The sequence below is a fragment of the Saimiri boliviensis genome, chromosome 2, assembly GCF_048565385.1.
Source record: "Saimiri boliviensis isolate mSaiBol1 chromosome 2, mSaiBol1.pri, whole genome shotgun sequence".
NCBI lineage: Eukaryota > Metazoa > Chordata > Mammalia > Primates > Cebidae > Saimiri > Saimiri boliviensis.
This window is the reverse complement of record NC_133450.1, coordinates 176,431,528-176,499,034: the sequence shown is the minus strand read 5'-3', so window position 1 is coordinate 176,499,034 and position 67,507 is coordinate 176,431,528. Positions and strand designations below refer to the sequence as shown.

The 67,507-nt window shown below is 37.5% G+C and overlaps 1 long non-coding RNA gene across 2 annotated transcripts; it reads left to right on the top strand.

The window, feature by feature from the left end:
• The first annotated feature begins 11,727 nt into the window (after positions 1–11,727).
• LOC141582855 (uncharacterized) lies at positions 11,728–60,831 on the top strand. 2 transcript variants are annotated; one of them, XR_012515763.1, is made up of 4 exons: positions 11,728–11,880; positions 14,265–14,318; positions 15,642–15,709; positions 60,748–60,831. It is a non-coding gene; the product is annotated as an uncharacterized LOC141582855 (long non-coding RNA). The 2 variants fall into 2 exon arrangements; XR_012515762.1 differs by lacking the exon at positions 11,728–11,880 and adding an exon at positions 13,021–13,344.
• The last annotated feature ends 6,676 nt before the right edge of the window (positions 60,832–67,507 follow it).

The following is a 67,507-nucleotide window of genomic DNA, read 5'->3' as shown; positions in this document are numbered from 1 at the left end:
AGGGGTCGGTGCTCAGAAAAGGAAAATTAATGCCAAGCATCAGAAAGGCTAGGACAAAATGTGGATGATAAATTATGACACAGAATCCATAATTTCAAGATGACAGTCAGCTGAGTGGCTTTGGTGCCCTGTCTTGTTCGGCTCTTTGTGGGTGTATCTTAATCTTTGTATCTCCAGCATCTAGCACAATGCCTGCCTTTTAGGAAGCATTTTATATTTATATTTGTGGCAATGTATGTTAAAGCTAGCACAGTTTCTTGGAAAAAGAAGAAGGGCAATTAACAACATTAAAAAAATCTGTTTGATATCATTTTTAAATGCTGACTTTGAGCACCACTTTATTCTTGGAATAAAGCATTCTAGTGAAGTATTACAAAAGGCAGGCAGTGGATCTCATAGATTCAAGATTACTTTAAGGATATCTGAAACTATCAACTCTTTAAAATAAAGGAAGGCTAGGTCTCTATTCATTTAATCTCATTAAAAGCAAGACAAACTGGTACCGATTTATTTAAAGAGAAGAGGAAGGTTGACCATGGAATAGTCAGCTAACTTAGTGTGTAGCACTAATTTTGTAAAATGTGCTCATTCTATAAAGAAAGATGTCACAACCCATTTGTTGAGTTTTTTAAGAAAATAAGAACCAATAACTAATTAACTGTGTGATAAAACCTAGGTGATGGATCTCCTGAAACAACTCCAGAAATATAGAAAACTTACTGGAGGGATCTAAGAGCAGATGTTGATCATATACGTGCAGTAGCAATTTTTGTATTATTTTGGATCTCTGAGGACTAAATCTTAGCAAAATGAGAGTGCTCTCTGACTCAGTAGTGTAAAACCCAACATAATTAGGATATATAAACCTGATTTATTTCTAAATTGATCACTAATATCCCTCAATCTTGAGGAACAACTCCTATGTTGTTGTTATTATTCAACTTTATAAATAAGATTGATTTTTCATTTGCATTTGTTTTGTGTTCTTTGCTTGTTAAAGACTTTTCTTTGTCCTGGGTGTTTAATCATTCAAAAATAGTTGTTTATAACATTTGTGCCTTTGTTCTCTCATCTGTAAAATGGGAATTTTAATAGTATCTGCGTCACGGAATTGTTGATTGTGGTAAGAATTAAATAATAGGTGTAAGATGCTTATAATTGGGCCCGACACATAGCATTTACACATATATTGGCAATTAAAACTACAGCTAGATTGAAGGAATAAGTTCTGGTTTCTCTAGCACATAGAGTAACTATAGGTAACAGTAATTTATTGTATATTTGCAAATAGCTATAAGAGAGAATTTTGAATGTTCCCAACACAAAAAATTATAGATGTTTGAGGTGATAGATATGCCAGTCACACTGATTTTATCATTACACATTGTATACATGCTTAGAAATATCTCTCTGTGGCACATAAATATGTACAATTATGTCAATTAAAATTCTTAAAAATTATTACTTGAGCAACTTTAAAAGAAAGTATAGTCTCATTTCTATTTCTTTTCTGTTTAAGTATGTGTGACTCTGCTTTAGAATTCTATAGACTTCTCTAAAAGATAGTGCAGACAAATTTATTATAGTAAATACTTTTGTAAGGTCATATATTGAAATATGATAATTCTAAGACACTGCCCTAAATTTGAAATTCTAATTATACAATTTAGCATAAAATCCTAGCAGCCAGGGAGCCTGGGTTAAGTATTAACAAGGCTAAGTATTTTCATGTAGCACATAATGCAGAATAAAGTAGTGAATAAGCAAGTAGAGTATGAATCTTGGTGTTTTCAGTTATTAACCTCTTTGAGCCTTGAGATTCTTATTTATCTCTTAATGGGGTAATAGCACCTATGCACAAAATTGATGTGAAGATTAAATAATATATGTAAAAGACTTAGTAAAGTGCTTGGCCTGTATAGAATGAACCCAATAAGTGGTAAGCATTATTTTATTATTATTATTGCTATGATCATCATCTTAGGTCCCAGAAATTGGAGGGTGGGCCTTTTCTTACTTCTCGTGAGGAAATCACATCCTCAGGGGAAGTTCACAGGCAACACTCTGGAATCTTGGAGGGTATGCTTTGGTCTATTGCAAGGAAGACAGGAGACATCAGTTGAAATTCTTTTTTTTTTTTTTTTTTTTTTTTTTGAGACGGAGTTTCGCTCTTGCTACCCAGGCTGGAGTGCAATGGCGCGATCTCGGCTCACTGCAACCTCCGCTTCCCGGGTTCAGGCAATTCTCCCGCCTCAGCCTCCTGAGTAGCTGGGATTACAGGCACGCGCCACCATGCCCAGCTAATTTTTTTTGTATTTTTAGTAGAGACGGGGTTTCACCATGTTGACCAGGATGGTCTCGATCTCTCGACCTCGTGATCCACCTGCCTCGGCCTCCCAAAGTGCTGGGATTACAGGCTTGAGCCACTGCGCCCGGCCAAAATTCTTAAGATGAATTGCAGCTGCAGTCTCCCTTGGAAGGCTCTACAGGACTGAACTGAAAGCCCTTTTCTGACAAAGGATGACTTTGCTGCTACAGAAGCAAAGGATTGTTCTCTTCCTCCTGTGTTCTCTCTCTGCCCCCAGAAATCACAACCATCATCATTATGAAAGCACCATTTGTTGAATTCTTTATATGTGTAAGGACTTTATTTGCATTATATTTGCCATATATAATCCAGTTTGCAAGCTGGATATTATTCCAATTTACCAATCGTGTCAAAACCTCTTAGGTAGTGGCTAGAAGATTCAAAGATTCAACCCAGGTCTTTCTGACTGCTGCACTTGAGACTTCATCATTGTTCTCTGCACATTTTACCATCTTGGTGCTATCTCAGACTCTAACCTTAACAAAAGTCTCTAAAAACAGTGATAAAGAAACATTTTTGAGGATAATTTTTCTTCTTAACTTGAGTTGTATTTCTTTTCCTCCCTTACAGAGTACAGAATTATCAGAATCCACACATATACACACTTGTGAAACTGTAGTGCGAGTCACTACTCTGAGTGATGTTACATATAGTTTGGCTGTAAGAAAATTAAACTCTATTTCAGGAAATGGTTTCCAAGACCAGTAATTTTTTTTTTTTCATATAGAAGCAGATGCCAACAAAAGAGTAAAGCAAATTAGAAAAAAAGTCTGCTATCCACAGATAGTAAATATGTATAATATTTAGATCAATATTCTAAAGAGGTTGAGACATGTTCAAGGTCAGTCACTCAGTAAGTTAGTAATGGAATAAAATTAGACTCTAGCCTTTGGATATTCATTCCAGCACTTTTCCCTATAACTTCTGCAGTCTTCCAGGGGTTCGGGTGGAAGAACAGAGAATAGCATTTTAACAAAAATGAACTGGGGAGAAGTTTTCAACACACTCTAGGCATAGTGTTAACTGAGAAAGGTCTATAATTTTTGACAATTTTTTTAACATGAGTTATTACCTTTTTATTTTTTATTTTACTTTAAGTTCTGATGTACCTGTGCAGAATGTGCATGTTTGTTACATAGGTATACATGTGAGCACTTTTTTTTTAAGCAAGTAAACAACTTTATTTGCAACTTCACAGCAACACAGATACCCAGAGATAGGATGCTATTTTCTGGTTTGACATCCTTGAGAGGAGGAGTAACAAGACAAATGCTTCATTGCTCAACGGCTGTAGGCACAGCAGTTTCTGAAAGAAAAATATGATCCTCTACAAAGACTTGAAGTTCACTGGGGAGAGGACAACTGGCTAGAAACAGTGCTGGGCACTTGGCTTCCCTAACTGGGATTCAACCTTAACACCTGTGTCCCTGGATTTGAAACAACTGAATGCATATTACAGAGCTAAGATTTTATCTGCCTTTAATCCTCTTCAACAGCAACAAGATTTTCACATTATTTTCAGAAAAGAGTTCATAACTTTTATTTAAGGAAGAGGGTTGGTGATGGCAAGCATTGAAGCCTGTAGTATTTACCCATTAGCTTGGTCTTCTTGACTATCTTAATGCCTCCTACCCACCAATCTTGGTGAAGGACTATCTAACTCCAGACTGTTTCTATTTTTCCTTGCAAGGAAATGCTGTGTGCATAATTGATGGCATTTTTAGGTTACCCCTCTCCCTTGGATCCAGGTGTCAGGTGCAGGAACAGCATATTTAGCTTTCAGCCTTGTCTTGGTCCTAAGTTTATCCTCCACTGAACCTGTTTGAAGAACCACCCATTCCAGTTAAATATCTCAGGGACAACTGAGGTTCAGGCAAAACTTCTTTATGGCAACCTCCCATCTTCCCTCTCATAGTCTCTCTAATTCCTTTTTAATATACCTACTAGCTCCCTGGGTGTCCCAAAAATCCTATTTGGGTGTTTGAATTACTGAGGAGTTTATTTTGATGTAACAATGAATTTCTATATAATTTTACTAATTTCTACCAAAAAATTTTACTGATATGAGTCACTTGTATTTATATAGCTCATTATATTGTAAAACTCATACACATAAGTACCATTTTATTTTTCTTGTTAACTCTGCCAAGTGGGCCAGATAGGTGGGTTGTCCACATTGTACAAATAATAAGACAAGGTCAGAAAGATTAAAAGACTTGTCCCAAGTCACACTGGTCAATGAGCAGTGAAGTCAGATGGAGCTCAGGTGTTGTGAATCCTAACAGGGCACTCATCCCTGAGATGTAATTCCTCACAGTGTTTCTACTTCAAGAGAAAATGCCTCAAGACAGAAAGGTGTTTAATGCACAAATATATATTTTAGACTTATGGCAGATATTAGGCAAAGGTTCACTTTGGGGCACTTCTTGATTGATACCATACAAACCTAAAACAATGAAGAAAGACCATTGGAAGCATTTCTCTCTCTAAGGTCTTGTCCCATAGCAAACATTTGACAATTTTTTTTTTCCTTCAGAAGAAAAGAGGTACATTTTTATCATTGTCAAGGGTAAATGAAAGTCAGTGTCAAGCCCAAAATACTCAGTTTCTTCCATTTACTGTGTGCTAGAGGATTTTTATGAGAGCTTTGAAGCTTCAAAATAGATGCTAAACAAATGAATACACAGGATGAAACTGATGGAAAATGGGTAAGCAACAAATGTGAAACAATAAAGTTAACTTCTGGTCATCATGTTGGCTGTGGGGTCTTTGGAAGATTAAATTGCATGATAATTTCTTAGGTTCTTGGAAGATGAGAGTCAGCACTGTAAATATTTTCAGGTTGACAAGTTATCTTTATTGTTCTAGAATAAGCAACTTCTGTATTTTGAGAAAGAACAGATGACCTAGCCATAGTTGCTAGTTATATAAACCTAATAACTTGAGGTAATATTGTTGATAATTGGTTTTATTATTTTTTTAATTTGTTTCAAGAGAATTTATCATTGCTCATGGAAGCATTTTTATGATGGTTGCTTTAACATCTTTGTCAGATATTCAATATCTGATTAATCTTGGTGTTGGTGGCTGTGGATATCTTTTCTATTTAAATTGTGATTTTCTATTGTATCATGGACATTTTGGATGTTATATTGCGGCACTCTGGATTCTATTTAATCATTTTTCTTAGTATTATACATAGTCCCCCTGTTGAGGTGTAGCTTGAGGGCTGGGTGTGAGTATATGTCCAGCTTCCCAAGGGGCTCTGCCAATAGCAGAAGTGAAGTGCTTGTTCACACTGCCTCATTACAGGCAGGTGGGATAAAAATTTAGCTCTTTCCTTAGCCCCAGTGACATGTTCCTGGAGAAAGTGGGGCATCAACTTGTACTGCTTCTTTGCCTCTTAGTGGGCCTGTAAGACTGACCAATGACTGTGACTGTGCCCTGCCACCATTAGGGAGGAAGAAAGCAGAGGACTGACTCACATTGCTTTGTTGCTCCAGGATGGGACCAAAATCCAGCTCCCTGGCTGGGTACCATTGACACCGAAAGAGGGGATGGCAGGACAACGAGTTTCAACTAACCCAGCCTCAGACCTCCCATTACTGCTGGGTGGGCATGACTAGCCTCATACCTCCTATTTCCACTGGACTCCACTGCCACAGGGGCCAAGGGAAGGTGGACTCACAGTTCTTAATATTTTTTTGTTATCTGGTAGAGACAGGAGGCTCTGCCTCCCCCTGGACCTCTACTGGTGGTCAAGACACTACCCAAGTGGGGAATATGAGCCTCACTGATGGTTTCTATAAAGAGGGAACCTTATAGGTGGGTGGAAGACGAGTGCTGTACTCAGCCCCACTGAAATCACAGGATGGGGGAATGCAGTTTTTTCTTTAGGATTTGTCTGCAGTAAGGTGGAATCGCCATAAATGTTTCTGTTAGTAGGCCACCCTTTCCTAGTCCTTTGGATGAAGGGAATAGGCTTTTCCTGTGTATGTTGATGGTCTCTGGTTGGAGGCTTCTGCAGTGCCATGTCTGGGATATATGAGGGGCTAGAGGAAGTGATGGGAGGGGAACTTACTACAGTGTCTTTCCTTAAGTTCTGAGATTCCTAGGCAGTCTGTCTTCTCCTCCTTTTTCAGAAACTGAGTCAACTTGTTGATGCTGTTATGTCCACTATTTTTTAGTTGTAAGAGGGTTTCTGCTTCTGTAAGAGGGAGAGATGAGGTAACTCTGTTTTAGCTGGAAATGGAAATTCCTGTTTTTTAAAAAAGAATTCTTTTTTTGAGACAAGATTTTGCTCTGTCACCCAGGCTGAAGTACAGTGGTGTGACCATAGTCCACTGCAGCCTCGACCTCCTGGGATCATGCAGTCCTTCCACTTCAGCCTCCTGAATAGCTTGAACTACAGGTGCATACCACCATGCCCAGCTATTTTTTTTTTTTGTTGTTTTTGTTTCGTTTTGTTTTGTTTTGTGGAAATGGGGTCTCATATTTTGTCCATGCTGATCTTGAACCCCTGGCTTCAAGTGAGCCTTCTGTCTTGGCCTCCCAAAGTGCTGGTTATTAGAGCCACTAGCCACCACAGCCAGCCAAGAATTCATTTTTAAAAACCTCTTTGACACTCTTAGTGGCCTTGCATGGAGAATTCCTTGGGCTCAGGATTCTGACAATTTATCTTTATATCCAGCATATTTGGGCTCAGTGCCTGCTGCCTCAATGGTTCTCAATGAATGCTTGTTGAATAAAATGTCCATCTATGAACACCTTTATTGACCCTTGCCTCTGATTGGAATCATTCCATTGCACATCCACACTTGCAGTTTATTAATATATTTGAGAGTGAAAGGTATGGCCTATCTGATATTGGATCATCTCACTCTATAACTTTGTGTAGTTCAGAGTTTTAATTATCTATTGATGTGCAATCAATCACTTCACAACTTGGTGCCTTAAAACAACAATTATTTTTGTCATCTGGGTAGAACTTGGTAGAGACAGACAGCTTATCTCTGTTCCATAAACCATTGGCTAGAGTGTTTTGACTGGGGCTGGGGTATCCATTTCCAGGATGGTTCACTCACAAAACTGGCAAGTTGGTGCTGGCTGTTGGCTGATAGCTCAGCGGAAATTATCAGCCAGGGGCCTTGATTATTCTCCACATGAGCCTCTCCACATGGCTTCTTGGGCTTCCTTGCAACATGGTGGCTAGATTTCAAGATGTAGAAGCTGCCAGGCCTTCTTAATTCCTGGCTTGGAAGATGCATAATATTTCTTACTCTGTATTCTATTAGTCAAATTGGTCTCAGATCCTGCACAGATTCAAGGAGATGGAATGTGAGTTTCATTTTATTGTAGATGGAGCAGCTTAAACATATAGGAAGGGATGGAATTATTTGGGGCTGTCCTTGGAAACTAGATGCTACCTGTAACTTTAGCTTTCTGCCTTCAACTTTTTCATCTGCAAAATGTGAAATTGAGAGAGGGCAAGAATAGTTATATATCATAGATTTGCTATGAAAATTACCAAGGATGGCCGGGCGCGGTGGCTCAAGCCTGTAATCCCAGCACTTTGGGAGGCCGAGGCGGGTGGATCACAAGGTCAAGAGATCGAGAACAACCTGGTCAACATGGTGAAACCCCGTCTCTACTAAAAATACAAAAAATTAGCTGGGCATGGTGGCGCGTGCCTGTAATCCCAGCTACTCAGGAGGCTGAGGCAGGAGAATTGCCTGAACCCAGGAGGCGGAGGTTGCGGTGAGCCGATATCGCGCCATTGCACTCCAGCCTGGGTAACAAGAGCGAAATTCCGTCTCAAAAAAAAAAAAAAAGAAAATTACCAAGGATAATTCACATAATAAGCTTAGAATGATTCCTGGCATGAAGTAAACAGTCAGTACATTTTAGTTAATTTTTTAAAATACGGGAATTGAAAATTATTACAAAACACTGAGTTATATAAGAACGTACATTTTCCTGATAAATCTCATTTGTCTAAATGAGATTTTACTGGTTAATATTTTCTTTGACAGCTTCAATTAATGCATTCTCTTTTATTTGCTTCCTCTTAAACAACTAATGAAGTTATTTTTAAGACCTCAAATCAGTAGCCATCACATGAGAAAAATAACTCACAGTTATGTTGTATAATGACTTTTGATATCTCTGTTGGAATCATTTTTCTTTTCATACTACCTTGCAGGTGTTATTAGATTTTTTTTTTTTTTTTTTTTTTTGCTTGATGTCACTTTTCAGTCTCTCCACATTGTACTTTGAAAAAGCAGTCCTCTAAAGAGATATAATGAATGATAAATGAAGGATATGCCCTTGGAAGCTGCTCTTGGTTTTCTCTTCAGAAGCACTCATGTGCAGTTACTCCTGTAAAAAAAAATTACAGGTCAGTGGAGATCTTCAGCCAGATGAATCCAAGGAATAACCAAGGATGCCAGATAAATTCCCAGTCAAGTAATCGTCACATGTTAGCAACTCCACGAGAGTTTCTTGTTTCCACACTGGAGATGGGAATTCTTGCCAAACAATGTGGTATTAAAATTATGTAAATTCATTGTTTTGGCAGTTGAAATATTAGGTCAAACTTTCATTAAGCAGTGTGTGACGTCTCTGTAACTGCCTTGGTTTTGTATTAAAATAGCTATCACGTTCATGCCGTGTTTTTCTTATAGCACAGTGAATTTCCATTCTTTTCTTTTTATTCTGTGTCCATACCTGTAATTTCACCAAGTGATTAAGACCACAAGTTGTTCCTTCTACAGCTGACATTTCCTTCTACAATTATTTATCCCGTTAGTTATTTCAACAGTCACGTTTTATTAATGGTCATTTGCCATGCAGTAATAAACTCTGTGTCATTTAGTTTTTCTGTAATTTTCTGATCTTTGATTATAGTGTAACATATTACCTGACTAATTACTCATCATTGCCATTTTCAGGTTCTGCATGCACTAGTTAAGGATATTTTTTCCGTTTTTGGCTTTAATAAGCTCAGAAGATTTTCAGTGTAATTAGTTGTCTCTAACTTCTCTTAATTCCTTTTTACATTCCCTGATAGCAAAGAGTATATAATGAATCCTTGTAAATAGCTACCATCTACTCTTACTTCACTCTAGACAAAGTTTCTCAAATTTTAGTGTGCCTCAGGAACATCTACAGAGCTTAAAACATAGATTTCTGGAGCTCCCTCCCAGAGCTTTTGACTCAGTAGGTCTGGGATGTGGTGTGGCCAGATAATTTATATTTCTTCCAAATTCCCAGGGATGTTGATGCTTACTGCCCAGGACCAAGCCCTGGGAACCAGCAGCATAGCAGATTAACATGGTGGTCAAGAGCCTGGATTATGGATTCAGCTGAAAGGGGTTCAGATCACTGTCCTCCCACTTAACTTTCCCAACCATGTGACCTTGGGAAAGTTACTTAATTTCTGTCAGCTGCAGTTAGTTTCCACATTGGAAAATGGGAAGACCAACCTTCCAGATTTTCATGGAATAAATTAGATACTCCATGTAAAGCACTTAGTTCAGTGGCAAGAAGCAAATGCGCAATAAATGTAACTACAGATATTTTGTAAGATATGGGGAATTAATGTTCAAGCCCAGTTAACAAAATTAATAAAATGTGTCTCCACCAGCAAATCGGTCACTTTCTCTGAAACTTGATTAACTATATAACTATATTGCTGAAGTAAAAATGCTTTTTTTTTTTTGAAACAGAGTCTCGCTTTTGTTACCTGACTGGAGTGTAATGGCACGATCTTGGTTTACTGCAATCTCTGCCTCCCGGGTTCAGATGATTCTCCTGCCTCAGCTTTCTGAGTATCTGGGATTACAGGCATCTGCCACCATGTCCAGCTTACTTTTTTGTATTTTTTTTTTTTCTTTTTTTTTTTTTAGTAGAGATGGGGTTTCACCATGCTGGCCAGGCTGGTCTCGAACTCCCAACCACAAGAGATCTGCCCATCTCGGCCTCCCAAAGTGATGAGATTACAGGCATGACCCATAGCGCCCACCTGAGGTAAAGATGCTTTTAAAAAAAGATTGGCCATGTGGATGCAGTGGAAAAATTATGAAATTTGAAATCAGGAAAACACCTGGGTTTTAGTATTGACCTACTATTGCAAGCTTTGTGACTCATAGCAATTTTCTTCATCTCTCTGATCCAAGTTTCCTGTAAATATCCTCCAGAGAGGTGATATAAATGGTAAGAACTGTTATATGGATCAAATGAGCCAAACCATTTAAAGAATTTTGTTTTATTTCCCACTTTAATGTTCTATACATGTATAGTTATTGTTTTTATTGAGAATAAGAATCTAGAGTAATTTTTTGTACTTATTTGTTAAAAAGTACAAAAAGCTATACTTCTAAGGGAATGACAATTATGAAAAAGACTTTTCCATTATTATTATTTTGAGATGGTAGTGACTCTAATGTGGAATCGTTAGACACTTGCTTAGTTGTTAGGATGTGCGATTATCTATTAGTAATCTAGTCAGTTCCCTTTCTTATTGACTACAGTGCTGGTTCATCTTTAAACCAAAAGCACACTTTAGAAAGCTTTGTTCTCATGCTGTGAGTTTAATTTTTACAATAAATTTTAGGTGAAAATCACAGCCTTATTTTTGTTTGATACCACAGGATTCTTTTAGAAGACGAGAAGAAGTACCATTTGATCAAAGTTTAAAAATGCATGAAGCACTGTGTTAGGCACTCTGGGAAATGTCAAAATGAAGCACACGTGCTTTGTGCGTTAGATGCATTTTTCTCCAGCGGAAATCAGAACAACATACAAAAATCTCTACATATGTCACAAAGAAGGACGAGTCAGAGGGCGAAGTGAGTTTAAAAAAGGAAGAGATTATTTCTGGCTTGGGCATCAGCACCCTCCATTTTCAGGCCATGCGCTAAGCCACATTGAGCCAGTGTATCTGAGTATCATCAGGGGCCTGGAAAGGACTTGGCAAGCCAATTTATTGACCTTCCCAAAGGATTATACTTAATCCATCTCAGACAGATAGAATCTATTCTCCATTGGGGGAAGAACTCCTTCTCTTGAAGGAGAGTCTATAACCTTCCTTATTAGCTCATTTCAATATCTAACAGCCTTTGCTTACCACAGAGAAGCCTGCTTTAACTCACACACGAACATCAGGATTTGTCCTACTTAGACCTGGTGAACACCAGATTGTCTCTTTATACTAGGCAACCATTATGTTTACAGACCCCCATATTATTATTTTGGTTGGTTTAACCAATTAAATTAATAATTCTGTGTGTCAGAATATAATATTGGCTAGGGGTGTTGAAAGTCAGGCAGTCCTGGATTAGAGTCTGGGCTCCTTCACTTTTCTGTTATATCACCTTGGGAAAATTTACTTAAAACCTCTGAGCCTCAATTTTATTACTCATAGAGTGGGGATAACAACACATCTGCCTCTTCGAATCATGGTGAAGATTAGAACAATGCATGTTTTGGGCTGAACTACCTGAAACTACCAGGTATGACTTGGTCATAATATATGATCATTTTTTGCCAATAAACACAGCAGTTCTATGCAATTCAATCTAATAAATGCCTTAGCAAAGTGCTTAGAGTCTACCAAATAGTCACCATTATCAATAAAATAAGCAACTATTATTATTACACTGTTGTTATTATCATTATCATGGTCTGCAATATCCAGACTCAGTGCTGGAGAATATTCCTGCAAGCAAGCCATCATAAAATGGTTAGAACATTGTTTATGGAGCTCTGTGTATAAGGCTATAAATGTGGGAAGGTAGAAAATCTGAAATGGCAGCCTGCAGAAGTCAGGTAGGGGTCCAGAGAAGTGGCAACATTTGGACTGGGATTTGTCAGATAAGTTGGAGATTTCTGGATAGAGCAGTAATCAGTGTGACCAAATCCTTAGTTCTTATTTTTGTTTCTGCCTCTGACACAATTTATTTCCTTCCCAAACTCTTAAAACAACCTTTATTTACTATGTTCTGTGACCCTAGACTTTCTTTGTTCCTTCTTATTTTTTCATAGTTGTCTTTATTTTATCAGCTCTTATTCCTCTTACTGAAAAGAGGCAAGGGCATGTGCCCAGAGCACTGAGCGAAGACGGAATGTTGATTTGTGAACCTGCAGTGAATCTGTGTGACCAGAGGATAAAACGGGGCCATAGGTGTGGAAGGAATTGAGAGTGGAGAGAGGAGCAGGGAGGTAGCTCAAAAGAAACAAATTTTTATTGGGGAAGTGCCATCATTAGTATTGCAAGTTTGACACTTTTTTCCAAGGGTTTTGTACATATGATTGGCCTGGAGCAAGTGTAGAAGCAGAGAGGTGCGTAAGGAGGCTATGGCAACAGTTCAGCTGAGAGATAGTGTGGGCAGAGCCCAAGGCAGCAGCAGTGTGCCTGAAGAGGAGTGGATGAAAACGATCTATTTCCAAGATGTGTATTAATGGTTCTAGTGATGGGGAGTTAAGGCAGGAATGAAATGTCAGTTGACTTGTAGGTGTCTGACTAGCTAGAGTTTCAACTGGGCCTTTGGGTTGGGGCTATGCTATTTCCTAAGATACAGACAGTAAGAGAAGTTGGAGGAGAAAGTCCAGGGTATCAGAAAGGGGATGGGAGAGGGATGAGAAGATAATGCGGTAAGTTTGGGGCATGTGGTATTCAAAAGTATATGGGAGATTTCTGTTTCCTGACTTTCTTAGAGCCTGATGTTTCTGATCTGACTGCACTGTAAGGTGTTTTGTTCTCATGAGCATCACAAGGATTCATTATATCCTGCTTGGGCATTCTGACAGCACAAATTACTTTTTTTTTTTGAGATGGAGTTTCGCTCTTGCTGCCCCAGCTGGAGTGCAATGGTGCAATCCTGGCTCACTGCAACCTCTGCCTCCCGAGTTCACGTGATTCTCTTGCCTCAGCCTCCTGAGCAGCTGGAACTACAGGCATGTGCCATCACGCTGGGGTAATTTTGTATTTTTAGTAGAGACAACGTTTCACCATGTTGATCAGGCTGGTCTCGAATTCCTGAGGTGATGCAACCCCCTTGGCCTCCCAAAGTGCTGGGATTACAGGCTTGAGCCACTGCACCTGGCCTATATTTTGTTTTTATAAATTTCACTAGAGTTTTGCCTCACTAAGTACACTGGTCATGCACCTGTGCTGAGGTAATGGTTAGTGAATATAAAAAAAGGTAGCTAACATTAACAAGAGTTCCTACTATGTTTTAGGCACTGTTCCAAGTGCTTTCTGCCAAAGCTTCATTCAATTTTAGTAACAACTCTATGTGATGGGTAGTAGTATTAACCTCATTTTATAAACAAGGTAATTTAAACTCTTAGAGGTTAACTAACATGTCCAAGGTTATATAACTTGAGAGTGGCAAGACTAGGGATGCAAACCAAAGTGGTAGGCTGCAGGTGCTATACTGCTAAGCATTATGTCGGGTCAGGGAATTCGGCCGAGGCTAGAGAATGCTGTCTGTTGGAGTCCTTTATAATGGAACTTCACTGTTTTTAAATTAATTTTTATTTGGCACAAATTCTGTTACATAATGTTCTGGGCTTTGTTGATTCATAAAGACAGTTCATGGATTAAAATTTATTTTATCTAATCCTTGGTCTCCACAGGGAACATTTCTGGAGTTTGGCACTAGATAATCTCATTGTATTCGGTCTGTTTTGTTTGGCTTTCTACTTTGGTGCTCTTCCTTAGAAGAAGTCATGTTGTACTTACAAGTGGTATTTACTTGCTAGGGTAAATTGATTAAATATATTGCTGATTTTTAATTTTAGCTGAAATATTTCATTTTGTTTTGTGTGGGGAGCCTAAGTGACCTACATGATGTGCTGATGTCTGTCATTCTCTTATAATTCTTTTATTCAGTCCTCCTGGGCTTCAGTGAGACAAGTCGTGCCTCTCCTGTGAACTCATATGATGGTATGCATCAATTGTCTTCAACCCTTTTGGCACCAGGGACCGGCTTTGTGGAAGACCATTTTTCCAGGGGCTGGGCTTGAGGGATTGTTTCAGGATGAAACTGTTCTACCTCAGAGAATCAGGCATTAGATCCTCATAAGGAGTGTATAACCTAGATCCCTCGCATGCATAGTTTACAATAGGTTTGTGCTTCTATGAGAATCTGATGCCACTGCTGCTTTGACAGGAGGCAGATCTCAGGCATTAATGGTTGCTTGCCACTCACCTCATGCTGTGCAGCCTGGTTCCTGACAGGCCACAGACCTGATATGGGTATGCTGGGTCCTGGATGTAAAGGAATCCTCTACCTTGGTGGCAGCCAAGTCACTGATTAATGGAAAAACTAAGTTAAACATTTTTTTTTTCTGTAGTTATGCTTTTATGAATTATTTAAGTGGGCTTCGTCCCTCCCTTTACTTAATTGCACTCATGGAGAAGAACTATGAAGTGTTGGCATTAAGAATCCTTTAAAACACAAAGCGGTTGATTATTCTTTTTATTAAAGTAGGTGTTTACATTGGTGGAATAAGAAACACTGCACAGAAATAGCTCATTGGCAGATTTGTGCTCTCAAAGATAGATATCTTCAAGCCATCCTTGACACTCTAGAGCAGAAAGTCAACCGAGGAGTGGGAAAAATGTTTAACTTACTATGTTTTAGGCACTTTAGGCAGGCAGAAGAATCTCATGTGAAATTGTGAGTGGACTTCAGTGATGCCTATCAAAGCAAATTCTCATCATGATTCACTTTTCTTCCCAGTGATGGCACTACCATTCTCGGGAAAGCCTCGTTCCTTTCCTGGCTTGGATATTAACCGATAATTTGAATGAACATAGTATTTTTATTTGTCTTTGCATATGTTGATTCCACTGTCAGGAAAGTCCTTTCTACCACCCCCCTCCCAGTTCTTTTGAAGAATCCCTACATGTCCTTCCATACTTAATTAATAACAATGATATAAGCAAGCACTTACGGAGTACATTCTGTGTACCTGGCAATACAGAGGGTGGAAGGTGGGGAAGTAGGAATATTTCCTTTAGATGAAGGTGATAGGGATTACATTGTCTATAGAGAATTAAAGAAAACAATAATAGAACCAAAAAGGGCATCTACTTTTTCTGACTACCATATGTTGGCAATTCTAAACAATGTTCATGATAAAATACTCCTTCTCACTGGGGTAGTCTTCTCCCGCTGAGCCCTCTATCACCCTTAGTACTCTTGTATGTGTATAGCACCTTCCTATGCATTTACATGTATTAACTTCCATAATTTGTCCCCAGTTTACAACTGAGAAGACTGAAGCACAAAACAGCTATGCTAAGGTCAAGCAGATCTTACGGCCTAACAGGTAAGTGATGTGGCCAAAGTTTCAATCTGGGCAGTATTGTACCAGTTCACCCACCTAACTACTGAACATGTGCTTCTCATTTGTATGTGTATGTTTAATACACATATAATTACCTCCATGAAGGCACCCCTGATCCACCCAGTATAAAATGGCTTCCTGTGTGTGTTATATAGCGCTCTATTCATATTTCCATTCTGGCATTCCCTGGGCTGCAGGCTGGTAGAAAGAACTCCCCAACTAGCTGTCCTATAATAGATACAGAGTGAATGAATGAATGCAGTTTTTGGTAACAGAACAGTAGAATTGTGTATATTATGGCAGATTGGTGGAATGTTCTAGATTTTGGTTTAGAAGTCAAAGACAGCCTTTATTTTGGACTCTGTTACTGATTATCTCTGAACAGGCATTTTGTATGTCTGTATCTTTGTTTTCTAATCTGACTCTCTACAGCAGAAAAGCAACCAAGTATAAGGCTGAGAAGTAGGAAAAATGTTGAACTGTAGGCAGAAGAATAGGGGATGGAATTACATTAATGATTCTTAATAGTGGCAAACTTTATTCAAACTAAGTGAAGTGGGTTTCTTTCCCATCCCCCAACATTGCTAACAAGCAGTTTTGTACACAAAGTTTTTATTTAAGTATAACATACCGTATTATAAGAAGTATATGGTTTAATGAACTATTACAAGGTAAACACATCCATGTGACGCCACATGGATCAAGGAATAGAACAATATTAGCCTCCTGATGCCCTACCTCCTAGTTATATATGGAGCTCTTCTGTCTTCTACATCATAGACTAAGTTTTGAATAAATGGAAAAGTGTAGTATATGTTAATTTTTTATTAAGTCTTCTTTTATTTAACATTATGTTTGTGAGATTCAACCGTGCTACATGTAACTGTAGTTCATTCATTTTCATTGCTGAATAGTATTCCACTGCATAAATGAAATATGATTTATTTATCCATTCAACTACTTATGAATGTTCTGGATAAGTACAAAGAAAACCCTATCTAGTGAACCTTAATAAAGTTGCCAAAAAGATCAAAGACATATCTATTAAAATTTATTTATTTATCCTAAGAACACAAATTATTTTCCCTCTTTCTGGGAACTATTCCTCTTTCCTCACTTTAGCTGACAATTTCTAAAATATTAAGTTTCTTTCTCACAAGCATCACTGATTAGCCAGGGTATGACACTTAACAATCAGGCTGGCCATAGTCCTTGTGCTCATGCCTTAAGGAGTAAACATAATCAAGTTGTTCCTGCAAGATTTTTGACCTTGGATCAGAAAGAGAGTGCTTATAAGAGACTTTGGAACTGACTGAGGCCATGTTTTTTATTATGAGGAAGAAGTCCTTCTGCAATAGGAGGAAGTAGAGCTTACACATGGCTAGATACAGTGTGGAATGATGGAGAGAATCTAAGTAGTATTCCTGGCTTCATTCACCCCAAGAGCCCTGCTGTACCTTCTTCTTCCTAATATTAGTCATTTGATCCATTTACTTCCTCCTTGGCTTTAGTTTAAGTTGATGTATTAGTCCACTTTCATGCTGCTGATAAAGACATACCCAAGACTGGTCAATTTACAAAAGAAAGAAATTTAATGGACTTAGGATTCCATTGGCTGGGGAAGCCTCACAATCATGGCGGAAGGCAAGGAGGAGCAAGTCACCTCTTACATGGATGGCAGCAGGCAAAGAGAAAGCTTGAGCAGAGAAGCTCCTATTTTTAAAACCATCAAATCTCAGGAGACTCATTTACTATCATGAGAACAGCACAGGAAAGATCCCTCTGCATAATTCAATCACCTCCCACTGGGTTCCTCCCACAACATACGGGAATTATGGGAGTTACAATTCAAGATGAGATTTGGGTGGGGACATAGCCAAGCCATATCATTTGGTATTCTATTATAACCTCAAGAAATCTTGCCAGTTTAGACATATTAAAAACACCAAAATATATGAAATCAATACATGTGGAGCTGCTCAGTCTCATTGCTGAATTTCACAGAAGCCCCCTTTAAGAAATATTGAGTTGAATGATATCTGAGATCTAGATGTAATTGAGGGATGCTAAACGTGGTAAGTTTTTTCAGTAAAAAACTAGAAAAATCATTAGAATCTTGAATTGAATTTTGTGATTGGCTCTGTACTCTGGACTCCTGGTCAGCTCTTCTTTCAGTGTTATTCCCACTTTCATATTACGTAATTCTCTCCTTGACCCTCTGAACCCCTGAGTCCTGGTCACAGAGTGTTGCTAGTAAAAGCTGTATTCAGCTTCAAATACATGTGCCTAGCACACGGAAGGAACTCAGAAAATATTTATTTTGTGATTGCTTTCCAACTCAGCACTAAATTACTTAGCTGCACGGTCTTTCCTCATTTGTGGATGAATACTTAACACATGTCTACCAACAGCTACTTCAGAGTCTCTTAATTCTTCTCAACTCTGTATTCTTACTCAGTGATAAATGATTCTCTATTCTATTTTTAATGAGCACTTTCAGAGTTTCTGATCTTTATTCCAGCACGTTTCCACCTTCATGTTTACTCCTCTTGCTCTTCCCTTCAGCTTAAAGGAATCTGTGTCTTTATTTTTTCGCTAAAGCTAACTCCTATCTGAGAATGATGTTGCTGTGTTTATTCCTTCTCTCTAATAACTTCAAACTCTTTCCCTGTGTAGACTTCCAACCTGTGTGTTTCTCCTTCACCTTGAAAGAAAATCTTAGCATGATCTTGGTGCCCTCTTGAGCTACCATCTTATTTCTTTTCCTTTAAGGACACATTTATTGAATAAGAAGCTCAAGAATATATTGATCATCTGTCTTGAAAGCTTGAAACACCCTCTATCTATTTCCAAGGTTAGTCATTCTACCTCCTTTCTTGATCTTGACCTCAAACCCTGGCATTTCTTCTTTCTGTCTCCTAACTCTGAACTTGGAACATTTCTGAAAGTTCAGCCTGGTTTCTGGCCTCTTTTTCTTGCTACAAATGTCTGTCTGCTTCTTAGATAACATCTATAAAAATAATGCCCAAATCTATACCTTCAGTTATGTTCTCTCACCTAATTTCCAGCTGTGCTGTCTTTAATTCGTGCTGAAGATCCCTACTTGGCTGTTCTATTTTCTCCCCTCAGATCATCACTTGCCAAGCCGAGCTCATCCTTTTCCTTCCATCTACACTGAGCTCGGCATGCTGTACCTTTCCTTCATCAATAACACCAGCATTTCCCCAATTAGGCAGGCTTGAAACTCCATCATCATTGATAGTCCCTGTCTCCCATTACACATGGTATTCAGTCACTGTGACTTCTGGAGATTTTTCTTTGAAAACACTCAGGCCTCCATGCGTTTTCCTTTTTTCTTACTTCCCTATGAATCCACAATTTATATTAGCTGTCTCCATTACAAAGCTCATAGAAAAACATGGCATCTTCCTTTTCTCATGTTTTCCCTCCCTAATGGACATGTAACTTCTCTCTCTGAAAGATATTTCTAGCCCTATGATGTTTTCGGAACCAAGGTAATCGATCAATATGAATTTCAGGAATGAGCAAGTCTTCTGCAGGCCCTCTCTGCCAGATCAGACCATGCTCCATGGGCTCTTTATAACTTCTCACTTAAAAGGTTCTCCCTAAGGTGGGCATATTCCAAAATCAGAATTTTACAAAATCAAAATACGTTAAATACATTGAATAACAGCCAACATTCTCAGGTAGAAATGCAGAGACGATTTCCACACATCCACGTTTCAGTACTTAGAAAAGGTGACTACTTATGTCTCTAAATTATAAAGAGTTTAAGGGCTGTATTTACTATTTTCTTTAAAGCCTGTAGTATCTAATTCAGGATTTCACAAATAGTAAGAATTTAAAATTTTTTGATGAATGGATGGGTGAAAGGGCTATATAATCAGCTCAGTAACACATTATTTGGAAAATAAAATCACTTCCCAATATTTAACTTTATAGGACTCCAAAAGTCAACCTTTGAGGTAGGTGGGATGTGTTATTTTTGATATTTTCTGCTGCGGAATTTGAGGTAAAGACGTGTCGTGGATTGACACCAGTCACAGAGCTGTTTGACAGCATGACTAGGCCCAGAACTGATTTGCTTTCTGCAACCCAGTGTCTGAACACTGAGCCAGGCTTTCTCCTGCAGGTCAGTAGAACTGGTTTTGAAAATAATAGTATGTAGAATATAAATCTCTAAATTTGAATATTCTCCCCTCAAATATTTGGTGGGCTCATAAATATCCACAAAATATTTTGTGTGTGATTTAAAGTAAAGCCAGTCAAAAAAAAAAATTAAAAAAAAAAGCCAGTCAACTTTTTCTACATGAAATTCAATGTTTATTTGTGAGAGAAAAACAGGTTATTTAAATTTAGGTATTCTATTTGCTATTATTTCATAATATTATCTAACATTTGGAAGTTGTATGGTAATATTATAAAATAACAGCAAATAAAATATCTAAATTTAGGTAATTAAGTATTTAGATTTGGAAGGGAATGTTAGAAGTTGCCTAGAATGATCTCAGGATAATATTCACCCTTTTTAAGAGGGAGAAATGGAAAGGGTCTTAATGTACAAGTTATGCCATTTCTTCAAGGGGACTTAAAAGGTGAGGCAGTTGAAAGAAATAAGTTGAGCTGTACTAGGAAACTCGGTACTTCCTTGGCTGATAATCTTTTCACACACGCCCTTGGTTTCACTTGTGACCTTTGTCTAGCATCCCACTACAGATATTATCACCTGAGAATTACCTGAGTTCAGGTTTGTCTTAGGAAAATTTGTGTTTGCCTCCCTGGCAATCCAACTCCTTTTGCTTTTTTTCTGTTCCAGACATTCTTCAAAATTCCCGGTTCATGGATGTCAGTTTGCTTTTAAGGATGGGTTTCTGTTTTTCAAGTGGGCCAAGCTCACATCTACTCTAGGCCTTTGCACTTGCTGTGTGCTCTCCTGGGAATATTCTACTCCACAGATGTTTGCAGATCTGGATATTTGGATCATTCAGGTCTTGGCTCACATATTATCTCCTCTCAAAGGATTTCCCTGGCTGCTGCATATGAAATAGTCCCCCAACCCTCTCCTCAATAATAGTCATTCTCAATAATAGCATTATGGTTTAACTACTTTTGCTGAATATACCTCTATCCACAATTATCTCATTGACCTGTTTGTTTGCTTTCTTATTGTATTTTTCCTCTTCTCCCCCAGGTTGACTTTAATGTAAGTTCCATGAGATCAGTGACCTCATGTTCACCACGTACCTTTTTCTACTGTAGTACCTAGAGCACAGTAGGAGAGCCTTAGCTATTTGTCAGATGAATAAAGCAATCATGTTTACAAAGCATTTTTTTTTTGTCACTTCAAGGGATTTAGGGTATTGGGAGGTAAATCTGTGTAATCAATCTATCACATTGGTTCATCTTCTTTTCTGCTCAATATGTAGGATTTTGTTACTATTGGTAGTCACTTTGACATATCAATAATGATAATTGCAGACAACGCTATTGTTCCAAATAATGGGTACAAAGCATCTGAACCTACCTGGATACTTTTTCAACATCTAAAGGATTATATGTATAAAAAGATGCTTGAAGCCCAGAAAAAATCAAAGATGAATACTCCTGGGAAGTAAGTAAAGTCCCATTTGCATACTCTCTTCCCATCCCTTCTGAAAAATGCTCCTGCTTTTTAGTCATTGGATGTGGAAAATGATGATAGCAAGGGATACAGTGGAGGGGATGTCATGAAAGTGTACAAGAGTGAGAAGGAGTTTTTATCTTGTGAATGACTGTGTCAAAATACCTACTCTGAGCTTGGCTTTGGCTACAGTCTTGCCAGCTTCTGTGATACTGGCAGACATTGTCATTCTCTTACCTTTTTCTAAGACTTTATGAGCCCAGCAGATGTTTATCTTTTTCTCAGTTACCCTGGTTCCCAGAGAGGCCAAGGCAGTTTTTTTGGAGGGCAGGAGAACAGGGGAGGCTCTTATAACATTTAATCTTCAGAACAACTCTGACCTGATAGGTATTATTAAGACAAATTTTCACATTAAGGGAACAGACTCAGAGGTTTTACAACTTGGCCAAGGTTTCGTTGCTAATAAGTGACACAACTGGGATTTGAACCTCAATCTATCAGATACCAATTCCTGTATTTGCTGTATGTTACACCATTCAGCAGCATCCCTATCTAGAGAGATGAGGAGTTCACTCTTTCTAATCTATTATTTATTAGCTTAAATTGTTGGAAGGCAATTTCAGATACTGAACCAAAATCTGCTTTTTATTTCTGTATAAAATTGCCCTGTGGGAGTTGTAGCTAGAATGTCCACCCTTTCTTTTTCCTGACAATCACTTGCAGATACTTGAGTAAAACTCTTGAATATGATAGTTAAGGATGAATTCATAAAAAGGGAATCTGCAGAGGAATCATAGCATTTGGATCCGTCAAAATGAGAGAAACACATTATAGGCAATCAAAAGTGATAACAGAAAGATTTGTTGAATGCTTATTATGTGTCCAGCATTGTGCTACTCACTTTCTACACATCATCTCAAGTAATCCTCATGATGATTGTGCAGTAGGTGGATGATGTTCTCGTTTTGTAGATATAAAAACACTCAAGAGATGTGAGTTAATCCATTTTACCCAGGTACTAAGTGATGGAGATTTGAAACCAGACTTACGTGATTCTAAAGAATATGTTTTCTGCATTTGTCTAAGCTTGTGTTTTGGCTACATAAGTTAAGTTACAAAAACAGTGTAATCTGTTTATCAGTTTGAATTTAGTACAGGACAAGTCTGAAAAAGACCTTAATTGTGTTTCATTTGCTATGTTAAACATGTTCTGCTGAATGACTCCATTTTTGTCCTCTATTAACATTTTAAGAAGATTCCAGTTCTTTTTCGGCCTTTTTAGTTGTGATGAAGCCCAGCCCATGTAAGTCTAAAATTCCAATCTCATTTCTTTTCCTCTCCCTCTCAGACCCATCAAATATAGCCAATGACTTGTAACTAAGAGGATGGCCTTGTGATTGACTCTCTTTTCCCTGTCTGTTTTTCACAGGCCTTTGCGGTAGGGAGCAGGGAAATGGTGAAAGTCAACTCTTAACTTGTGCTGTTGTCATTCTCTCTGAACTATTGCTGTGTTTCTAGGTAACTCTGATCAGCTGCCGATGCTGTCTGTAAGGCTGGCAATTACCATTGGGCTAAATTTGGGGAAATATATGAGAAAAGGGAGGCAAAGCTAAGGTTAGGGTGCCAGGAAAGATGATATTGATGTAAATAAACATGCTAGAAGAAAGTGATCTGGTTCAGGATAAGCATAATCCAACTGAGCATCATAGATGCTTCTATGTGGCGACTAAAATGGAAATACTGTTAGCTTTTGCTTTATGGAACTGATGCGCTCCAGCCATTGGCATAAAATGAATCCAATTTTCCTTGTTAAATGCTTTTATCAAATCAAGGATGTATCCCCACAAGGAAAAGAGAAAATCCTCAATAGACTCAATTAAAAGCTTTTGGTGAAGATGTAGTTGAAATGGTGGCCAGCTTCATAGACCCTGTGGGATTTGTTGTCCCACTTAGTGGATCACTTTCCTTTGCTATGATTTTTCAACTCTTTGGTCTTCCCTAGGCTGTCAGGCCCACTCTTGCTCCCTTTGGGATAGAAAGTTAGTGCAATGTCTATTATTGGAGAAATGACTGCATAGTTGCTAGTATACTGGAAAATTTCTGGCTGGCTATAGAAGATGTCATATTTGCATTCAGGTTTTACACATTTACTCCATTGCCATATCTCACCTTTGGAACATTCCTAAAAATAAGACAACCTACAGAGCATCCATGAGAGGTAACAGTAACCTGTATCTCTTTAATCTTTACGTGAGTGAGAGCCCTCCGAAAAACCATCTATAGATAATGGCATGTTATATTTCATTATACTCTTAGTTGTTCTAGAGATTTAACATTATTTTTGTCTATAAAATACCTATTGGACTGTTTATTATCAAAGAGATCTGTTTTGAAGTAGTTATTTTAAAATCTAGTTGGGAAAACTGAGTTACATCCCTAACTCTGCCCCTTGAGCAGTTTGATCTTGGTCACCATGGGAAGTTGCTGAGGGATGGGAGGGGATCATGCATGGAAGACACGAGGAGATTGAATAACCTAGGAACATTTTGGGAAAGAGGAGAGGCATAAGGAGGTAGGGAAGGGCTCCTGGCAAAGATGAAATTGCTTTAGAAATATTTCTGCACTGGTTTCTATGCGGGAAACCTGTAATACCAATCTTGTTGAAAAGACTGGGTCAATAGAATCACCTCCTGAACTCTCAATTTATAGTACCAATACTTTCTTTAACTTTGTTATAACCAAAGGAAGGAGTCATGTTGATACAAAACACTATTACAGCTCTTCTTGAAAAGAAGAAAAGGATTTTCACAAATGCTTCCCTTCTCATTTATTGTCACTACCATTTTATTTCCCCAGACTACTCTCATTCTCAGCCCACGTAGGAAATCAGATAATTTAAAATTAAACGACGATGGCTCAGAGCTTAAAGCACTTAAAAAAGAGAAGAAAGAAAAGCATCACATCTTGACAGTGCTGGAAGTGATAGGGGAAAGTTTGCCAAGGCGGCCCAGAAGAGGGGTTGGAAAGTGGGCTTTTGGCATTTTGTGGGAACATAGAGCTCTCCAAAATATTATCCTTTCTTATGCCATCAGCTAATGTTTGAGTTTATGGGCACCTATGGTAATGAGTTGAAAAGAATGGAATGAAGATACAGATAGAATTAGTGAGTTAGGAAAATCAGGCTGAATCCTTGGTTTACCAGTTACTATCTTTAATATAATCCTGTTAAGCATTTATTTCTGTACTATAACAGTATCTTCATAGAATGTCTATGAGAATTAAATCAAATTATATACACGCACATTTACATATACATATACATATATGTTATATATAGCATATATATGTTTTATACATATGCTCATGTACATAAAACACATACACCATGTACATACAATTATTAGTCAGCTCAAAGGTTGACATATAAACAATTCCTTATAAGCAATAATAGTTTTAACTATTTTTATTGTAGGCTATAAATCTATTTCTTCAGTTGCTTTAGCTTTAGATCTACTTGTTCATATGTGATGATGTGCAAATCACTAAAATGGGCCCTTCCATTTCTTTTCTAAGTTCTCTGGCCGTTAGAAATAAAAAGTGCATAGGCATCATGGTCTGACAAATCAGAATTTAAATTTGTGCTCTGCCATCTATGAGCCATAGAACCTCTGGTAAGTATCTTTCTGAGTCCCAGAGTCCACATCTGGATAATGGTATTATTTTTTATTTCTTTGATCAGCTGTGAAACTTAATGAGGTGAAAAATATGTAATAGTTCTAAGCACATTGCTTGGCATTATAATATATAATAATTAGGGGTTGGTGAACTTTTTCTGTCTGGGGCTAGATACTAAATATTTTAAGCTTTGCAGACCTGATTACCTAGATTGGCTATCATAGCATGAAAGCAGACAGAGACGATATGTAAAGACATGAGCATGGCTATGTTCTAATAAAACTTTATTTTTTAAAAAGTGGGCCAGTTTTGGCCCATGTTTCATAGTTTTCAAATCCCAGCACTTAATCAATATTTGTTTCTTCCCCACTTCCACAATTTGTCTTGTCTGAGATTTAGTATTTTAAAAAATATGTATAATGGAGAAAATAGTATCTGTCAAAGATTATTTACTAAGCATCTATTGTGTGCCAAGAACTGAGTCAAATGCAATGAACAACAAAGATAATAAGATTTATTTCTACTCTTGATGGGCTTAAGGAGTAACAGAAGATGGTTACTTAAGCTTGGTCATTTTAGCCATAAAATGGCTTAATACTACTTATTTCAGGAAGTTATTATGAGAATGAAATGAATAAAATAAAGTACATTTAAGTGTAGATGTGGTTCCAGCTATAACAGAGATATGATTATTGGACCTTACGTTTTGCTATGAAGGACTGTATAACTGGGCAATATGTATGAAAAAATTGTTTTCAGATTTTTAGATAACAGATAGCACAGGGCCGTGATGCTGTGATGCTTGAGATAAGGAAACACTACATTTAATTCTTACTTTTTGCCAGGGATCATTATTCACATACAAAAACCAACTCAAAATGGATTAAGGACTTAAACATAAGACTGGAAATGGTAAAACTCCTAGAACAAAACATAGGGAAAAAGCCTCTTAACACTGGTCTGAGCAATGACGTTTTTTTGGATATGACAAACAAAGCACAGGCAACAAAAGCAAAATAGACAAATGAGATTGCATCAAACTAAATGGTTTCTACACAGCAAAGAAAACAGTCAACAGAGTGAAAAGGCAACCTAAAGAATGGGAGAAAATATTAATATTTGCAAGCTATGTATCAGATAAGGAGTTAAGATACAAAATACATAAGGAACTCAGATAGTAAATAATAATGAATAAATAAAAAAAATAGCAAAAAAACAAACAACAACAACAACAACAAAACCCAAACCCAAATAACCTGCTTTAAAAGTGGGCAAAGGACCTGAAAATACATTTCTCCAAAGAAGATATATTTATGGCCACTAGCTATAAGAAAATGTGCTCAACATCACTAATTGTGTTAGTCTGTTTTCATACTGCTGATAAAGACCTACCAGAGACTAGAAAGAAAAGGAGTTTTAATGAGCATGGTTGGCGAAGCCTCAGAATCATGGTGGGAGGTGAAAGGAACTTCTTACAGGGTGGTAGCAGGAGAAAATTGGGGAGAAGCAAAAGCAAAAACACCTGATAAACCCATTAGATCTCATGAGACTTATTCACTGTCATGAGAATAGCATGGGAAAGACTGGCCCTTATGATTCAATTACCTCGCACTGGATCCCTCCCACAACATGTGGGAATTCTGGGAGATATGGTTTAAGTTGAGAATTGGGTGGGGACACAGCAAAACGATATCATTCCACCCCTGGGACCTCCAAATCTCATGTCCTCACATTTCAAAACCATTCATGTCTTCCCAACAGTTCCCCAAAGTCTTAACTGATTTCAGCATTAACCTCAAAGTCCAAAGTTTTATCTGAGACAAGACAAGTCCCTTCCACCTATCAGCCTGTAAAATCAAAAGCAAGCTATTTACTTCCTCGATACAATGGGTGTACAGGTATTGGGTAAATATAGTCTTTCTGAATGGGAGAAATTCGCCAAAACAAAGGGTTATAGGACCCATCCAAGGCCAAAATACAGTGGGGCATAGGGACCCTGGGCCTGGCCCACAAAACCACTTTTTCCTCTTAGACATCTAGGTCAGTGATAGGAGGGGTTGTTGTCAAGACCCTGACATACCCATGGTCTTAGGGATTTACATTAGGCTCCTTGCTATTTCTGCAAATTTCTGCAGCTGGCTTGTATTTCTCCCCAGAAAATAAATTTTCTTTTTTATCATATAGTCAGGGTACAAATTTTCCAAACATTTGTGCTCTGCTTCCCTTATAAAACTGAATGCCTTTAACAGCACGCAACTAATCTCTTGAATGCTTTGCTGCTTAGAAATTTCTTCCGCCAGATACCCTAAATCATCTCTCTCAAGTTCAAAGTGCCACAAATCTCTAGGGCAGGGTCAAAATGCCATCAGTCCTTTACTAAAAAATAACTCATATTTCTTATTTACTAAAAAATAAGAGTGACTTTGCTCCAGTTCCCAACAAGTTACTCATCTCCATCTGAGATCACCTCAGCCTGGACTTTATTGTCCATATTGCTACCAACATTTTGGAAAAAGCCATTCAACAAGTCATCTCCAGGACATTTCGAACTTTCTGACATTTTTTCTGTCTTCTTCCAAGCCCTCCAAACTATTCTAATCTTTGCCTGTTACTGTTACCCAGTTCCAAAGTTGCTTCCACATTTTTGGTATCTTTTCAGCAATGCCCCACTCCCAGTACCAATTTACTTTTTAGTCCATTTTTATACTGCTGATAAAAACATACTCAAGACTGGGAAGAAAATGAGACTTAAATGGATTTACAGTTCCAACATGGCTGGGGAGGCATCTGAGTCATGGTGGAAGGTGAAAGGCATTTCTTACATGGTGATGGCAAGAGAAAGTGAGGAAGAAACAAAAGTGGAAACCCCTGATAAACCCAGCAGATCTCATGAGACTTGTTACCTATCACAAGAATAGCATGGGAAAGACTGGCTCCCATGATTCAATTACCTTCCCCCGGTTCCCTTCCATGACATATGAGAATTCTGAGAAATACCATTTAAGTTGAGATTTGGGTGGGGAGACAGCCAAACCATATCAGTAATCATCAGGGAAATGTAAATCAAAACTACAATGAGGTATCCCTCACATCTGTTAGGGTGTTATTATCAAAAAGATGAAGGATAAGTCTTGGTGAGGATATAGAGAAAAGGAAATTCTTGCATAGAGTTGGTTGAAACAGAAATTTTTACAACCACTATGGGAAACAGTGTGAAGGTTCTTCAAAAATAATAAAAATGGAACTACCACAGGATCCAGCAATTTCATTTCTGGGTATATAGCCAAAGGAAGTAAAATAACTATCTGAAAGAGATATTTGCACTCCTTTGTTCATTGTAGCATGCAGCATTATTCATAATACCCAAAATGTGGAAAAACCTGTGTCCATTATGAATGCATGGATAAAAAATAAAATGTCTATACATATATGTGAGATATACATATTAGGAAAAAAAAGAAACCTTGCTACTTGCAACAGCATAAATAAATCCAGAAGATGTTATTATAAGTAAGATAAATCAGACACAGAAAAGACAAAAACTACATGATAGCACTTACATGTGGAATCAAAATAGTCAAACTCATAGAACCAGATAGTAGACTGGTGGTATCCAGAAGCTGGGGGAGGGGGAAATGGAGAGATATGGGCTAAAGGGTATAAAACTTTGGTTATGAGAGATGAATGAGTTCTGGAGATCTAATATAAAGCATGGTGTCCATAGTTAACATTATTTCTTATACAGTATATTTGAAATTTGCTAAGAGGGTAGATCTTAAGTGTTCTCACCACACACATATGCACAAAGAAAAAAATGATAATTACCTGTGGTGATAGATATATTAATTATCTCGTTTTTAGTAATCATTTCTCAAGGTGTATGTACATCAAGACATCAAGTTGTATACCTTAAATATAAATAATTTTGTTTTATACCTTAATATACCTGAAAAACAGAGACTATGTATATATGATGGGGTCATTAAAAAGTGTTGTAAATTAAAAATTATCAAGATCTCTCAGTATGTATTCTCTGTTCATACAATAACTAGATTAGAAATTAATGTCAGAATGTCTGCACAATTCTCTTGAACTCCTGGCCTCAATCCATCCTCCTGCCTCAGCCTCCAGAGTAGCTGGGACTCCAGGCACATGCCAATATGTCCAACTCAATTCTCAAATATTTTCGAATTAAGCAACACAATTCCAAGTAATCCATGTATCAAAAAAATGGCAAGGATTATCACAAAATATATTACTAAATGATAATGAAAACATAAAATATCAAAGTGTATGACATACAGACACAACATTGTTCAGATGGAAATTAAAAATGATAAATTCTTATATTACAAAAAGAAGAACCATTTTAAATTAACCATCTAGGTTTGCACTTTAGGAAGACAGAAAAAGAAGAGCAAGCCAGGTACGGTTGTGTGCACCTATAATCCCAGTTTCTCGGGAGGCAGATAACTTGAGCCCAGGAGTTTGAGTTGAGCATCAGCAACATAGTGAGGCTCCATCTTAATAAAAACAAAATCATCGAAAAGAAGAATGAAAAAAGAATAAATTACACCCAAAGTAAATAGAAGAAAGGAAATAATAAATAATGAAATTCAATGAACCAGAAAATGAGCAAAGATTTTAAAAATCAATGAACCAGAAAAATCACTTATCTGATAAGACCAGTAAAATTTAGAAATGACTTTTCACAACTGGGATTTTGAACGATAATTGAGACTTAACAAATATGATTGGATTGTGTATTTGCTTTATAGTCCAAGAGTTACATATCTAATACTACTACTTTAGATCTATAGATATATTTTTTAAATTTATATGGTAGATACTTTATAGGCATTCAGGCTTAATTATTTCATGGACCTGCAGTTGCAATGAGTTGTCCTAACTATACGGATAACAATTTAAAAAGAAAATAAAAATACAAATTACTGATATAAGAAATGTTGGAATCACTGTGTAGTGCTGTAGGCATAAAAAATTAGTAAGAAAATATTACAAGTAACTTTATGGTCCCAAATTTAAAAACTTAACTTATAACTGTTAAAGAAATTTAATTTGTAATTTAAAATATACCCATAATTCCAGACCCAGGTTGTTTATCTGGAAAATTTTATCTTACATTAAGAAAGAAATATTGGCTGGGCGCGGTGGCTCAAGCCTGTAATCCCAGCACTTTGGGAGGCCAAGGCGGGTGGATCACGAGGTCAAGAGATTGAGACCATCCTGGTCAACATGGTGAAACCCCGTCTCTACTAAAAATACAAAAAATTAGCTGGGCATGGTGGTGTGTACCTGTAATCCCAGCTACTCAGGAGGCTGAGGCAGGAGAATTGCCTGAACCCAGGAGGCGGAGGTTGCGGTGAGCCGATATCGCGCCATTGCACTCCAGCCTGGGTAACAAGAGCGAAACTCTGTCTCAAAAAAAAAAAAAAAAAAAAAAAAAAAAAAAAAAAAAAATTTCTGGTTTTACCTAAACTTGTTCAGAAAAAGGAGTTGGAAACACTATTAAACTTTATGAAGATAACATAACCTTGATGTCTTACCCCAATATCTTTTATAAACATAGTTGCAGAAATCTTGACAAAATATCAGGAATTGAATTTAGAAATGTATAATTGGATAGTACATCATTACAGAGTGGGATTTATTTGATAAATGAATGAATTATTATTTCAGTAATTGAAAATCAAAGTAGTATACCAAATTAACAGGTTAAAGGGAAAAATCATGATCATCTCCTATAAATGCAGAAAAGGATAAAATTCAATAGTTATTTATAAAAACTCAGCAAAATGGAAATAGTAGGGAGCTTTCTCAATCTGAAGAAATGTATAGCTAAAATATTTAATTTTGAAGTACTGATTGTTTTCCCTTTGATACTGAGAACATGGCAAGGAAGCCTACTCCTACTGCTTCTATTCAATGTTGTGCTGGCTAGCATTAGGTCATGGCTAGCATAAGGCAAATTAACCACACGATTAGAAAATTGGCAATATGAATGTGTAATAGAAATTCTGTGGGATCTACACAAAATAAACCTAGAACCAACACATTAATTTGGCAAGACCACAGAATACAGGGTCCCTAAACAAACATTAATTGCATTTCTATGTAACAGAAGCACATAATTTGCTAATCACATTGAAAAAAAGCATTAAAAACATTAAATAATTAGAAATAAAATAAGGTGAAAAACTCACACAAAGTTTAAAAATCTTGCTGGATAAAATTAAAGATCTTCATAAGTGAAGAAATATACCATATTCAAGATTAATTATGTTAAAATGTCAGTTTTCCCCAACTGTGTCTCCAGATTTTCAATGTAATCTTAAAATTCCAAGAGGCAGTTTCTCCTTGACAAGCAGATTCTGAAATTATTTGTTAATGAAAAGGACCTAGAATAGTCAAAATTATCTTTAAAAGGAAAGACAAGTCAAAGAATATACACTGCCTGATTTCAAAATATATTGTGAAGTTACAGTAATCAAGATAGTTTGATATTGGCCTAATGCTAGATCTATTATGATCAATGGAAAAGAATAGAGTGCCCTGGAGTAGATCAATGCTTATACAGTGATGTGGTTTGGCTCTGTGTCTCCACTCAAATCCCATGTTGAACTCTAATCTCCAGTGTTGGGGGAGGGACCTGGTGGGAGGTGATTGCATCATGGGGGTGGATTTCCCCCTTGCTGTTTTTATAATAGTGAGTTCTCCTGGGATCTGGTTGTTTGAAAGTGTGTCGCACTTCCCCCTTTGCTCTGTCTCTCTGTCTCCTGCTGGCCAGTGAAGACGTGCTTGCTTCCCATTTGTTTTCCACCATAATTACAAGTTTCCTAAGGCCTCCCCAGCCATGCCTCCTGTACAGCCTGTGAAACTGTGAGTCAATTATGTCTCTTTTCTTTATAAACTAGCCAGTCTCAGGTAGTTCCTTATAGCAATGCGAGAATGGACTAATACATACAGTCAAGTGATTTTTGACAAAAAGGCCAATGCCATTCAATGAGAGAAAATAAATTCTTTTCAAGAAATGTAGCTGGAACCCTGGTATTCACAGTGCAAAAACCAAACAAAACCAGTCAATATATCATTCCTCATTTAAAAATCATTTCAAGATGGATCATGGATCTGACATAAAAGCTAAAAGTATATAGTTTCTAAAATAATCTATTAAGAGATCTTCATAATCCTGAAATTGGTAAAGGGTTCTAGGAAAACGATGACCTTAAAAGAAAAAAGCTTAATCATTTGTTATTCAAAATTAAAACCTTCAGCTCACTGAAAACGTCTATTGAGAAAATGGATAGGCAAGCATAGGAGAAAATATTCCTAATAATATATATAAGAAAGGACTTGTATGCAAAGTATCTAAGGACTACCTTCAATTCAATAATAAAAAAATATCAATAATAGGCAAATCAGATGCTTCAAAAGGAAGATATAGAAATAACCAATAAGCACTTGAAATGTTGCACAATGTTATTAGTCATCAGAGAAATACAAATTAATATGAAGATAAGATATCCACTTCTAGAATAACCTAAATTTAAAAAGCCTGACAGCACTAAATGTTGGCCAGGATGTAAAGCAACTAGAACGTTTATATATAGCTGGTAGGAGTGCAAAATGGTACAACCAATTTGAAAACTACTAGTTTCTTATAAATTAAAGCATGTGACTATCTTAAAACCAAATAATTTCATTCCTACATATTTACTCAGGATAAAGGGAAACATATGCCCATAAAGAGATTTTTGTGCAATTATTCATAGCAGCTCTATTAATAATAGCCCCAAGAGGAAAACAATCCAAATGACCATCATTAAGAGAATGGATACATTGCACTTTTTTTCCTGGGCCAAGTTTTGCATATCTTCAAAGGGAACTTTGTCATTGTGAGAGTGAGCACTGAGAATGATCTTGAGAGGAGAATACTTATCAGGTTTCAGTACTCCTTGCTTTTCTTTCTTGTGAAGTATTTTTAGTTCAGGGATTAGTGGGTCACTGATAGGATGGGTGCCTGTACATTTAGCCTCCTGTTTGGTTGTATTCCAGCCGGGAGAATTTGGACTGAGGTCTGCTATTTTGAGTGCTCAAGGTTGATAATGAGAAAGGAGAGGAAAGGCATCACATTGTGCCATATGTCAGGACCTTTAGGAATTGGTCATCACACTTACTTGTTTTCTACGATATAGTTATTTAAAAATTTACTAGTTGGTGAATTCCTTTAAGGGAGATTGTCTTACACATCTTTTATTGTTTTCCTCCCTGAAGTTTATCATGAAATAAAGTTGATGTTCAGTGAATAGATGCTGAAAAAAGTAAAATTTGCTTCTAGAGATTTTATCACTACTTCCTGTGAAATATAAAGTTTTTTTAATATTAACAATAACAAAAATAAACAACAGTAACAAAGTGGATTTTAAAATAAACTTTCCTCTCAAGAAAAAAAGGAAAAAGGACAGGCGTAGTATAAAAATGGAAAGACCCTTGACTAAAACTGACATTTAAAGACCAGATTGGAGGGATAAGAGAGCAAAAGAGGAAAATCAGATACTCAAGCTTTCTGATCTCAGAAAGGAAAAAAGCAGAGGAGACAGATCAAAGAACCAAAACTCCATTAAGGTGAATGAATGGAAAGTAAAGAGATGAGGGTGTCCCTGCAAGATACAGAAGCATTTTGATTTAGCTGTAGAAACAGAGGAAGGTCACACGAAAACAGAGGGGAGGCTTCATGAAAACTACCCACTGTTACTCAGGAGGGAAGCTGGAACTGACATTCAGTTTTTTCTCACTTTCCACTCAGAGCACTGCTCTCTAGATTATTCACCTCTTGATATTTACCCATAAACTTGATAACCAGATTAGAATAATTCTTGCTCATGAAGGATTCATGCTATGACAGCTCAGCCACGTTGCATTTTCTAGCTGCTGTCATGTCCCTTTATACCCTTAAACATGACCTTGAAACCAATTCTGTTCTATGTGATTCATTCAAAAGACCGTGTAAATTCTGGGATCCTCCACCTCTAACTAAAGGGATTAGTTGGAGCTGTGTTCGTTGAGTATACAAGAATGAATATGGGTGAAGAAAGTAAAATAATTAATGATTACTTTAAGGTAAAGAAGGTATGGTTGTCTTCTTCAAATATGATTTGGCAGTAGTACTGAAGTCCTCAAAGTCAATAGTGTGGCCTGAGAAGCCATTTTCTTATATTCCAGGGTTGCCTTCTACAAAATCAAAATAGGCTAGTATTTATATTTAAATATAATTATTCAAAAAATTAATATTTGAGAATGAAGGATGATCCACTGACAGAAAATGCTTTCAGTATGAAGTTGTTGCATATTGTATACAAAACATGCAAATACCTCTGCAAGAGCTATCTCTGGAAAAGTCGTTGAGAGTCTATCTTCCTAGTAAACAAAATTTTGTATTAAGGAAATATGGAAAAAAATTGAAACAGTGGGTTTATCATTTGGGAGTTTAGATGGTTATTAGTTTCCTATTTGCTGCTGCAACAAATTAACCATAAATATAATAGTTTAAAACACCACAAATTTATTCGCTTATAGTTCTAAAGATCAGAAGTTCAACATGGGTCTCACTGAGGTAAAACTGAGGTGTCACTTGTGCTGTATTCCTTTCTGGAAGCATTAGGGGAGAACACGTTCTTCTGCGTTTTCTTTTCGTTTTTTTGTTTTTTTTGTGTGTGTTTTTTTTTCTTTTTCTTTTTTTGAGATGGAGTTTTGCTCTTGTTACCCAGGCTGAAGTGCAATGGTGTGATCTTGGCTCACCACAACCTTCGCCTCCTGGGTTCAAGCAATTTTCCTGCCTTAGCCTCCCGAGTAGCTGGAACTACAGGCATGTGCCACCATGCCCAGCTAATTTTTGTATTTTTAGTACAGACGGGATTTCACCATGTTGACCACAATGGTCTCGATCTCTTGACCGCATGATCCACCCACCTTGACCTCCCGAAGTGCTGGGATTATAGGTGTGAGCCACCGTGCACGGCTTCTTCTGCATTTTCTAGCATCTAGAGGCTGCCCACGCTCCTTGGCTCATGGTATTCTTCCTCCATCTTCAAAGTTAGCAATGATTTATCTAGTCCTTTTTACATATCATCACTCTGACTTCCCCTCTGTCTACTTCTTCTACTTTTAAGGACCCTTGTGATTATAATGGGGCCACCTAAATCATCTTCGTGTTTTAAGGCCAGCTGATTAGCAACCTTAATTCCATCTGAAAGCTTAATTCTCCTTTACCATATAACATAATGTACTTACAAATTCAAGGGATTCGGGTAAGGACCTCTTTCAGGGATAATTATTCTGCCTACCACAGCTGGCTTTTGGTTTCTGCCTCCATTGCAGCATGACTAATTATATGATGGTAGTCCCTACTAAACTTGGGCAGTCCCAGCTACATTTGCTTAAAAAATATAGACATTCCAACCCACGTGCAGAATTGTTCCTGGCACATAATGGTAAATAATGGAGGGAACAAAAATATAGAAAATGTTTGGGGGTTCCCTTTCTTTAGCATTTTACACTTCCTAATTTAGGAAAACTTGATTATCCCCCCAAAAGACTTCCAATAAATTGTTTTATAATTATCTGCATTGTTAGTTCAAGTCAGGGCCAGTGTTTTAGTTCATTTTGTGTTGCTGTAACAGAATACTCAAGGCTGGGTAATTTATGAAGAAATGAGGTTTATTTAGCCCATGGTTCTATAAGGCAGGAAGTTCAAGAAGCATGGTGCTGGTATCTGCTTAGTTTCCAGTGAGGGCCTCATGCTATTTCCACTCATGGCTGAAAGCTGAAGGAAAGCAGGTATGTGCAAAACAATCACATGGAAATGGAGGAAGTGAGAGACAAATCCAGGGATTCAGATTCTTTTGAACAACCCACTCTGGTAAGAACTAATTTATTCACTCACAGGAGGGCATTGATCTCCTTGATCCAAACACCCGGCTAGGTCCCACCTCCCAAACCTTCATATAGTGTATCAAATTTCATTTTTTTTCTTTTTTCTTTTACTTTTTAATTGTACTTTAGGTTTTGGGGTACACGTGAAGTTCATGCAGGATTGTTGCATCGGTACATACATGACAATGTGGTTTGCTGCCTCCTTCCCTCCATCACCTATATCTGGCATTTCTCCCCATGTTATCCCTCCCCAACCTCCTCACCCCCCACTGTCCCTCTCCTATCCCCCACTAACAGACCCCAGTGTGTGATGCTCCCCTCCCTGTGTCCATGTGTTCTCATTGTTCAACACCTGCCTGTGAGTGAGAATGTGGTGTTTGATTTTCTGTTCTTGTGTCAGTTTGCTGAGAATGATGGTATCCAGATTCATCCATGTCCCTACAAAGGACACAAACTCATCATTTTTTATGGCTGCATAGTATTCCATGGTGTATATTTGCCACATTTTCCTTGTCCAGTCTATCAATGATGGGCATTTGGGTTGGTTCCAAGTCTTGGCTATTTTAAACAGTGCTGCAGTGAACATACCTGTGTGTGTGTGTCTTTTTTTTTATTATTGCATTTTAGGTTTTGGGGTACATGTGAAGAACATGCAAGATTGTTTCATAGGTACACACATGGCAGTGTGGTTTGCTGCCTTCCTTCCCCTCACCTCTATCTGTCTTTTCTCCCCATGCTATCTCTTCCCACCTCCCCACCCTTCCGTCCCTCCCCCATTTTCCCCCAACGGACCCCAGTGTGTAGTGCTCCCCTCCCTGTGTCCATGTGTTCTCATTGTTTAACACCCGCCTATGAGTGAGAACATGCAGTGTTTGCTTTTCTGCTCTTGTGTCAGTTTGCTGAGAATGATGGTTTCCAGGTTCATCCATGTCCCTACAAAGGACACGAACTCATCGTTTTTGATGGCTGGGTAATATTCCCTGGTGTATATGTACCACATTTTCCCTATCCAGTCTATCATCGATGGGCATTTGGGTTGGTTCCAGGTCTTTGCTATTGTAAACAGTGCTGCAGTGAACATTCGTGTGCATGTGTCCTTATAGTAGAATGATTTATAATCCTTTGGATATATACCCAATAATGGGATTGCTGGGTCAAATGGGATTTCTATTTTTAGGTCATTGAGGAATCACCACACTGTCTTCCACAATGGTTGAATTAATTTACACTCCCACCAACAGTGTAAAAGTGTTCCTATTTGTCCACATCCTCTTCAGCATCTGTTGTCTCCAGATTTTTTAATGATCGCCATTCTAATTGGTGTGAGATGGTATCTCAGTGTGGTTTTGATTTGCATTTCTCTAATGACCAGTGATGATGAGCATTTTTTCATATGTTTGCTGGCCTCCTGTATGTCTTCTTTTGTAAAGTGTCTGTTCATATCCTTCACCCATTTTTGAATAGGCTTGTTTGTTTTTTTCTTGTAGATCTGTTTTAGTTCTTTGTAAATTCTGGATATCAGCCCCTTGTCAGATGGGTAGACTGCAAAAATGTTTTCCCATTCTGTTGGTTGCCGATTCACTCTACTGACTGTTTCTTTTGCTGTACAGAAGCTGTGGAGTTTGATTAGGTCCCATTTGTCTATTTTGGCTTTTGTTGCCATTGCTTTTGGCATTTTGGTCATGAAGTCCTTGCCTACGCCTATGTCCTGAATGGTTTTGCCTAGATTTTCTTCTAGGGTTTTTATGGTGTTAGGTCTGATGTTTAAGTCTTTAATCCATCTGGAGTTAATTTTGGTGTAAGGTGTCAGGAAGGGGTCCTGTTTCTGCTTTCTGCACATGGCTAGCCAGTTTTCCCAATACCATTTATTAAACAGGGAATCCTTTCCCCATTGCTTGTTTTTGTCAGGTTTGTTGAAGATCGGATGGTTGTAGATATGTTGTATTTCCTCTGAGGCCTCTGTTCTGTTCCATTGGTCTATATCTCTGTTTTGGTACCAGTACCATGCTGTTTTGATCCATGATGAATATAGATGCAAAAATCTTCAATAAAATACTGGCAAGCCAATTGCAACAGCATATCAAAAAGCTTATCCACCATGATCAAGTAGGATTCATCCCAGGGATGCAAGGCTGGTTCAACATACGCAAGTCCATAAACGTAATTCGCCACATAAACAGAACCAAAGACAAAAACCACATGATTATCTCAATTGATGCAGAGAAGGCCTTTGACAAAGTTCAACAGCCCTTTATGCTAAAAACCCTCAATAAACTAGGTATTGACAAAACGTATCTCAAAATTATAAAAGCTATTTACGACAAACCAACAGCCAATAGCATACTGAATGGGCAAAAATTGGAAGCATTCCCTTTGAAATCTGGCACTAGACAAGGATGCCCTCTCTCAGCACTCCTATTCAATATAGTACTGGAAGTTCTAGCCAGAGCAATCAGGCAAGAAAAAGAAATAAAGGGTATTCAAATAGGAAAGGAGGAAGTCAAATTGTCTCTATTTGCAGATGACATGATTGTATATCTAGAAGACCCCATCATCTCAGCCCAAAATCTCCTGAAACTGATAAACAACTTCAGCAAAGTCTCAGAATACAAAATCAACATGCAAAAATCGCATGCATTTCTATACACCAGTAACAGACTTAAAGAGAGCCAAATCAAGAATGAGCTGCCAATCACAATTGCTACAAAGACAATAAAATACCTAGGAATACAACTAACAAGAAACGTAAAAGACCTCTTCGAGGAGAACTGCAAACCACTGCTCAACGAAATAAGAGAGGGCACAAACAGATGGAGAAACATTCCATGTTCATGGTTAGGAAGAATCAACATCATGAAAATGGCCATACTACCCAAAGCAATTTACAAATTCAACACTATTCCCATCAAGCTACCAATGACCTTCTTCACAGAGCCCACATAGCCAAGTCAATTCTAAGCAAAAAGAACAAAGCAGGAGGCATCACACTACCGGACTTCAAACTATACTGCAAGGCTACAGTGTGTGTCTTTATAATCGAATGATTTATAGTCCTCTGGATATATACCCAGTAATGGGATTGTTGGGTCAAATGAAATTTCTATTTCTAGGTCCTTGAGGAGTCACCACACTGTCTTCCACAATGGTTGAACTAATTTACACTCCCACCAACAGTGTAAAAGTGTTTCTATTTCTCCACATCTTCTCCAGGATGTGTTGTCTCCAGATTTTTTAATGATCACCATTCTAACTGGCATGAAATGGTATCTCAATGTAGTTTGATTTGCATTTCTTTAATGACCAGTGATAATAAGCATTTTTTCATGTTTGTTGGCCTCGTACATATCTTCTTTTGAGAAGTGTCTGTTCATATCCTTCACTCACTTTTGAATGGGTTTGTTTTTTCTTGTAAATCTGCTTTAGTTCTTTGTAGATTCTGGATATTAGCCCTTTGTCTGATGGGTAGATTGCAAAAAAAAAGTTTTCCCATTCTGTTAGTTGCTGGTTCACTTTAATGATTATTTCTTTTGCTATGTAGAAGCTCTGGCATTTAATTAGATCACATTTGTCTATTTTGGTATTTTTTAACCAATGCTTTTGGTGTTTTAGTCATGAAGTCCTTGCCTATGCCTACGTCCCGAATGGTGTTGCCTAGGTTTTCTTCTAGAGTTTTTATGGTGTTAGGTCTTATGTTTAAATCTTTAATCTATCTGGAGTTAATTTTGTTGTAAAGTGTAAGGAAAGGGTCCAGTTTCTGTTTTCTGCACATGGCTAGCCAGTTTTCCTAACACCATTTATTAAACAGAGAATCCTTTCCCCATTGCTTGTTTTTGTCAGGTTTGTCAAATATCAGATGGTTATAGATGTGTCGCATTGTGTCTGAGGCCTCTGTTCTGTTCCGTTGGTCTATATCTCTGTTTTGGTACCAGTTTCATGCCGTTTTGATTAGTGTAGCCTTTTGGTATAGATTGAAGTTAGGTAGCGTGATGCTTCCAGCTTTGTTCTTTTTGCTTGGGATTTTCTTGGCTATGTGGGCTCTCTTTTGATTCCATATGAAGTTTAAGGTGTTTTTTTTTTTTTTCCAGTTCTGTGAAGAAGGTCAGTGATAACTTGATGGGGATATCATTGAATCTAAATTACTTTAGACGGTATGGCCATTTTCACAATATTGATTCTTCCTAACCATGAGCATGGAATGTTTTTCCATAGACTACAGGTAGATAAATCCACAAAAATGAGAAGAAACCAGTGCAAAAAGGATCGGACACCAAAGATGAGAACACTTCTCCTACTCCAAGGGATCACAGCTCCTCACCAGCTAGGGATCAAAGCTGGATGGAGAATTAGTCTGATGAATTGACAGAAACAGGCTTCAGAAGGTGGGTAATAACAGACTTCTCTGAGCTAAAAGGACATGTTCTAATCCAATGCAAAGAAACCAAGAACCTTGAAAAAAGGATTGACAAAATGCTAATGAGAACAAACAGCTTAGAGCAGAGCATAAATGACTTGATGGAGCTGAAAAACAGGAAAACTTCCCAAAGCATACACAAGTTTCAATAGCTGAATTGACCAAGCAGAAGAAAGGGTATCAGAGATTGAAGATTAACTCAATGAAATAAAATGAGAAGGCTAGATTAGAGAAAAAAGAGTAAAGAGAAATGAAAAAAGCCTCCAAGAATATGGGATTATGTGAAAAGGCCTGTGTTTAATAGGTGTACCTGAATGTGACGGGGAGAATGAATCCAAGCTGGAAAACACTCTTCAGGATATTATCCAGGAGAACTTTCCCAACCTAGCAAGGCAGGCCAATATTCAAGTCCAGGAAATACGGAGAACACCACAAAGATATTCCTCAAGAAGAGCAAAGAAATAAAGGGCATTCAATTAGGAAAAGAAGTCAAATTGCCCCTATTTGCAGATGACATGATTGTATATTTAGAAGACCCCATCTTCTCAGCCCAAAACCTCATTCAGCTAACAAACAACTTTGTCAAAGTCTCAGGATACAAAATCAAAATGCAGAAATCACAAGCATTCCTGTACACCAATAACAGACAAACAAAAAGCCAAATCATGAGTGAACTCCCATTTACAATCACCACAAAGAGAATAAAATACCTAGGAATACAATTAACAAAGATGTAAAAGATCTCTTCAAGGAGAACTATAAACCACTGATCAAGGAAATAAGAGAGGACACAAACAGATAGAAAAACATGCATTTTAGTAGGGATAAACCATAACCAAATCATAGTAGCCATGTTAGCTTTTGTTAGATACTCCCCACCACACTTCAATGACATTTTAGTTGCTACTGAATGCCGTGTAATGCTTTGCTACATTTTAACCAGATTTTCTATTTCTATAGGTAGACAAATGTAATAGAGGTTTTAAAAACTGGATCAAGCTGTCTTGATCCAGTTCTGAGGCCCTAGCTTGATGTGGATCAGTCTCCCTTTTTGAATTGCTGATTAAGTCTACACTCCAATCACATCTCTTATCAGGTTCTTACACTCTGGGACCACTGTTACCCAGGGTTCAGGAAACTAGCCCTTATTCCTTGGAGCCTACAAAATAATTTAAATTAGCTGATCTGTAGCGAGTCCAGGATCCCTAGCTAGGCCAGTACCATTTGCCATACCCAGGCTGCTCCATCCAGCTCCCCCTTGCTGCTACCCTGTTCCTGTATGCAACCCCTGTGTCACCCTGGCTGGCAGCCCTTTTTTACTTGGAGCTAGAATTCTGCCTTTTATTTGTCTGAGTGTCAGTGTTTCCTTTTCCACTACCAAAAGGTCTTTAAATCTTACAAAACAGTGAGCCCTTTCAAATATCCACCTATTATTCCATGCCAAAAATATTTATTGTATATTTTCTATGCCAGGCCACAGAGATGATTATTGTGGTCCCTGTACTTGAAAGCCATTCAAGATGCAGATTTCTTTCTTACCTGGGCTCTAGCTGTTTCCTTTCTTACTCCATGTTTTTTATCATATGCTGCTGAAATGAATAGCTCTGCATTACTTTTGCACAAGCCAATCCATGTAGCTGGAAATCTGTGAATATCGATCATAGGAAGAAAACTTTCCATTTGAGTTTATATGGATTTAATACACCTCAATACTGATTGGATACATTATACTTTTAAAAACTGTATTGACTCTTAATGATACTGACTAGTTACCAACAGTTTTCTTCAAGATGGCTTCGATGCATAAGCTAGTAAGGCAGAGAAAAAAACAGCAAATCTATTGTAGTTAACATTGTAGACAAGCTGTGTAATAAAGAAATTCAAGCCATGTTTTAACAAATGCTGCCATCTGTAAAAAGAATATTTTTCTATCAGAGGCAGCAGGTACAGCATTTGTTTGAATGACCAGGTTCTTCTCTTGCTTTTGTAGGCAGCCACAACCCATTTTAGGATGGGGAGCGACACGTTGTAAGCTCATTTAAAACACATCTCTGGCGGACAGGGAACTGTATGATTCGCACTAGAAGTTCTCTGTTGTTAGAAGGGGATAAAACTGCTTTGACATCAGGAGTACTGGAGGTGTTAGGAGCTGCCTGGCATTTTGACTGTGTTTTTGGAGACGAATATGTATGTGTGATTGCCTAGGGAAAAACCACACACAACAGAACCTGAAATGAATAACATTGGGTGATATATTGCCCTTACCATCAGTCATATCATATGCAATGTAAACAAAGTGAAGTAATTTGCTGCTTTCCTGGGTTCCATTATGTATATGTGTTTATTTAATCAGAACTAAATGATACTGCATGAAGTTTCCCTTGCCCTCCTGAGGAATCCAGATTCAACACTTTCAGCACTGTTCAGTGCTGGAGAGCAAAGAAAGTGTAACCATAGTGATGGAATGGAAATGATTTTCTTTGTTCAGAGGCTTCAATATCCAACAGACATTACAGTTTTCAAGGTCAAAAATATATTAGGATGAGATAAAAATTAAAGAAAAATGTGCTGGCTTAGCTACAAAAGCTAATTTAGTTTATGCATTATAAATTATGTTAAAATGACTAAAATGAGATTTCTCAGCAAGAACTAAATGTGTGGTTTCACAAAACTAATTTCCAAAGATGAACATGATTACAGAATTTAGCTTTAAAAGCCTTTCAGGCCATCAGAGAAAACAGCAAAGCTATCAATTATCAGACTTTAGTGGTGCCTCTGTCAGAAATATAATGGTATTTTTAGCATTCTGCTCAGCGTTTACTAAATTAAGAATGTCTACAAACAAATCAATTAATTGGGACATTATTTAATTAAGTAAAACATGTGATCTGCCAAAGAACCTTAAGCAGACGATTATAGCAAACATCCCAGTAGCCTTCCTTTTCTATTGAGGGAAATAGCACACCATGCAATAAAATGAAGATGGAAGCTATGGAAAATGAAATGTTGATCAAACAAACACAGCCTCATGCTTTTCTGATTCACGCTGCATATTTATGTAATTTTAAAAAGTGCTTGTTTTGAATACCTGTGATTTCCTGGAAGAAGGTCAATGCTACCTGTCAATCATTTTATCCTGTTAGCTGGGTGCCATTTGTTTTCTTATAACAATGCATATATAAACATAAATAATTTGTATTCTCATGTGTGGTGCATTTAAGTCTCTGGACACTATGAAGTTACTGAGTTCCTGATATATATATTTTTCACATTACTGGAAAGCTAACAGTTCAGGTTTAGTGAAGGTTTATTTTGGACCCACTATAAGCCAAGCACTTTCAAACAACCCATTTAATTCAACCTTTAACAGTCCTGTGAGATAAGTTTCATGGCCCCAGTTTTGTAAATAGGGGACTGAGATTCAAGGAAGCTTAGCACGTTCCCTGTATTCATACATCTGGTAAATTGCAGAGCTAGGATTTAAACCCACGGCATATGGCATATCCAGAACACTTTCCATTATTACATAAAAGTATCCTTTTCTCCAGGAAAGCCACTGTGGACTAGCCTGCATGTAAGTGGGGCTGCACAGATGAAACAGCTATCCTGTTGGCCAACAGAATAGTTCGAAATACATTTGTCTCGAGGGTTAGCAATAATTTGGTTATGGGGGAGCAGAGACTCATCATACTTTAGACGAGTCAATGTATCCAATTGCTTATTCCCTTTAAGCTTCATGGGAAAATGACTGCCTTTTCACCTACAAACAACCCATAATAGAATTCCACTTTTATTGGAAATAATTGCAAGTAATGGATCAAGGGTATGTTAAGTGTAATGTCACGGAGAGCAAGTGCAGTGGTGCTGAAAGTAGGTATATTCAATAGCACTGTTGTGACCTGTCAGAAACTTTAAAATATAATCCCTTCCTTTTTGTTATTGAAGGTTATCTTTCCACATATATCAGAATGGTGAACTTGTATATTGGGGAACAGTTTGTTAGCTATGTAAAACATCCTTAAAATCATTTTCAAAAATCATTTTATCTGAGCAATTCTTATTGGTCCTACCCAGGTGACTCTCATCATTCAAGCCAAGTAAACCTTCTAGTCCTCTTTGTTCTTTGTTTCCTTTTCTACTTTCAGATGCGGGTGTATCCCTGATGCGAGTATGCATTCGGGCTTCCTTATCCTGCTGGGCTTATTTTTCTGAAAATTCTCAAATAAGACATGGTATAAGTCTGCAAGTCATTGACAGCTGATTATGTGAGAATGATATAAACATCGCAAAAACACAAAGTCCCTTCATATTCTTGTCTCACTAAATATTAGTTTTTTAAGTCAAAGTTTTGTTACTTGTTATTCTTCACATTTTTATTACTAAGTGATAGGTTAAACTTTTAATGAATGCGATGTGGGAAAATTGCAATGTTTCTACTCATTTCTAAAAATAGAAGAACTTACTCTGTTCATCATCAGACTGGAGAGAAATGTCTTATTGCTCAACCTGTACCTGATGACTGATGTGGGATGCGGGATGTACTGGCTGGAGCTATAGGGAGGGACACAGATGGACTCTACGTTTTGCCTGGGGTTGACAGCATGTGAGCAAAACGCTTTACTATAATTAGAGTAATTTTGTATGCAATGGGGAAAAACAATCCCTTAAATATCAGTGTGGAATTCAACAGCAAAATATGTCTAGACATGTGAAACCTTCCACGCTGAAAGAAGTTATTGAAAAATGATTCATTTTTACATCCTCCACCTGCTGCCTGATTCTTCATCATATTGATCTGTGAGAGAAAGGACTTTTTCCAAATGATAGTACTGAAATGTGTAGCTAATAAGATATATATATATCTTATATATAACCATATATATATATGTTTAGAAAAATTAGAGTAACTATCTTAATAATTAAAATTTCATAAAGATTTTCGTTATTTATATTCATCAGTTTAGGATCAGCTAAACATGAATGACATTTGGTCTTCTTTTACAGCAGGAAACTATGACTTTGGAAATACACTTGTTAAAATAAGGATATATATTTATTATAATACAATTTAATTTTTTTTAATCTCACTAATATGAGTACTTTAGAGATGGTGTTTTAGACATTTTTCTGTATTAGTTGCTGTTTTACCTGTAATTAACAGAATACCTAAAAATACCTTAGACAAATAGAAGTTTGTTTTTATTGTGCAACAAGGAGTGTGGATATAGGTAGTTGCTCAATGAGGTAAGAAGCAGCATCTCTGCAATTTGTTTTTATTTACCTTTTCCTGATGGTGACAAGATGATGACTGCTGCTCTAAGCATCATGTTCATATTCAGGCAGGGTATAGAGGGGCAGGTGGAGTGCTAGAGATGTGTGTTTCTTATATCAAAAAGCAGAGTTTTCCATATCCATCAACAAACTTTCACTTACAAATCACTGGACAGAACTCAGATGGTTGGCACTCCCTTTAGCTTCAAGAGAATCTGAAACAGTGAGTATTTAGGTGTTTCAAAATGAGTCTTAGGCTAGCGATCCAACAGAGCCTGACACTTCTTGCAACTGAATATGTACTTTAATGACTAAGATTGATACTGTGTGAAATCACCTATAGGTTGAAGCTGTTATAAAAGAAAAGGAAATGAACTTAAATGAAAATTATCTGCATTTAAATCTCAACTCTTAGTTTCCATGTTGTGATCCTAAGCAGTTCACTTGCATAAGCTTCAGTTTTCTAATTTCTAAATGAGTATAAGAATTCCTTTTTATGTTGCAATAGGATTAAATAATATCAAGAGATATCTTGCAGTATTAAGTATAGATTTTAATACCAAATAGAAACTCACTAAAGTGTTCACTTATTCCCTCCTTCATTCATACATTCAGTTGATCAATATAAACTTTACTTAGGAGAAGAATTAAAAAGAGGTCACCACTGGGGAGGTTTGCAATTGTGACATCAAATATGTAATACTTGCTCATGTCAGGATGAGAGGGTGTGTGTTTGTGTGTGTGTGTGTGTGTGTGTGTGTGTGTGTGTGTGTGTGTGTGTATTCCAGCCACCAGATGGCTATATGGAAGGAAACAGGGGAAGGAAATCAAGTTTGTTGACCACCTCCTGTATGCTTCTCTTAACCTTGCATTCTTTTTACCTGATGAATCAGGCATATCTCTCTTCTGTATTAAACCAGGATATTAAGCTAGAATCAGAATGGCTTTGACCTCTCATTTTTCTAAATTTCACATATGTATAGTTTTTCTATCTCATTTGCTTTTTTAGTTCCTTGAGAACCCATCATATGTCCCTGAGAGCTGGGCAGAAAGATCATTAAATACCATTCGGGGTTGCACAACAAATCTCTTCTTCCTTTCAACCTTCAACTAGTATTCCACAAATGGGTTGCACCCAATTGTCTTTCCCTTGATACTGTGTTTCTTTCCCTATCTAGAACTCCTCCATCCAGTTCCACCCTGAGACAAAAGATCACTATTACTCATTACTCATTTGGAGTCTAAACCTCAGGAAAGGCTGTCTGCCACTTCAAATATTGCCTCTTCTCTGAAGTTCATTGTGTCATCTTTGCTGCCCTCCAGGTGTGGCCAACATGACATACTCAAATTTGCTGTGGATATATTCTTCAGGCCCTTGATCTAGGAACTTTGTCACATACAGATTATATAATATTGAGTCACATTCATTGTTTTCCAAATATGAACATAAATATGTCTTCTGAACAAAGAAACTTAAAAGTTTTTTTCCTTTGTTCTTCCCTCTATCCATCTAATCCTCACTCTTCATCCATCCTTGTATGTCTCTTCTCACTCTCTTTTCCTCGTATCTGGGTAATCTGCAGCCTTGACATTATAGCTGCATCATTTAGAAGGACACTCTGAGAGATGGATAGTAGTATGTGTGTAACATACTGATGTGTTAGAGATTGAGAATTTAGCATTCCTGAAAGATTGCATGTGGCATCAATTCGGTCATTAAATGGTTGCCACAGTTGCTCCGATCGAGCTCTGTAAATAGATGAAAATAGGCTAAAGGAAGATGAGTGAGGCTAAGTACTAATTCCAGGTTTTCCTCTAGAGGGAGCTGATAATCAGGCTAGAGGAAACCAGCAATGAGATTGGTCAAAGACTAGTGAGGAAGCTTTAAATGTCTATCACAAGACTGGGTGGGGCTGAGTTAATAATCCTGACCCTGTGGACTTACAAGCTATCAGAGTATCAGAGAAACAGCTATTACCTACCTCATTTTAGTAGCATATACTCCATGGTATAGAAAATGCTCTAGCACTAGCAATTCTGATTTCAGCCTAGGAGACTAACTCAAAGATTTTATGAAATTTCAAACGTCTATTCATCTATCTGCTTCCCATTAAATATTTAATATTTATTGAGTTCATATTATGTGCCTAATGCTGTGTCAGATATTAGGGATGCAGAATTTAAAAGTCATTATTCCTAACTTCAAGAAACTTACATTCTAATGGTGAAAACAAATATAGAAGCGGCTGTTTCCAATCTGGTGCAAAAGTGGTGCTAATCTGAATATTTATGTAACACATAATAACAGGGAAGAAAGTATATAGGGGATTAGCATGAGGTACTGAAATACATATATTTTCAAACTACGTATAGCTATCTCAGGAAGTTAGGCGACAGGCTTACAAGGCAAGAAAGAGGGTCATCATAAAAACCCTATAGTCAGGGGTTCCCCCGTTACCTACACTCTGATCTCTTTGCCTGATTGATATGCAGGCCTCATCAGGCCATTGTTGGTTCTCATCTCCCACTGCTGTTTACCAGAACATGCCATATTACTTTACACATTCATTCCACTGTGTATGTGGTTTCCCCAACTTGACATCCTCTTTTCTTTTTTTTTTCAATTGTACTTTGGGCTCTGGGGTACATGTGCACATCCTATGTCTTGCAGGATTGTTGCATAGGTACATGCATGCCATGGTGGTTTGCTGTCTCCATCCCCCATCCCCCGTCACCTACATCAGGTGTTACTCCTGGTGTTATCCCTCCAGGAGGATCACTGAGAAAAATATTCTGAAACAACTTGAATAAAACCTGATCTGAAATAACTGTAAAAAAATGTTCATTTCCTTTTCTTTTATAAAAGCTTCCACCTATAGATGATTTCATACAGTCACAGTATCAATTTTAGTCATTAAAATACACATTTGGTTGCAAGAAGTATCAGGCATTATTGGATCGCTAGCCTAAGACTAATTTTCAAATACATAAATACTCACTGTTTCAGGTTCTTTTGAAGCTATGGAGGGTCAACTATCTGAGTTATGGCCAGTGATTCCAGATTTACTGGTTTATGTGCATAGAGCTGTTTGTAGCAATCTCTGATTGTTATTTGTATTTCCAAGGAATCAGTGGTGATCTCCCCTTTATCATTTTTTATTGCATCTATTCTATTCTTCTCCTTTTCTTTTTTATTAGTCTAGCTAGTTGTATGTCTGTTTTGTTGATCTTTTCAGAAAACCAGCTCCTGGATTTATTGACTTTTTGATGAGTTTTTTGTGTCTCTATCTCCTTCAGTTCTTCTCTGATCTTAGTTATTTCTTGTCTTCTGCTTGCTTTTGAGTTTTTATTTTTTATCTTGCTTCTCTAGCTCTTTCAATTTTTATCATAGGTTGTCAATTTTAGATCTTTCCTTGTTTCTCATGTGGGCATTTATTGCTATAAATTTCCCTCTAGACACTACTTTAAATGTGTCCCATAGATTATGGTACGTTGTGTCATCATTCTTGTTGGGTTTGAAGAACATTTTTATTTCTGCCTTCATTTCATTGTTTATCCATTCATCATTCAGGAGCAAGTTGTTCAGTTTCCATGTGATTGTGTGGTTTTGAGTGTTTTACTTAATCCTGAGTTCTAATTTGATTGTGCTGTGGTCTGAAAGACTGTTATTTCTGTTGTTTTGCATTTGCTGAGGAGTGATTTACTTCCAATTATTTGGTCAATTTTAGAATAAGTGTGATGTGGTGCTGAGAAGAATGTGTATTCTGTGGATTTGGGGTGGGGTGTCCTGTAAATGTGTATTAGGTCTGCTTGGTCCAGATCTGCATTCAAGTACTGGATATACTTGTTTACTTTCTGTCTTGTTTATCTGTCCAATATTGTCAAAAGAGTGTAAAAGTCTCCCACGATTATTAAGTGGGAGTCTAAGTATTTTTTTAGGTTGTTAAGAACTTGCTTTATGAATCAGGGTATTCCTGCATTGGGTGTACATATATTTAGGATAGTTAGCTCTTCTTGTTGCATTTGATCCTTTTACCATTATGCAACGTGCATCTTTGTCTCTTTTGATGGTTTAAAGTTTAAAGTCTGTTTTATCAGAGACTAGGATTGTTACCCCTGCTTTTTTTTTGCTCTCCATTTGCTTGGTAAATCTTCCATCCTTTATTTTGAGTCTATGTGAGTCTTTGCATGTGAGATGGCTCTCCTGAATATAGCACACTGATGGCTCTTGACTTTTTATCCAGTTGGCCAGTCTGTGTCTTTTAACTGGGGCATTTAGGCCATTTACTTTCAATGTTAATATTGTTATGTTTCAGTTCGGTCCTGCCATTTTGTTACTGGGTGGTTGTTTTGCCTGTTAGTTGATACGGTTTCTTCATTGCATCACTGTTCTTTACCGTTTTGTACATTTTTGCAGTGGCTGGTACTGGTTGTTCCTGTCCATGTTTTAGTACTTCCCTCAGGAGCTCTTGTAAGGCAAGTCTTGTAGTGACGAAATCTTTCAGCAATTGTTGTCCATAAAGAATTTTATTTCTTCTTCACTTATAAAGCTTAGTTTGGCCAGATAGGAAATTCTGGGTTGAAAGTTATTTTCTTTAAGGATGTTGAATATTGGCCCCCACTCCCTTCTAGCTTGTAGGGTTTCTGCCAAGAGATCCGCTGTGAATCCGATAGTCTTTCCTTTGTGGGTGACTTACCCTTTCTCTCTGGCTGCCCTTTATTTTTTCCTTTATTTCAACCCTGGTGAATCTGATGATTATGTGCCTTGGTGTTGCTCTTCTTGAGAAGTATCTTTGTGGTGTTCTCTGTATTTCTTGGATTTGGATGTTGGCCTGCCTTGTTAGGTTAGGGAAGTTCTCTTGGATAATATCCCGAAGAATGTTTTCCAGCTTGGATTCATTCTCTGCATCAAATTTAGGTATGCCAATCAAGCGTAGATTAGGTATTTTTACGTAATCCCATAGTTCTTGGAGGCTTTGCTCATTTCTTTTCACTCTTTTTTTCTCTAATCTTGCTTTCTTGTTTTATTTCATTAATTTGATCTTCAGTCTCTGATATCCTTTCTTCTGCTTGATCGATTTGGCTTTTGAAACTTGTGTATGCCTTGCAAAGTTCTTGTACTGTGTTTTTCAGCTCCATCAAGTCATTTATGTTCTTCTCTAAGCTGTTTATTCTAGTTAGCATTTTGTCTAACCTTTTGTCAAGGTTCTTAGTTTCTTTGCATTGGGTTAGAACACAGTCTTTTGACCAGAGAAGTTTGTTATTACCCACCTTCTGAAACCTGCATCTGTCAATTTGTCAAACTCATTCTCTGTCTTGTTTTGTTCTCTTGATGATGAGGAGTTGTGATTCCTGGTAGGAGCAGAGTCTGGTCTTTGATGCTTTCATCCTTTTTGTGCTGTTTTCTTCCCATCTTTATCTCCCTTTGATCTTTGAAGTTGAGGATCTCCGGAGGACTCTCTGAGTGGATGTCCTTTCTGTTGAGATTGGAGCTATATGTTTTTTGACCTGTAGAGGCGCTGCTGGGCTGCCTCAGATTCAATCATATTGCTGGGTGGGTGGTCTTTCCCTGGAGTTTATTTATGCAGATGAGATTAGCCCTGCCTTCCCCATGGTGTCTGTCCTTCCCCAAGCTTGATTTTCCTGGGTAGGATCAAACTGGTGTATTCACTGTGAAGCTCTCTAGCAGGCAGGCTTCAGTTTGATTTTTGGGGGGATGGGACATGCCAGGCCTTATGGCCTGTTTCCCTGTTTTCAACTCTGCCTCTTTCTACGGGAAGGGTAGTTCCGTCCCAGTGGCATTAGTCCAAACTTCCTCCCCAGTACACGCTGACAACTTGTGGTACCAGGCAGAAACGGGGTCACTCAGATTTGCATTGACAACCCATGGCGCCCCTCAGTCTGGCAAGGCTCTCATGGACTTTGTGTTGCAGGAGGGAAAGGGAAGCACAGGACCCAAATCAGAGCACTAAGGGATGAAGTCCCTGACCCTCAAATCTGGCTGCACATTCCAGGTGGGGACACACTCCTCCCTGTCTCGGTTTGCCCTCCCTGGGCTGCTCTTGCTCTGCTTTGGCTCGCCTTCCCTGGGCTATTTTCAATGTCCTACCAGTCCCATGGAAATGTGCCCGGCACCTTGCTTGGAATCGTGATGTCCTCTAGCCCTCTACCTCTCATTCACTGGGAGCAGCATTCCAGTGTTGCCTCCTCTCAGCCATCTTGGCGGGCCCTTGACAACCTCTCTTCTTTAATTCTGCCCTCTTTTGTCCACCTGGAAAGGCTTAACTTCTTCAAGCATGAATTTGAGTAATTCCTTTGTGAAAGTGTTTCTTTTCTCTCTTCTCATCCTTCCTTTATTCTTTATCACTATCCTTCATCCTACCATTTGCCCACCTTAATAATAGCACCTGCACGCTGTTCAGTAGTTTTCTCCAAAAGGTATGTCCCTTCACTCACCCTGTAGTTACAGCCCTCCAGTGGCTTACTCTTTGGATATAATCTGAATACTTTGTCATGGACCATAAGAAATACACTGTCTGGCCTCTGGCTGGTCTCTGTCACTACCTCCTAATATTTTCTTGGCCACTCCTTATAGTCCAGCAACACCCTCCTTTCGATTTCCTCAAACATACCCAAACTTCTTTGCTCTTTTGAATGTATTTCCCTAGGATTTTAGATTGCTTGACTCCTCCTTTATCTGTCATTGGGAGTCTGCTCAATTATCACCTATTTAGAGGTGTCTTCCCATCCCATCTAAAGTGGTAACTCCATCCGCATTTGCCAACACATCACACTTGCTTATACTCCTCATGACACTTGTATATATCCAAATTTATCTTATTCATTTATTTGTTTACTGTCTGTGTCTAACTCTTGATTAACAAGTAAACTCCATGATATAGGGGCTTTGACAGTCTTATTCACTGCTGTATTTTCAGGGTCTATAATCATTATAAATAACAGGTGTTTAATAAATACTTCTTGAGCTAATGAAACAAATTAGTAGGCCTCTTTTTTTATTTGTTTTGTTTTTGAGATGGAATCTCACTCTGTTGCCCAGGCTAGAGTACAATGGCATGATCTCGGCTTACTGCAACCTCCACCTCTTGGGTTCAAGTGATTTTCCTGCCTCGGCCTCCAGAGTAGCTGGAATTACAGGTGAATGCCACTAGACCTGGCCAATTTTTATATTTTTAATAGAGATGGGGTTTCACCATGTTGGTGAGGCTGGTCTCCAACTCTTGACTTCATGATTCACCCACCTTGGCCTCCCAAATTGCTGGGATTATAGGCCTGAGCCACTATGCCCGGCTGATAGGTCTGCTTTCCCCTCTCCCCCATTGGAGTGCATGCTTCTTAAGAGAAGGGATCATCAGTTTTAATCTATATATTTGATCATACTTGGTGCGGTCCCTAATGACACATAGTAGATGCACCATGACTATTTATTGAATGAATGACTGGGGATCAACAGAAGTTTTTTTAGACAACTTCAGGGCTGGAGCTCAGGTGCTAATACTGTAGTTCTTTTTGGAATGTAAACTAGTTGCTGAGGTAGGATAGTTTCAGAGTGATTTCTGTTCCAATTGAAGCCTGATCACTGATGTGAAACTGCAACCACGTTGCCTCAGTTGACAAATTAGGCTTGCTAGCCCCGAGCACAAGAATGGGCTTTGCAAACTCAAATGGCCAGGGGAGGAGAGGACAGCCACCACATTGCCCTGTTATTTCCCACACTCAGGATTTATATGGTGATAATGGTATTGACAGAAAACTTCAGAATTCTCTAAAAGCCAAGTTTTTAATACTTTATATATATTATCTGAAAAATAGTACTAGGAATTTTGAAGTATAGAACCTGATTCAATCATGGCAACATTTAAATGAGTAGTGGCAAAATGCTTAAATATATGCCTAAGATTGTTCACTTAGTCTGGTGTCCTATAAAAGCAAATAGTTAATATCACCATTCCCAGTTTGTATGTGCAGTTCTTCCTTTTTTTTTTTTTCTGAGACGGAGTTTCGCTCTTGTTACCCAGGCTGGAGTGCAATGGCGCGATCTCGGCTCACCGCAACCTCCACCTCCTGGGTTCAGGCAATTCTCCTGCCTCAGCCTCCTGAATAGCTGGGATTACAGGCACGCGCCACCATGCCCAGCTAATTTTCTGTATTTTTAGTAGAGACGGGGTTTCACCATGTTGACCAGGATGGTCTCAATCTCTTGACCTCATGATCCACCCGCCTCAGCTTTCCAAAGTGCTGGGATTACAGGCTTGAGCCACCGCGCCCGGCCCAGTTCTTCCTTTTAAAAAGTAAATTGATTCTAATATGTAGTACATTTTAACCTTCTAAGGGGTTTGGTTGTGACTACATGGAAATTTTAAAATGCAATTGTTTCGTCAAAAAGCTATAATACTTGGTAAAAACAGAAGTTTGAAAAGGGAAATATATTATTTCTTATATTCAGACCAGTTAATGTACAAACTGAGTGCTGATGTTTCTAGAAAAAATTCCTGTTTTCATTTATGTATAAGTTAGTCTGGCCAAAGTACAGAGGAAAACAAAAATTATCCTGAGGCTCAGGTTACTTAAAGAACTTCAGCTACAAAAGTAAAATTTTTGTTATTAACAATAAAAATACCTCCTCAAAATAGATTTCCTCCAAAAGATTCTCTGTGTTTGGATTTGATTTTTAATAGGAGTCATATAATCTATGTGCCAAGTGGTGCTGAAGAGCCTTAATTTAATTGTATTGTCATGAAATGATTGAATTTATTGGTGAGGGAAGAAAGAGTGATTTTTGCATCAGATATCCTGATAGAGGACACTTCACTGTTTGGTTTTCATTTCTACAAAGAGTGAAGGGAAAGTGGCTGGTAAGGAGGTCACATTCTAAAACACAGCCAGGATCCAAAACCCTCACTGGAAAAGAAAGTAATGAAAATTATTTCAAGTTAATCACACATTGGGATATATAAGGACCCTGGAGATATTTTGAAATATTTTATTAATCTGAACCAATGTATGTGGATTCTGATTTACCTAAAATATTGTTTTGAGTTGTTTGAAGGTAAGAATACCAAATCCTTGCCCTCAGGAAGTTTACAGTCTATTGATGCAGACAGGACATTTGCACTTAAAGTGTAATAACCTGCTCAATGAATGGGTTAGTTCTGAATAGAGAAATCCAGAAGGAATGGCTGACATTTCTAGGTCTCATGCTGAGCAAAAATTCAAGAATCAGTCAGTACAACTTGCTTTTTCTTGAACTTTTCATACATGTTGCCAGTTGGAATAGAAATATTGAAAGTAAGGAATGTGTATTTTGACCTTTTGAATAATTTAAAATACCTAATATTTCAATATAAATATTTTTTAAGTTAATGTAACTGACTTTTTTTGCCCCACAAGAAAATGGAATACTATGCAGCCATACAAAACAAAATGAGATCATGTCTTCGGCAGGAATGTGAATGGAGCTGGAAGCCACTATCATTAGCAGGGACAGAAAACCAAATACCTCATGTTCTCAGTGACAAGTCAGAGCTAAAATATGAGAACACATGGATACACAAAGAAGAACAACAGACACTGGGGCCTACTGGAGGTTGGAGGGTGAGAGGAGGGAGAAGATCACGAAAAAATAACTAAGGGGTACTAGGCTTAATACCTGGGCGATAAAATCATCTGTACAACAAATTCCCATGGCACGAGTATACCTATATAAGAAACCTGCATGTATTTCTTAAAATAAAAGTTAAAACTGAACGTAAAATAAAGGTTGAACAAAGAAAAAATTTATCTTATGAAAATAATGATGTTGAAAAAAGATTCTAAAAACACCCCTGGCCCCAAAAACCTATGTGTTCCAATACTTCCAGCACTTCTATGTTAACACACCAGGAGAGTCTGTCTCCCTCATTAGAACAGAAGCTGCATGAGGAGTTGTTTGTCTTGTTCCAATAGAGTATTTGATGGAGTAGGTGATAAATTAGTGTTCATTGAATTGAGAAACAAACCCTTTCATCCTCAATTGTGAAGAACTTGGCTTATACTTTTTGGTAACTCTAAACAGGTTGGCTTCTTGCTGATTTTTTGAACATGCCAATTTCTTTCCTGCCTCAGGCTTTTACAAACACCTCTTTTCTAGAAAAACTCCTTGAGCTCCTTCACTAGCCATGTCTTCCAGCACCACTCTCACCTCAGAGTGGGCTTCTCTGATCACCCTGTCTGAAGGAGGCCCTCTCTGTTGCTAGTTTAGCTCCTTGTTTTTTTTTCTTCCCCCGTCACAGCACCTAATGTTTTATTATTATTTATGTGCCCTGCCCCACTGTATTGTAGTCCTTGTAATGACAGGCATATTTCTTATTGTCCAAGCTTGCACCTCTAGTGCCTAGCACAGTGTGGGGTAGAAAGAAGTCAATAACAAAAAGACTAAAAATGCTCATGTGTAGGACAGACTCAGTAGTAACATTTACTCTCATGCTGGAGTATCTATATAAATATGGTAGTTGGAAATTCATACATAATATTCTGTGCACATGCTATAACTCTACGTCCTATATTTTATACTGACTTAGCAACTTGAGACACCCTGGTAGAAAACCACTTGGATGTTGAGTATGGTTTTTGAGGGAATAGAGAAGACAGCATAGTTCTTTAGAATAGCAGATCCCATTTGGGAAGGTGAGGTACATGGGAAGCTCTGGAAAACACCAATGCTGATGACTTCTCACAGCTTAATGTTTTGTTTTGTTTTTTGTTTTTGGTCATTTGAATTCTTTGCAAATTAAATGTTAGTATCTCTTACATTGAACTAATTCCTCTGAAAGTTCTACTTTCCAGATTTTTTTTATGTATGCAAGATGATTGTATAATAAAAATTGCATTCCATTAGACTCTCCAGGTTTATCGATATGAAGGAAACACCAAGGGAGCATCACTGCCCAAGAGAGTTGAGTGGCTTTATTTCCAATGATCATCTCAGGGATAGCATCCTGGTATATTGAGAATGCTGATACTAATGGCAATTGTATAATAAAATGTAGATAATGACATAACCCATATTTCTTCAAATGACACCAGCTTGGGTCCACCAGGCTTATGATGACAACAGTAAACTTTCTGACTCAATGCCTTTTTGCTGTATCTCTGGAACTTCAGCTTAAGCCTCTCCATGATGGTCTGCAAGGTATGGCTGGGAATTCTCATTTGCTCTTGATTGGCCGTGACAACCCCCTGCTGCAAGCTCAGAGTGAAACCCATACTTTCCCCTGCCAACCCAAACAGTAGCTACTTGTGGGCATCTATCTTGATGTCACCCACCTCAGAATTTGCAATGTGAGCCCTTTCTTCTCCAGAATCCCCTTTGCCTGTGTGCCATCATGGGAAATGCATCACCAACTCTGACATGTTAGAGAAACGCAGCCCTGAATTTTGCTTTCAGTGAAAGTTCTTTCATCTTAAGATGAATCTAGTCATTTTAGCCTTATAATTTCATCCTTAGGGCTCTGGCAGAAATTTCCTTCAAGGCTTGTCCGAAATAGATCTATACCATTCAAAATATAGTTCATGGACCATTGGTATACACATTGTCTGATTATTAGATGCTATACTATTTTGAGACTGCTTATTAGAAATGCTAACTCTCAGGCTGTGCCCCAGACCTACTGAATCAGAATCTGTATTTTCATGAGATTCTCAGGTGATGTGTAGAACACTGAAGTTAAAGGAGTGCTGAGAAAGGATTGCATCAACTTTCCCTACTTTCTCTAATGATTGCCACCTAATTGCTTGCTCATCATCTCTATCTCTTGCCTCAATGGTTATGGGGTAATTGAGTTTCTTAGTGTTTTATAGGTCTTAGTTCTCTGGACTGCTATAAGGCCTTCTCTGGTATCTGCTTCATGGTCTTTTCAGATACACAGAAACCTGCTTGAATATGCAGTAGATCTTTCACAAACCCTTCATTGGAGCCCTGTTGACATAAACTGTATTAGAAAAGAGAAATCATAGTAACACCACGAATAATACATGCCTTAAATTTCCATTATGCTTTTCTCTGTTCAAAGGACTTTGGTTTGCTATAGTCATTTTTGCCTAAACAACCCAGTGAAGGGGACGTAATTGGCATTGTTATACCTATTTTGCAGATGACAAACTGAGGCTTATGGAGATGAATCTAGTTCCCAGACAACATTGTTGGCACAAGTTTGAATCCAGTTCTCATTTCACCCTACAAGCCAAATGAAGTAAAAATGAACATAGACAAGTGAGAATGCAATTATGCAAAACATGGCCACTGTTTTGAAGATACTTTGTCATCAAGAGAGGTTAAATACATGCTTTATAGCCCCAAGAACATGTCTTCATGTTTAGTCTTTTATTAAACAGAAAAAATTAACTGAGGAAAGTATTTCAAATAAGATAGGCTGCCAGAAAACAGCTGAAAGCAATATTGTGGACATTTTGACAGGCTTACTTGGGTTAGAGCAGCCACTATATACTTCTATTATCTTTGAAAATGTTAAAGGAATGCCAACTTTGTTTTTGTATCTCTTCAATTTATAAACTTAAATGAATTTTAGTTCAAATGATACTGGTTTGAAATCAAATGCTTTATACCCGCATTGGAGTACATCCTCAGGTATGTTTATAAGATTGCTGTATTCTTTAGTGATGAGGCAAACTGTTGATCAGAAAGCAAGACATTATTTTAAATTTTTACCTGGAATAAAACAAAAGATAAATTGTTTTTATTTTAGAAATTTTACCCCGTTTTATACTTTCTCAAGGAGAAATTGATTTGGCACCTTTAGAAAGGATTAAGCGTTTTCTTTTTCATTTTCTGCAGAACACTTTTGTTGCTTTTGGTAGGAAATGTAATAAACCTTTTTCCATCTGTAGGAAGGGGTGCCTGGCTGCCCAGGGGCACCCGGACATTCTCTCGGCGATGGAAAACTAGGAAGCAAAAGTTAAGCTGAGCACTGGCAGAGCCAGCTGATGTTTCTTACTGAGCTGTCTCTGCTCTGGATACTCTAGTATGACTATCTACAGTGATTTTAATCTCTGGCCAGGTCTAACTGCCTGCATCACCAGTAAATCTGCATTCTCTTTTATATTTCCAGTTGCTTCAGCTTTTATTTGAGTCCTTTTTCCTGGCTCCCTCAGTAGCATTCCTATTTTGGTCCTCAGTCTTTCCAAAGTCAGCGAAACTTATCTATTTGTTTATATATTTATTTAACCACTTATTTACTTTTCCATCTCTCCTATGTCTCCCTTTTCTGCTCCCCTTTCTCCTCTGCTTCCTCCTCCTATTTTCTTCCTTATGATAACCCTTTACCTCTCCTTTCAATTTTTTTTCTGTAATCAACTTTTCCATTTAAACGAAAGCTAGTATTTTCTTGTGAAGTCAGAGGTTGTCATTAAGAATTTGAGACAATTGGGCATGGTGGCTCATGCCTAAAATTCCACAACTTTGGTAGACCTAGGCAGGAGAATAGTTTGAGCCCAGGAGTTCAAGACTAGCTTGGGCAACATAGTGAGCCCTTGTCTCTACAGAAAAAGAAAAAATCCTGGGTGTGGTGGCATACCTGTGGTCTCAGTTACTTGTGAGGCTGAGTTGGGAGGATCACTTAAGCTGAAGAGGTTGAAGCTGCAGTGAGCACTGTGATCAGATCACTGTATGTCAGCCTGGGTGACAGAGTAAGACCCTGTCTCAAAAAAAAAAAAAAAAAAAAAAAAACCTGAAACAATTATTGTAGAAATTTATCAGTTATACCAGAGACATAGCCAAGTTATTTCAATGACATCCCAAGCTTGGATACTATCTGTCTGAAACCTGTGTATTTAACCTGCACCAGCCTGTCTATTTAACTTCTGGACCAGCATAGCATCCAACGATAGAGCGGTCTAGTTCTCTCAGGTCTGTTTATAATAAAAATTCTGTACCTTCTCATATTGTTGCTACACTTGCTTGACATTTTTTTGCTAGCTGAAGTTGTGCATTTACCTAAATGTTATAACTGTTTTCCTTTATTTTTTGACTTTGTTCTTATCATGTTGGCTTGGTTAATAGATATTGCTTCTGTGACTTTTGGTAATTTGAGACTTACCCTTTGGTTCTCTATGTACATAACACAATTAAGTTTTAACCATTGCGACCCAACCCTAGGGTTGCTTGATGGGGTGGGTTTCCATGTGTCTTTTCTATCCCAGCCTTCAAAACTGCTTAATTGACAGATACAAGGCGTAAACTTCTGTTTCACAATTAAATAGAACCAATAAGCCATGTTATAAATCCTTGACTGATCGATGCAATGAAAGGTGGAGTTGCCCAAGATATAATAAATCTGACTTTCTTACAAATTCTCCACTTCTTTCTCATTTTAAATATTTATTAAATTTATTGAAATTTATATACATGAAGAAGGTAACAGGCAGATATAGCTTACTTTCTGTAATAAGTGTATCCCTGTAAGTGTGTCATGTAATTAGAAGGCATGTACATGAATTCCTATTAAAACCTGTTACAAGATCTTCTACCTCAGAATAAAAGTTTTACAGAGTAAGAAAAGTCATTGTGTTCTGTATCAGTTAGGTTTGATCTATGCTACAGTAATGAATAACTCCCTAGTCGTAACAAAAGTGTATTTATAACCTCATACTGTATGTCCAGAGTGGGTGGGTAGGGAAGATCCAGAAGGTTGATGGAAGCTCCATCTCTATGCAAGCTTCTAGGATCACATCAACAGGGAGAAGGGAGAACTCAGGAATATTTTGCACCATTAAGAACTAGAATTAAGTATTAATTAGAAATTAAGTACTTAATTAAGAATTAGAATTAAGTAATTAAGGAGCATCTTACACGATTAAGAATTAAGTGTTATGGAAATGATGGTCCAATAGTCAGAACTACTATTCCCCACACAACCAAAATAAGTGCCAAGAAGTTCATTTTTTTTTATATGGGTAGAAGAAAAGAAGAACAGATATTAGCAAATAGCACCAATGCTGGTTACAACGTACCCTTGTGGCTACCAACTATTTGCTCCTCTCTGCTCTCTCCAGGTGAGATACACTCCCTCTCCTGCTTCCTGGAAGAAGACAATCTCAAACACCCTCCAATCATAGCATCAAGCACACAGTCCAGGATCCCTGGTAAGCTAATATATAGGGGTGATGTGAAATATTTACATCAGGTCCAGATATGGTCCCTGATGACCCAGAGACCTATAACTAAAAAAGGCAAGTTACCAACCACCTACTCATCCATCTACCTAGCCAATATGCAATGGTGAAATCAGGCCAAGATAATCTCAGTAAATACTTTTGTTTAGAAAGTGTACAAATTGAAGGTATACTACAATCACTGCAATGGATCATTGCAATTGTGACGTCTTTCTGGGAAAATGCTTCAAGGGCTCCTCTCCTGAGATGGCCCTGGAGTAGAAGAGTCTCTTTAGCTCATGGAATCCACCGTCCTTGGCTCTGACCTCTGGGAGAGTCTTCTTTGCATGGATCCTCTTTGACCACATTTAAAGTGGGTGTCAGGGAACATCCCTCTCTTGCAGAATAGGCAGCCTCCTTGGCCTACCTCCTATCCAATGATGGTTGAAGCCTCAGTGTTATTTATTTATTTATTTATTTATTTAGAGATGGAGTTTCACTCTTGTTGCCCAGGCTGGAGTGCAACGGTGCCATCTTGGCTCACTGCAACCTCCATCTCCCAGGTTCAAGCAATTCTCTTGCCTCAGCCTCCTGAGTAGCTAGGATTACAGGCATGTGATACCATGCCCAGCTAATTTTCTGTTTTTAGTAGAGACAGGGTTTCTCCATGTTGGTCAGGCTGGTCTCAAACTTCTGACCTGAGGTGATCCACCCACCTCGGCGTCCCAAAGTGCTGGGATTACAGGCGTGAGCCATCGCACCCAGCCGCCTCAGTGTTATTTTAAGTCCTGAACTGTCACATTCTCTTTTAGTTCACGCTGATTCTTTTGGCAATATAATTCTCTCAAAAACTTCACTGAATTTCTCTCTTTGATTTCAGTCAGCTTCATGTACCAAAACTCGTGACAGTTTCTTTTTAGATATAGCACTCATATCTGCTAAGCGTCTTTGTTTCCTCACTGCCATGCCTCTGTCCCTCTCCTTTACTCTCTTGATTTCATTGTGGGTATCTTTTGCCTATCACGTGTCCAGAACCACACTTTTAAAGTCTTTTCCCAAAACAATTTTGCCCAATTTAAAGGATTTTCTAGGTATCACTCTATGTCAGGCTGAATAATAGTCCCCCCAAAATGTCTACCTTCTAATCCTCAGACCAGCAAATATGTTGTATAATGTAGTCAGGAAGAATTAAGGTTGCAGATGGAATTCCTAGTCAGCTGACCTTAAAATAGGGAGAGGATCCTGAATTATCCAGGTGGGCTCAATATAACAACAAGGGGTCTTAAAAGCAGAAGCAGGAGATAGAAAGAGAATCAGTGTCAGGAAATGCAATAGGGAGAATGATTCAACCAGTTAGGTCTGGCTTTGAAGGTGGAAAGGGGTCCCTAACCAATGAATATGAGCAGTCTGTGGGACTCAAAAAGGCAAGAAAATGGATTCTCTCTTAGAACCTCCAGAAAAGAACACATCTCTGCCAACATCTTGAGGTTTTTTTTTTTTTTTTCTTTTTTGAGATGGAGTTTCACTCTTGTTACCCAGGCTGGAGTGCAATGACACGATCTCGGCTCACTGCAACCTCTGACTCCTGGTTCAAGCAATTCTCCTACCTCAGCCTCCTGAGCAGCTGGGACCACAGGTGCATGCCACCAGGCCCAGCCAATTTTTGTATTTTCAGTAGAGACGGGGTTTCACCACGTTGACCAGGATGGTCTCGATCTCTTGACCTCATGATCCACCCGCCTTGGCCTCTCAAAGTGCTGGAATTATAGGCGTGAGCCACCGGCCCAACATCTTGATTTTAGGCTAGAGAGACCCATTTAAGACTTAAGTCCATCAGAACTATGAGTAAATTTGCATTGTCTTACTCCAACAGGTTTTTAGTAATTTGTTACAATAGCAATAGGAAATTGATAATACTTAATTTAATATTAGCTGCAAGGCTGAATTTTAATCAGACTTCATTACTCAAAAATATTTCTCAGTTACGTATTTTACTGTTTAAGTATGAGTAGTCGTTTCTTCTAACAATTTACCAGTCCTTGAATTTGTGAACTTCCTATTTTCTTTTTAATCTAGTTTGCAAGCCAGCTAGTTCTTTCTTCATTCTATCTCTAGTACGATACTTTGTCAGATAGTGCCAATAGCAGCCAATACACGTTAGTAACATCTTTTTTTTCCAACTTACTCCACCAGTTCTCCAAATTTATTAGGTATTTTGCATCCTCTCCAAGTTATTGCACATGACAATCTTTCCAAATAGTCTGCCATTGCACCACATGCATCAACATTCTTCTGGCTCCATGGACAATTTTCTCACTACAGTTTTTGATTAATGCCACATTTTTGTTATGGTAGGAGCCCATTTTTGGGTACTACTTTCTATTAGTTAAAAGCCCTACTCAGTCTACTCAAGAGAAAAGAGATTGTGCTATATAACAAATGATCTTAAAATCTTGCTGGGTTAAAGAATAAAAGCTTGTTCCTCACTCACATTGTGTCTATCATGGGGAGGCTTCTCTGCCTTGTCCTAACTCCAGAACCCACGCTAGTAGAGTAGCTACAATCTGGAACATTGCCAGTCTTTACGGCTGAGAGAAAGAGATGTATGGCCAGTCACCTATTGCTCGTAAGCCTCACTCATAAGTTACACACATATGTCCACTTATGCAAACAAGTTGTATGACCCGTCAAACTCCAAGAAAATGAGAAGTGCAATACTAAGATATGCTATAAGGAGAATAGAAAATATCTGTTGTAGAGCAATCATTACTATCACACCATTTGCAATTTATGTAAATTGAGGTTTATGACAGTAGGCCACAAATATTTTCAGAAATTGATGCTGTAATATGAGTAGACTTCACAGAAATATTTTGGAATATTTGCAGTAGGGTTGTAAATGATAGACACATGTAATCATAATCAGCTGAGTACTCTGAGTTCATATTTTAAATGCCCATTTTCAAGCATATTTTAGAATGTAAGGAATACTTTAAAAAGATAAACATAATACTCAACTCCAGACCTAAGTATATATCCAGAAAGAAATGTAAAATGCCGGCAAAGATTTATGTTTAAAAATGAGTAACACAATGCTATTCATAATGAAAAATTTGTAATATCTCATATATACCTAAATAGAGTAAAATACAATACATTCATTCACCATAATATTACGTGACCATTATGTAAATATTAAATGCCAGAAATTGCTCCTAACTTGACAATGATTTAAGAGATACAATAAAATACTGCATATACTTTGAACTTCCACGTTTATAACATGTGCAAAGAAGAATGACTAAAAGAAAAGATATAAATACTAATAATAGTGGCTATGTATAAGTGATAAAATTATAATTGGTTCTAATTGTTTTATATATTTTAATTTTCCATTTTCTATTTGAGAATATATTACTTTTATGTCCCAAACAGTAAACATGTAAAAAAGAAGAATAATACATTTTCTTCTAAAAAGGACTTGTGGTGCCTTATATGAAGTCATCTCAATAAAACTATTAAAAGGGAAATAGAAATTTTTTAAAAACCATATTTGGCATGTAAACTTCTAATGATATCCCTCTAAGTGTCCCATCACTTGGCTGTTTGATTAAATATTAATTTAGGTATTGTTGTGAGAGGACTTTGAAGATGGAATTAAGGTTTCTGATCAGCTGACCTGTAACAGGGAGTATATTCAGGATTTTTCAGGTGGGCCTAATGTAATCATGTGACCCCTAAAAACAGAGGAGGAAGGTAGAAGAGTCCATCAGAGAGATGTGGCAGAATAAGAAAAGAGGCAGAAGAGGTCAGAGATATTCAAGGCATGAGAAGGATCTCTTTTGATGGCTTTGACGATGGAGGAAGGGGAACGTAAGTCAAGGAATGCTGGTAAATTTTGGAAGCTGAGAAGGACCCCTTACTGACAGCTAACAAAGAAACTGGGACCTCACTTCTAAAATAGCATGGAATTAAATGCTGCAAACAACCTGAATGAATTTGGAAGCAGGTTATCCCCCAAAGCCTCAAATAAGGAACACAGTTCTGCAGATAACCTCAATTTTAGCCCAGTGCAATTTGTGTTTGACTTTTGACACATGGAAACTGCAAGAGAATCAATTTATGTTGTATTTAGCTGCTAAATAGGTGTAACTTGTTATAGTTGCAATGGAAAATGAACACACTATGAAATAGAGGTGAATAAAAATATACCGATTCAAAGGGCTAATACAGTTTCTGTGGCTGAAGATAAAATATGACTTTGAACTTCTTAATAGTCAAGGCAAAAAGGGATACAGTGGGTGATGCTTTTATTTACCAAATGAAAACTCAAAAACCTGCCCATGAAAATTACTTTAATGAGGACCTGCAACAACCTTCTTGTGAAACTCTTTGCTTTGCTTCCAGTTATAGACCTGAGCTTCGCCTCCTTCCATTGCCATAACAACCACAATACTCTAGCTGCATACTTGCAGTATCCTCACATCAACACCCTTTTTACACTCTTAGCATTTACAGGTGCTCTTTCTTTCCCCTACAATGGGTTTTACTTCTTGTCCACCTAAAGAAAAGTTTATCCACCATGACTTGATTAAAGGTTTCTCCTTGGTAAAGCTTTCCTTATTGCCTCCCATTCAACAAGGAGTGACAGGGAGAGTAAGTCCTTGTCACTTCTTTCTCTGTCCTCCTATGATGCTTTGTTCTTTGTTTCATTGCAGTACTTAGATATTGCAACAAAATCGCTGACTTATAGGTCAGTCACTTCCACTAGATGGTGAGCTTCCTAAAAGCAGGTTCTGTATTGCATTCTTATCCAGAACCTTAGAATGTAGCACAGTGCTTGGCACATAGTAAACCCTAAGTACACATTTGTAGAACAAATGCCTGTATTAGAGACTGAATCACGGTTGAGTACATGATTAGAGGCAGAATAAATTAATGGAAAATGTCAGATCTCAGTTTGAATTATGCCCAAAGTGACAAAATACTTTCTGACTTTAATGGATATATTTTTAATGTTATTATGATTAATAAAAAGAAAGTAAATATATAAACATTAAATTAAGAAATTGGAAAAAATAAGCCTATAGAACATAATTATAAAAATGAAAGAAAAATTAATATGTTAAGGCATACAATAGAACTTAATGTTTTAAAAATCTCGTCCTTCGGGTAAAAACTCATCTATTAAGTAGCCTGATAGATAAGCCATATTTTCAATGAAAAACAAATTTGGCAAAATGCAAATATTCCTCACAAAACTAGGACCAAACGTGCATATAAAGATGTATTTATCAACTCTTTTAGAGACAGTAAGAGTTATCAAAATGATGTTAGAAGAAGTCACAAATCCAACTTCATAAAAACCATGAAGAAATGGGAGAAAAATATTTTATAAACAAATATTACAATTTTTAAGATGATTTCCATGTCGTTGAACTATCTTAAAAGATAGAACAGTTTTATGATTTGGTTGCTTTTTGTCAACAATAATGCAGCTTGATAAAGGTGTTCTCTTTTGATGCAAACATATTGAGCTATACATAATTTTACTTAAAAACACAAAACAAAATACCTAACTAAAACTCGAGCAAATCATATACAGCTATGCATTAAAAATAGTAGAATCAAATGGGATTTATTAAGAATATGGTTAATATAGTGTTGTGCTTATATACAATAATGATGCAATATGATGACTCAAACAAATTCAAAAATACACAACAATTTGTTATATGATAAAGGTGCTAAAGGAAATCAGTGAGAGGGATTGGTATAGGAGTTATTCAAGGAATAATGCATACTATCGGTTAACTATTTTGTAACATAGTTTTGATCCTTACTTTATGATTTCTGTCAAAAGCAGATGAAAGGGCTTAATGACAAAATTGGAAAAGATTAAGAGAAAGAGAGATAAGGAGAGGGAAAGGCTGGGTGGGTGGATGGATGGAGAGAAGAGGGGGAGAGAAATGAACCAGAGGAAAGAGGGAGAAAGAAGGATAAATATAGAGAACATAGAAATAATTAAATATAATGTGGGCAAATTATCTCTTTGAAGGATAGGAAAGGACTTTCTAAGCAAAAAAAGCAATGGTGAAAAGCACAGAGAAAAATATTAATTGGTTTAACTCCATAAACTGACTATTTTGTACATACACACTCATCAGTGACAAAATTCTGCGTTAATGAAGAAATTCTTTTTAAAGGTGCCATAAATAAGAAACTGGGTTAATATTCTTGATGTATAAAAATATACTCAAATGGAAAACTAGGCAAATCAAAGAAGAAATAGAGTTGATAAAAGTATTAGGAGAATAATACTCTTCTGACAGCTTTTGAACTGTCAGCATAAAAATATGATCTAGGCAAGAATATCCTAGAACTATAATATGAAACCCAAAATAAGAAAGAATTATGTATCACAAGATTTATGAAGACTTTGCAAATTTAAAAAACCAAAACACCCATTACAAATGTTTTTAGAGTGAAATTATATTTAATGTTTATTTTTAGTTAAATAATTCTCAGATAAAAATAAAAATCTCAGATGAAAAGAAAAATTTGATTAAGCTCATAGATTTTAAAGTATAACACATTATATATATGCATTTCTAAGTTGTTACATAATTCTCCTGTAAGAATAACTGATATAGGAAAAGCC